The sequence below is a fragment of the Melospiza georgiana genome, chromosome 10, assembly GCF_028018845.1.
Source record: "Melospiza georgiana isolate bMelGeo1 chromosome 10, bMelGeo1.pri, whole genome shotgun sequence".
Taxonomy (NCBI): domain Eukaryota; kingdom Metazoa; phylum Chordata; class Aves; order Passeriformes; family Passerellidae; genus Melospiza; species Melospiza georgiana.
This window is the reverse complement of record NC_080439.1, coordinates 16,861,113-16,933,201: the sequence shown is the minus strand read 5'-3', so window position 1 is coordinate 16,933,201 and position 72,089 is coordinate 16,861,113. Positions and strand designations below refer to the sequence as shown.

The following is a 72,089-nucleotide window of genomic DNA, read 5'->3' as shown; positions in this document are numbered from 1 at the left end:
CTAGTGGGGATGACTACTGGAGGACCAGCTAAGCTGCCTCCTTTTCCTCTGTGAGAATCAACTACTTCAAGTATTAATTATTCAAAGTTGATATTTCTGCACTATTTAGGAAGAATCTGGTGGCCCAAATAGCTTCTCTTTGTTATTTTTTAATGTGGATCTTTTAGTTAGCTTCATCACCCAGGGATGTTCTTGCTAAAGCTATATACATCACTCTGCTTGAAAACACATGAAGCATTAAACATCTTAGCCCAATGTTTTCACCTGAATGTTCAGGGCTCAACAGACAGCAATTTCTAAGGTCGAAGTATTTCTGTCTAAGTGTATCTACAGAAATAAAAGTAGAGGATTGTGAGATTTTAATGCTGTTTTTGTAAACAAGTGGCCTCCAAGCTGCCTAATCCATCAGTTGCATGTGGAATGCAAATCTTCCTGCAGGTAGGAGAGACTGCAGATGCTGCAGGCTTGTCTTGGGTTATAGCAAGGACTTGAAGCAAGTGATTCCTGAAATCACTTACACATTATAAAGACACATAGGATGACAAAAAATTGGACACAGTGCAGGTCTTTTAATGTGCCATATAAAAGGGGCTTATAAAACGGGGGGAGAGGCTGTGAGAAATTTTAATTTTACTTTCAGTGAAAGTCTGTTAGACTTTCAGTGTGTCTGTTAGACTTTCACACAACCAAATGAACTCACAGGCAGGTACATGTTGACTGAAACAGCATGAAGACATTTCCTGCTTTCTTCCTGCCCTTGAAGCCTAAACCTTGGGCCTAAATCTAAACTAATAGGTGAAGAATTTAGGAATATTATAATAAAGCCATAAGTAGCTTCCACATATACTTCAGCTTCCAGTCCTGTGTCTTTCCCGGCCCTGCCACCCAGGGAAAAGAGTTTCCCCTGTGTATGTTGTTCCCCTTAGGCTGGCAGGGAGGTGCTGGCACTGCCAGGGGGTTCAGCAGGGCAGAAGACCATAGAAGAGATGAAAGATGGCTCCACAGGTCCCTGGAGATCCCGTGGTGAGGTGTTTGTGTCTGTCACCCTGTCACATCTCCATCTGCTCCACTCCATGTCTCTCCCTGCTTTGCCTCAGGCTCCTTTGGTGCTCACTGGACCCACACAGAAACTGATTTAATGAGTGATCTGAAAGCCTCACTGGTTTCATGCTGTGAGAAATTCTGTTGGCACCTGGCAGATCTCAGCACGAGGGTGGGCTGTGCAGCTGTGAGCAGGAGAAAGGAGAAATGCAGAGGAGAGGGACAGATTTCTGTCTCAGCTGTGACCAAACACTGTGAGACTGTGAAACTGCAAGCACAGTCTGGGCAGAAAGGCTGATCCAGGACAGAGCCTTGGATCCTGGAGGGTTTGGTGGTGATGGAATGCAAGACATCTAAATCCTCCACTTCACAAAGATAACAAGTGCTGCATGCTATCACAAATCACCCTCCAGTGTCCAGGGTCACTTGTTTCTCTGTAGATGAATTAAAAGTGGAAGGTAGTCTCTTCAAAATGTTCTTAGGACTTGATAATGAGCTATCAAATGTTGCTTGGTTGCAGTGCCACACATCAGAAGTTGTATTAGAAGAGAGGACAACTTTTCCCTGTGTAATATTTGACATATTATAATACACACTATACTACTTCCTTTGGCTTTCCCAAGCAAATCATTATGCTGGCTGATTTTGTCTGCCCACATCTGCAGGCCAGGATAGTTACATTTAGATTATGCATGTTGATTATTTTATGTTATGTGAATACAGAAGTGTTGGGAAATATTTATTGGTTTAGGAGAGTGTCCACCCTGCTCCAAGTTTTCATGTGAACCTGAAGAGTTCTGTATGAGATCTGTTTTATGTGAAGATATAAAATGTGAAGATTTGCTAAAATTATCCACAAACAAAAGCCACACATCTAATTAATATTTCCAAGTATCATGGCTAAAGTTATATTTCTGAGGGGATGAAATTTGCTCACTCATGTGCTTTCCCTTCCAATGAGTGAGACATCAGGCTTTATCTCAGCTGCAGTCTTTGTGGCGGCAGAGGGAATTCTGTCTGCTTTAGGGGATCTTTGCTCTTCATCCCGTTTTTGAATGCTACATCTTTCCAAGGCTGTGTTGGGATTCTGATACACTGACTGCTGTCTTTCACAGCCATGACTTCCTGAATTGTCCTTCTCCAAGTTTTCAGTAGCTGTCTGTAGAGAGAAATGAACAAACAGGAGAATGGAAAAAATAAAGGAGAGAGAGAAAAAGAAAGAACTTTACCATTATGGGATTTTGGTGGTTCTTTTCACTTTTTCTCCAAATTTGATAAAATGGGTTCTGATTACTCCTCCCTGGAGGACCTATTGGCTGAAAACCCAGAGCAGGGAGAAACCTGAAGAAGTTTGTGAGGCCCCTGTTTACTTTTTGTAAAGTACAAAAATCTTACTGGCAAAAGAATGAGTTTAACCTTACAGGAACTCAGCAGTGCTTTTGGCACTGTCTTCCCTGAGGTCCTTTGGTTACCAAGCAAATCAGTGCACACAAAAGTGCAAAAGAGCAAAGTGAAACCCAATCCCCACCTGCAGCCAGGCAGCTCCAGCCCCGCAGTCACGTCCGCAGGGCTGAGCAGATAAGGCATGGTTATTTGATAGCTGAGAATGATTGATGAGCTCTGGGAGGACTTTTCCAACTCTTTGTAGCAGCTAAACCCATGCCTGAAGTACACATGGGCCCTGGACTCATCTGAAAACCCATTTTCCTTGTTCCATGCCCTCCTTGACTGTCCTTGCTAAAATGGCACTCATTATTTTCACTCTTTCCCAGCACTGGTGTGCCCAGCACAACAGGAGGATGCTGGGTGGGCAGGAACACACCCCTAGGGAATTTCCCCCTCCACAATTCCCTAGATCCCCTCTCCCAAGTTGGCAGCCCAGGATTCCTTTCTAGATCCTGCTTTCTAAGACTTTCCAAGGGGTGCAGTGATGAACCAGGGAGCCAAACACTGCTCCTGCTGAGGTGCCCACCATCCTGCTGCCCCAAGGGCCTTACAAAATAGGAAAACAAATAGTTAAAAAATAATGAAATAAATAGTAAAAAGAAATCAAAACGGTATGTTTTACAGCTCAATAGAATAATTTAATATTTGTAATTGCAAACAGGTACAGAATGCCAAGGCTCCCTAGGAAACTCCCAGTAATTAACTGGCCTACATTTCCAGATTTAAAAATTGTGTATGGATTCTGATTTTTGAAGAGATTGTGAGGTGCAAGTCACTAAAGCCATAAAGCACTTTGCAAGGTTTAATACATATTTGTAATTACCCCAGGAAAATGGAATACTGTAATAAAAAGACCTTGAAATCTATTAGTATAACCATAGGTCCCAACCTACATTCTACAATAAGCCACAAATCAGATGGGAGTTCTTCTACAATGCTGGCATGTCAATAAGGAGGAAAAGGCTTATATAAGTATTTTTTCTTTAATATGGGAGCTTCCAGAAGCCAGCAGTAACTTGAATCTGTTGTTGCCTGAAGTACAAAACCAGCTTATTTGAGAAAAACCTGTTGAAGAATTGTTCTTTTCTGGAGGTGGATAGAATATAAATGTAGAGGTAAACTTTGTAATATTTGTCTTTTGCTAAAATACACCAAATGTTTGGTTCCTTCACCTGATCCAGTGATAGACTGAGGGCATTTCTCTGACAGAGCCAGCAAACTGAGGAAGGTAAATGAGTCTGAACATTGCCAAGGACTATATAAGAATGTGACAATTAACTGGGATGGGGGAATACATGTAAATACTCTTTGACAGAAAGGAAAATGTTACCAATGTTTCTGTGTTGGAAAAACACACTGGTAAAAACAGGAGCTTTAGTGAGACATTGTGAAAAGCAAACATGGAACTAGGGAAGAAATTATCAAGATGCAGCAGTAAAACTGGAAAAGTGAAAGACGATTTCATAACAATAATCAATTGTATTTTGCTTTGTAGAGGAAAAATGGTGATTATGAGGTTGTTGAATGGTTGGAGAGCTGTTTCCCATTGAATGTATATGACTTTTATACCCATTGATTTCTCAGAATCCAAAATGCTGCATAGTTATGCAAGCTCCTGGAGAGATAAATTATCTGCATGAACTGAACTAAGTACTGGTCATTGTCTCTGGAAACCATGGAGGACATGAATATGTGAGAGGTGTATTTGGCATTGTTCTGTGCAAAAGTGTAGGCACACAGTTTGGGGTGATTGGGATGGGGCTGGCCCAGCCTCATCCCCAGTGGGCACAGCTGTGAGCAGCAGGTGAGCAGCACTGACAGCACTGAGCCATGGAGTGCCCAGGGGCACTGACCAACCACCAAAGGGAACAGAGGGCACACAGGGGCAGGGCATCAACAGGAGGGGATAAAAGGCTGGGCTAAGGAACAAGGAGGGCAGATGCTTGCAGCCTTCTGAAGTGATGATCCTCTGTATGGGCAGACACCTGAAGCCTTCTGATGTGGTAAGGTGTTACTCTGGATGGGTTGAAGCTTTCTGATATTATGTGATGATACTCTGTGTATCATGGTCATCTCAACTGCGACATAAAAGGAGATTTGTGCTTTTTGAGTTTGTAGTTCAGGGTTTCAGCAGATCATCATCTGCAGCTCAAAAGAGCATCCTTAGCCCTGCCGAGCACCAGGTGCTGCTGCCTTGTTCACTCTCACGCGTGTGCCCCCATCCCACGTACATCCACCCCCTGTGCCCCCATCCCACGTACATCCACCCCCTGTGCCCCCATCCCACGTACCTCCACCCCCTGTGCCCCCATCCCATGCACATCCACCCCCTGTGCCCCCATCCCACGTACATCCACCCCCTGTGCCCCCATCCCATGCACATCCACCCCCTGTGCCCCCATCCCACGTACATCCACCCCCTGTGCCCCCATCCCATGTACCTCCACCCCCTGTGCCCCCATCCCATGTACCTCCACCCCCTGTGCCCCCATCCCATGTACCTCCACCCCCGTGCCCCCATTCCCCGTGCATCCAGGAGGGCAGTGCACGGCTCCAGCCGGAGCAGCACGCCCCCGTGGGGATGCCCGCAGCTCTCCCTGTGCAGGCTCAGCAGGAGCTGGCCCATGCCGGACCCCGGTCCCCATCCCCGGTGGGTGACCTGCCCGGCCGAGCAGGGCTGTGTCCGGCTGGCCGGGGCGTCCCAAGCGTGGGACCGTGTTGACCTCTAGTGGCTGCAGCGGGGACCTTGGGGCGGGTGCCGCCAGCGGGATCCGAACCTGTCACCCTGCACAGACACCTCTCAATGCATCGCTCATTTCTTTTTTAGATTTCTTTTTTCGCATTCCGCATTTAATTTATGGGGACCTTTTCCCAGAGTGTGTTTGTTTTCCATACAGAATGACGCGGCTGTCTGCTCTAGGGCAATGTGTCATAAAAGCTCTAATCCATGTCTTCATGTTCTCCTTGGAACATGGAACCCTCATGGAACTTCCTTTCATGATGTGCTTGGGCCCTTCCACACTCATGAGGAGCAGGTTTCCACCCGCAGGAGCACCTTGGGAAAGGCTGCTCAGGAAGGAGAACAGGACGTGCCTGAGCTCAGCTCTCCCCAGCCATTGCATTGGGATCAGCAATGTGACAATTTGCAATGCATATTTCAGATGTGCACTTATCTTTCAGCCAAGGCCTTGAAATTTTTATTGAGGGAGCACAAATTTCTGGCCATCTCACACATTTCTGTGAAGCAGCTGTTTCTGGAGCATTTTCCCTCTTCAGGAGAAGCCTGTAGTGATTCCTGGTATTGCTGGCAGTCCAGGCAGAACCAAGGGATCCCTTGTGATCCTGTGTGGGTGTGACAACTGCTCTATCTTCTTTCCTGGTATTGCTGGCAGTCCAGGCAGAACCAAGGGATCACTTGAGATCCTGTGTGGGTGGGACAGCTGTTCTACACAGTGGTGGCCCCAAGAGACCCCTCATCGCGACATTGCTAGGCTGAAGCTGAACAGGCCCTGTTTCTGTGTCACAAAAAAGCAGAATTTCAGCCTCACTAAAGTCTGTGAAGGCTGTCAGAGGGTCGCAACGTTTATCCCAAACCTTATCTCATAATTTAGCTGTAATTGAATCCAGCCCTGAGAGCCTCAGTTTGGAAAATGAGAAATGGGATGTCTCTTACGTCTCTAACCAAAAGTGGGCATAAATACAATTATTTGATCTATTGATAATAGATCAAATTTGCTGAATTGTATAAAGGAAGTAATCTGTTTTCTTGCCAGCTGTTATGCTGAATAACCGAGAGGTTTTAGTGGTGACAGATGACAATGTTCAACATCAGTTGCTTCATGCACATTGTTCTTATCACTGTTTGTAATTTGAAAATTGTGCTGGGGGCTAGAGGAGATTAACAGTATGAAAGTGAGTACCAAGGAAAACAACATAGCTCTCTGAAATGGGAGAAAACCAGAATAATGTGTCTGGCACATCACAGGAGCCCTGAGGCAGCTTCAGAGCTTGTCCTCCAGCTGGGAGCCTGCCACTGCTGGCACAGGGTCTGTCTGGCAGGGCCTCCAAGGCTGCTGTGCTCTGGTGCATTCCTCACCCACGTCCCTCTTGTGCAGAAAGTGCAATACCAGCACCTTTGTTCTTTCATAGAGAAGGCAGCTCTTCACTGGCCTCCAGATGTTTACAGCTGCAAAGTGGCTGAACCAGAGATGATCTGCCTGATAACTTGTATTCTTTTCAGTTATACCACTTGGCTTAAATAAAAGATTAGCTCTTCTCACACCTGAAAAGGAAATAGTGAGGTGTAGAAGATCATGACTGCTTGGATAGGGAGATGAGTGTGACACAAATTAATGTAAGTGAGGTGAGGAGGCTGTTTCCTCTCTTCTTGTCAGCCTTTGCCTGCAATTAGAAGCTATTTTGTAACTTGCTTTCCATGTGTAGTTTGGGGGCTCATGACCTTGGGATGATAGGAATGAAATATTTTCCATGAGCATTATTTGCTTATATTGGATCTCATTTACAAATTAATAAACTACATTTACTTTTTCTGATCTTAATCTCACCTAACACATTCTTGAGCAAAGAGATGTTAGTCTTGGGCTTCTATTTATGGTAGTCAGTATCACAGCAGTGTCTTCTGCTTTCACCTTTTGATGCAAGACATCAGCTCAGGGGGTGAAATCCCAACTCTTAAAAACAATGGGAAGAGTCTCTTTTGCATGAGATGATAACAATGGGAAGAGTCCCTTTTGCATGAGGTGGTTGGATTTCAGTCTTTGGCTCTAACAGCTGCTGTAAAACATTTTGTGTTACATTAACCTTTCCAGCTCTGTCATTAGACCTCTGAATGGCAGACTCAAGTATGTTTGCTAATTGATAAGCAGACTCTTAAAAGTGCTCAATTGTTAAGAGTGAATTTAAAAAACAAATGCAAGGAGGTGATGGCAAATTCAGCCAGCTGAAAAGCACATCTTAAGGATGCAGCTGGTTTTGTTTAAACAGGAGGCTTGCAACTGGTGCTGCTCATCAGTGATGTGATGTTCTTGTTGCCTTCTGCTGTAAAGAGTTTTGCTCTAATAAATGTCAGAGTTTGTGTTTACATTTAAGAAGGAAAAGGAAAGTGTGATTTTTATTTCTGTGGTCTGATTTTGGCAGACTGCCTTTCTAGTATGCAATTTGAGTTGAAACCAGAAACCTTGAACACTGTAGTACATTTGTTGACTTCTGTTTCCAGTGCTTTTATTGCTTCTTTACCGGGTGTGCATTCAAATGAAAACAATGTTCTTTCAAAGGCACAGCTGCTATTTGCAAGAGAAAGCTAAAAGGTATTTGTAGAGAAACCTGTGTTTTGTGGTTTCTTATTAACAAAGTCACAGTTCTGGAAAGCTTTGTGGTACTTGTGCTGAATTTCATGTTGCTTCTGAAGCTGTCTTCCTCCAATATGTAGTTATGTAAGCTCGTGAAACTGAAAAAGGGGGGGAATGGAGCATAATCAGATTAATTTGTGTATATTGTTGGAGTTATATTGCTTGAGATGCTCTGATCAGAGAAACAGGCTAGAGAAATGTTAAGAAATTTGTACATCAGAGGCGTACAAGTGCTGCTGCTGCCTCTTATCTCCCACTGCTGTGTTCCATGGCTGGTATTGCAAAGCACAGATTTAACCAGGAGGAAGCTGCAGTCATCCCTTTGCAAACATTAATTTGATTATCTACTCCCCATGCAGCATTATGATGTATTTGCAACTTGCATGACGAATACTTTTTATGCTGGAAATAATTATTTCCTAAACTTAATCCCAATCACTTTTGGTCTTTCTAGCTGTGGGATGTTTATGGGTGAGTTGAAACCTCCTCAAGCTATGGAAATAACCCCTGTGTAAGTTTGAGCTACACTCTTTTATAATGACACCATTTGGCTGGCTTTGGAGCAGTTTAAATTGTTGCACAAAAATTTACATTCTCTCTTCTTTTTGAAGCAACAATCTTGGTATCCTAATCAATGGCTATTAGTATGTTTTGTGTGCAACAATTGTTTGTGAACAATTATATTCAAGTAGAGCTTCCCTAGCCTGCAAATTTTTTCCATATTTATTCAGAGCAGTAAAACCCACGTACTGCTCTTGAACATCAGTGACCACATCTCTGTCAGCCTCAGCTTGATTCAGCCAATCTTCCTTTTTAAAAAATAATAAAAAACTCTTCTCCTATAGTCTTTTTTCTATCCCAGTTAAATAATGATCTAATAAGGGAAAAAGTTGTGCTCAATGACTACCTAATTTGTCAAACTACTCAGAAAAAAACAAACAAAAATTTGTTGATTCCTTGCCTGGCCTGTAATATACATTACAGTGAATCTTTGTTTTGTTTTGTGCTTTATTCTCTTTTCTTTATTTCATGAGCAAGGGCTGGAAGAAGTCTTATCTCTGAGCATGGTGCAATACAAAGCCAAAGCAATATTCCCACCACTTATGGTGAGATGTTGAAATGTCTGCTTGACTGAGGTGGGAACACTGAAGTTCACTTCTGGTCCTTGGAGGGGAAACATTTGGGAAGGAATCCAAATCCAGATGAATCAAATAGCAAATCTCCTGTGGAGAGGCTGTTGGTGTTTCAAGATGGAATTCTGTTGACAGTAACAAAATAATGTAATTTTTGGTTTTTTCTCTTTTTGAACAAAGAAGTTTTCACGTTTAATTGGTTCTTTTGCTAGGTAGGGTTCAATTGCAGCGAGACATTTTGTTAATGCAGATGTTGTTGAATGTTTTGTATATCCATGTCCTTGAAGTGTGGTTGTTATAGCAACAGGCTTAACTATTAAACAGGTTTTAGTCTTATATCTGCTTCACAGAAATAAGGTAATTAGCTTTTTGCAGCATCTTTAAATATCAAGCTAGCTAGTAAAAGAGATGAGTATCACTTATCCCCCTTAGAAAATTAGCTATAGGGTATTATTTTTCCCCCAAAGGCATTATCTCTAAAATGGATCTGTTATTAGTCTGCCTAATTTCTTTCTGCCTGAGAGAGAATGTGGGGAAATAATACTTCATCTACATATGCAGTGTTAAAATGTGCAAAAATGGTTACATTTCAGAGAGCTCACAACCTGGATAATTCTAAAAACCAAATTCCAACTGTGGGCTTTTAGCACTGAAAGTCTTAGCCAAACTTTGCATCTGCACTTCATGATTCCCTTCTCAGTGCCAGCTATCACTGCCACCACACTGCTCCAAGCCCGTTCTGCACACTGTTCTCAGCAAGGACAGAGACAGACAAACAGTCTGGTGAAATGGGTACTTTTGAGATTTCCTTTGGATCTGCTTTTCCCTTAAAATTATCTTGAAATTAATCTCCTTGCTGCTGTGTGAGCTTTCAGCTCAAAATTTACCTAGCAGAATTATCTGTGGCAGGATCTGGTAGTGGGAGCAACTTCTTAAAATCTGTTTTTCCCTTCAAGCACCAGGATGCAGGAAGGTGAAGGTGGGTGAGTGAGGGAAGAAACTTCCATTTCTGTTTGCATCAAGGGATGTTCCCCAGACAGGAATGATGCAGCTGTGGAAAGCTTTAGACAAGGGGCTCTGCCTGCAGGGCTGCAGGAGCTCAGGTGGGGCTGGGCACACTGGGAATGGGCACAGGGACCCTGGGAAGGACAAGCCCTGTCCCTCTGTGTCCGCTCAGGGGAGGACAGCCCAAAGCAGCTCCCCTGCTTGGTCCCATGTCACTGCAGGACACAAAATAACACAAAGCAGACACACAGCTCTCTCAAGGCAAAAAGAGAATATTTCATTCCTGACTCTAACATTTATAGATTTCCAAAAGTGACAGTGCCACCTCTCCAATGACGCTGGACAAAAATTTCTCCTCCTCCATAAAATAATGCAAAACAATAAGTTGTTTACATAAAGTGTGTGAGAAAGTTTGTTACAAGAATGTAAACACCAGAAGGCTCAGAAAAACTTTAAAAATCAGGGCAGCAGTCCCACATGCAGATGATGGGGTGCCAGGCACAGGGATGGGGAGAGGAGCCCTGCTGAAATGCAAGGTTCAGCTGCCAGAAGACGGGCTCTGAGAGGTGCTGAGGTCCTTCCTGCAAGCAGCACCTCCTCAGGTATTGCAGCTCCCCGGGCTTCCATCTGCATCCACCTTCCAGAGGCCTGGGCTTTCTTCTGGCTATGGGGTTTTGTTACATTTATTTTTTTTTTTTTTAATTTTTTTTTCCATTTCTTTTTGTTTCTTCTTCCATTCTGACATCAAGGAAAATGCTGTTCAATGGGAAGTAATTACTTGCAGGAGGAACTGAGCTTGTAGTGCAGTGTGTATAACGTTCTGGTGTAGGGCTTTTTGAGACAGCTTTGTTATTTTGTCTCTGAGTGAAGCATTTAATTCCACAGCTATGTGGGATTGCAGCATCTTGGTACCAAGTCTTGTGACTGAGGGTTTGTCTCTTGGAGCCTGGACCCAAAGTCTGACAAATGCAATGAGAGAAATCCTTCACAGTCCTGGGGAGAAGGAGGAAGGTGGGGGACAGCAGACAGCACAGAGAGGGGAGCAGATTTTGCGGATATAATTTTTTTAATTAGGAAACCTGAGGTTTAATTATTACAAGCCCTATTGTCATGATCAGATTAGCAAATTAGGAAAAGCAGTGTTGCATTGCAATGAAATAACTGCTGGTTCAAGGACAGCAGCAAGAGTTGTAGCTGTGTGTGCATTCTAGCATCTTATTTGCCCATGGCATCGTGGTAATCGAGCGTACACAAATGATCTGAAATTAAATTTGTGTATTTTTGCTCAAGCTAAATGCGTGGATTTTTTCTGGTACATATGGCCCAGAGCTCCACCAGATATTGATAGTCTTGTTACTAGGTAGTATTGATCTAGTAGGTAGTATTGATCTACAAGAAATGTTAATGATATTGATGAATTTTAATTAATTATTTTTAATTAATGAACTTTTTTTTAAATAAAATTCTGTGATATGGAGTACTAATAGGGGATCTATGTAATGCTTGCAGGACTGTGTGTTTACTCTCATGGCACCATGCCTGCAATGTAGCTCAGTAATCGTGTTCCAAAATTAGCAATTTTGCAGGGTTTGAATGGCTGGAACTCATTGATTGTCATATGCACCACTCAAATATGTCCAGGGTTAAGTTACTGAACCTACAGTCCCGCTTTTAATTAAGAGGACAATCAGTCTTTGGAGACAATGTACTTGGTCTGAGGGGGAATTGAATCTAGGGTGAAAGAAGCAGAGTTTTTTTCCTTTTTTACTTGTCTTAAAAATAGAAATCTCAGTCATGCCTTTAACGACTGTCTGCAAATTGATACCATAAATTTATGAGTAGTGTTCTGCCATTTTAAAAAGCAGGCCAGAACTCATATGATATACTTGTACAGTATGACCTTTTATTTTTAAAAAGGTAATTTTCAGCCTCCAAACCCTGGAGCTTCTGGTTTCAGAACTGTGTGAGATTTGTTTTGCAAATCTCCCTGTTGCTCTCTCGACCCATTCCTTCCCCTGTAGCTCATTTAACAGACCCGTGTGGTAGCTGGATGCTTCTTTTTCTCCTCATTAGTCAGCCCCTAGAGCTCAGGGCACCCTGCTGAGCTGCCCTGCATCCCCTGGGGATGGCTGCACATCCTCGCCTGGAAATCACACAGTGCAGTGCAGGGGCACCCCATGGCTTTTGTAGGGCTGCCCTGAGGAGCAGCAGAGCCGTGCTGGTACCCAAGGCAGCGCTGCCAGTCCAGCCTTGGATGGATGGATGGATGGATGGATGGATGGATGGATGGATGGATGGATGGATGGATGGATGGATGGATGGATGGATGGATGGATGGAGCAGCAATCCTGCCCAGCTCCCTGTGCCCTCGGGCTGCACAGCCACCTCCCGCCGCTTGTGACGGTGATTCAGCAGCAGCAGCTCGGGTGACTCATGTAGCTGCCGGGGAGATTAAAATCAATTCCTGCTCCGGAGATGACAAACTGCCCTTTGGTGTCTCATCAATCCTGGCTGATCAAAACCAGCCCGGAGTTGGTGACACGGCCGCGAGAGGGAGCTCACAAATCCCGGGAATGCCGCAGGGACTTGGCGGGATGGCCAACAGAAGGGTTTTAATTAGAGTTATTAGAAACAGTTGCTTGTTCGTTAATTCAAATCAGTTTATTTTGTCCATTATCGAGTTTGGTTTTTCCTGAATTTTTTGGAAGGTGTTAGCAGATTTAACTGGCGTGGCAACCATATTCAGGCGACATTCGTGACTGTTCTGTTTGCTGTATTGTGGTTAAAAATTAACCAAATTCTGCTCTTTAGACAAGAAAAAAAATTCTGTAAAAGACTGGAATATCAAACATGGCCAATAACTGTGCTCTGTCTCACTTAGCACATGCATGTCACCTTTCTTTCTCTATAATTAGACTACACACATAACTATAGGGGACTATGTGCAAGGTTACCTCCATTCCTTTCAGCTCATAGGGAGCTCCAGAGGAAGGACAAAACTCAAAAGGTCCCAATCTTTGTCTGCTGTAATGTATTGCAAAACTAGCTGGAGAACACACAGGGAAAAGGCTCTTAGCAGCAAACCCAGCCCCTAACTGGCAGACAATACAGGGATTTTATCCCCGGCCACCAGGAGCTGCCCATGGGGACGTGACAGGCTGGCCTCAGGTCTGAGTGACATTGGAAGCAGAACACAGCAGCAACACAGCTTGTATCCCATGTCACATCACTCAAAGGAACTCCAGACCAACATATATTCTCTAAATTATAGCCAATATTTAATCACATCATAAGAAATTGAATAAAAAACCCCCAACCAACCAAACCACACACTAAACTTTGCAAATAGCAGAGAGAGACTGTGCAGCTGGCATGGCTGAAGGGAATAATTTCTTGTAATTACAATTTAAAGCTTGGGAGGATTTTTTGGTGTTCGTGGGGATCTTTTTCCTCCCTCTTTTATTTTTCATGTGCAAGTTAACTGAATGTTTCTCCAACACCATATACATTTCTTGGGAGATCTTAAAAAGGAAAAACACTTGAAGGAAAAGAGTGCAGTAATCCTCAACACTTCATGCATGCATGAAACTCTGGAGCACTTTCAAAGGCGCTATTTTTTTTTAACTTAAGTCTCTAAAAGCCTCTGATTTGCCTCACCCTGAGATTATTCCCAGCTATGAGTCTGATGTATTTCCCTCTGTGGCACTCCCAGTTTGCTCCTTGTTTGCAGCCGAGGATCTGGCTGGCTTTGAGCGATTCCCAGCAGGAGGAAGCTCCTCTGACGTCCTGTAAAGAAGGAACCCTCTTGCTGCTATAGATCTATTTATTGAACAATCAGGAAGATGCCTTAAAAGCCTCTATTACCTCTGGCTGCAGCTTCCACACCAGCCAGCAGGCTCATTAAATAACCATTTCAATGATATACACTTGGGGGTGTATTTCCCCTATGCTGCCAAGCCAAAGGGGTTCTAAACATGCCAGAGTTTGATGTGGCTGGAGGTTGAAATGCGATAAAAGAAGGCAGGGTTTCCACTGGCTGTCAGCAAAGGAAGAGAGGGTGAGTGTTTGAGAGCTCAGCAAAGCTTGAAAAAGCTGCAGCCAAAGGAACACTGACGTTCATCCAGCCCTCTCACATCCCAATGCCCTGACCAGTCCTTGTGCCCAGGCAGAAACCTGCCTTGGTTTTACACCATGGTGCCTCTGAGACATGGTAATACCCACTGGAAATGGGATGTCCCAGTGTCTAGGGACCAGAATAATCCTTCCTTTCCCATGCCTCATGTTGCCTTAGTGAAATCATGGATACAGCTTTTTACAGCCAGTCCCTGGGGCCCAAACCACTTGTTACTTCTCCTGCACCCATATGGTGACATCATGTGCATGGTCCTTTAGCTGCACCCCAAACTGATCCCCTCCATTAAGCAGATCCCCCTGCAGTTTTCCCAGTCAGATCTGAGGCATGCACAGGCTGTGCTGGATTTGCTCTCTGCTGTGTAATCTGTACTCCCTTTGCATGAACATTCCAGTGAGACTGGATGACATGGCATAGAGGATCCAGGTTGTTGTTTCTTTGTCACTCAGGATTGACTGGTGCTGACTAATGCCTAAGAAATTACATGAACTTTTTACAAAGAAAAATGTGCCATATTGATGGAATTTTCAATCTTGCTCAAATGTCAGACAATCTGCTTGCAGAAATTAGCGTTCTCATTTCTTGACTCCTCGACCTTAATAACCAATGGAAATATTGAACCAACCTTTTAAAACTGAGATTACTCATTTAAATCCAATTGGAAAACATGGTGATGGTAAGGACAAAAATGTCAAGGAAGTTGGGGGGCTGAGTTATATTTGCCTTCACATTAGGCTTTGAAATCTGCTGATTTCCTGCCAATTACAAGTTTGGAGCTCTTTGTAGAGATCAGTTGTGTTGGCCTAGATGTTACAGGCTGATATGAGCTTTTGTATTTCCTTGTGAAATGTGCCATTAGGATGGAACATGTTGTGCTCCTCTGCTTCTGGTTGCTAAGTACCCATTCTTCACAGCTGTACCTTGAGGCAGAAATTTAATAACCCTGTGATATTTACTGTCTTTCCTACTGAGCTGCAAGATTTCTAGTAATAGGAAGGAATACAGTCAAACAGTGCTTTAACCAGCTGGATAAATGCATATTATGGACAGGTTTCACAGCTGGAGTGGTATGGATGTATGGAAATTACCTCATGTTTGCCAGTTTAGGTGCTGTTCTAGTATTAGTGTGACCCACTTGGGAAGTGCACTTTTGTGGACAAATACTGTACTGAAAGGAAAGGGTATGACAGAGGACAAAAAGTAATTTTAAATTCAAAATGGCTCTCTTCCCTGAACTAACACCTTATATCTCAGAAGACAACTTGCCTTGAAGCTTAGGACCTGGGCAAATATCAATGCTGTTATGTAGTAATATTAAAAAAACCAAACCAAAACAGTCATGTCTCTGAAATCAAAAGTCATATCATTCCTATTAAAATGAATGCAAGGGATCCATGCTGTTGGAGCTGAGGAAAGCCTAAAAGCCAGCTACAATTTATGTTCTGTTTCCTATTATGAATTCTGTTGACTGCAGCTGTAGTGTTGTGGGATTTAGAGCTTTTACATTGATGGGGATTTGGCACCTCAGAGCAGAAGGTATCTGCTGGTTGCTTGGGGAGATGCAGACAATATCTGTATGCTAGACAAAACAGAAACATGTCATAGAAGGTTCCTGTTTGCTGAATGAAATCTTTGCCCTGCTCGATAAGGTGCTGATGACTTTGATACCTTTTCCCATCCATGGCAGGGAAGTTGGAACAAGATGATTTTTAACCCAAATCATTCTATATTTGTATGATTCAGTGATTTCCTGGCTAGACAATTATAAATTTTATTAATTATATGAATTATAAATTTGTTAATTATAAAGGTTTTCCTCTCCTTTGGACCTTCATGCATTGCCCTTGTGTTTCTAGGGAGCTTAGCCAAGAAGCCCACTTGCAAATGCATTGGAAATCCAGACATATTCACATCTGGAGCTGTCCCAGGACATTCCAGTTTGAGCCTGCCTTTCCTTAGATTCTCATGTGTGAAAAAGCTGCAGATTATTTCTTCCCTACATATATATTTGCAGGTATGGCTATTGCTAATCTTCCAAAGCAAGTTTGCACATTTTGATTTGCCTCAAAATCAGCATGACAAAATAGCTCCCTAAAGGAAACAGGAGGGGTTTTTTGTTTTGTTTCTTAAGATCAAACAAGGGAACAAAGGACTGTCTTGCAATGCAGGGACCTGTAAAGGAAGAAGCCCACATTGCCAGAAGGAAGGAGGAAAATGCAGAGCTCCAAAGAGACTGAGACATTTGTGCTTGATAATCTGTACATTAAACATGACTCTCTTCAAACAGAGTCAGAGACCATGGGTGATATTTGAATTTCAATTCTTTCATTGTTCACCTGTGTTTTGTTTTTCCCCTCAGACCCTTCTCTCTCATCTGAAGACTCTGGGATTTTTTAAAAGAAATCTAGCAATGAGTTCCCATTCCAGTTGTTATTGAGCACCTCAGATTTATGAGAAACTACATAGGAGCACTGTGTTCCTTCACTTTTTGTGGAAAATTAACTGGCTCAACTGTATTTGGACTTCTTTCAAACTGCAGAATTATTTACAATAAAGATAGATGATCAGGTATTTTCAAAGAAAGTTTAGTAATAATGTGCATCTACTGGCAGCAACTAAAATCCTAATTTCCTGGCTGGGTTTGCTCCAGTGTAGGAGCAAATTTTTCTGTCCAAGGTAGGATATTGTGGTGAGCATGCAGCCCTTCGTGCAGGGGCTGTGTTCAATACTCAATATATTTTCTAAGAACCCAATCCTAGGGAAGGTTTTAAAAAGGCTTATCAAAGCCTTTTGCAGGCAGTCCTGCATCTCAGAGGAGGGGAAATTCATGGTGTCTTTCCTCTCACTGAGCAAGTTCTTAATCTTGGGAAATCTTTGCAAGAATTTATGATAACTTGAAATGGTCCCACCTTGGGTGATTTGGTGAGATATTTTATATCTCAAAATAGGTGGAGCACTTCCTTTCCTCTGAAACAGTGTCTAAGCCTTAATTGGAGATGAGATTGTAATTAAGGTCATCTTTCCCACTCCAGCAATCAAGGCAGCTTTTCAAGCCCTTTTTAAGATACTGTCTCTAAAGCTCCTGAAAACTCATAAACACATCAAAGAGTTAAAAATAGCTACTGTTGTTTCCCTATTGCTTTTTCTCCAGTGCTTTGAATTGCATCCTGTAATCTCCTGAATCTCTGCTCACAAGCCCAGCCCACAAACATCCCTTGCTAGAAACACAACCTACTTCTCTACCAACATATCCTCACACCTTGCTGTATCTCGGCTCATCTTCATTACAGTATCTTAACTGGAATTTGCAGCTGATCTTTGAGGCTTCCCAGGGGAATCAATGACTTTTTCCTATCAAAATAAATTATTTCCCAAAAGCTTCCTTCCTTTGCTGGGAATTCAATGCCACCAAAAGTGAAACTGATTTATTAATTAATTTCTTGGTCATTTCGTTTGCAGTTTTTTCCCAAGGTGATCTCTGCTGCTTAATTTACAGATGCAAATGGCAAGCAGGGTGACCCATTGTTTATTCTCTGGGTGTGTGTGTCTGCAGCTGGGAAGAAGGAGCAGATGTGTGAGTGCTGAGAAGCTCTCGTTGCCTTGGGCCACACCTGATTGTCAGCACAGGTCTGGGCCAGGGATTAGAAACTGGGAAAAAGGGGAGAAGTCATTTCAGCTGAATAACTCTTTTGTCTTCTCTCTGTTTACCTAACTACTGTGCAGAAGCCAGGCAAATCTACCTTTATAATCCTCTCTTGAAAGAGATGCAAAGAATAAAGATGGGTGTCAGGTTGTGAAGAAAAAGAGCCGTGGCTTGGAACAATCCAGCAGTGTTTACCCACTCCGAACAGCAGAGATAGGAACAGAGGTGATAAAGAAGCCTAAATCCCACATCAACAGCACAATATTAGAAGGGTGATTAAGATTATGGACCTAAGGGAAGGAACACTGCAGTAATGAAAGCGGAGTACCTGGGTTTTGGGTTACCTAGGAAAAGAGGCAGGTTGGACTGACCTGGGCAGGCACTGGAGAGGCAGAGGGGCTCGTGCTGATCCCATCAGTGCTGGGATGCTGTGCTGGGGGCTGGGGATGCAGCACAGGCTTCCCTGGCACCAGCAATTTGCCTGATGGGAGCAGGGCAGCTCCGTGACAAGCAACAAAGCAGGGGCAGCAAAAGGGTGCTGCTTTGGAGCCAAGGAAGTTTGGATTTAAATTTTTACTCTTGGTTTGTCTTTTCCCCTGAATTCTACCCCACATCTGCCGAAATGTTTGTATTTAATGAACCTGTGCAAATTCCAGTGCCAATTGCTGTTCATCAGCTTCTTGGATCCTATATATAAATGTACACATGCTTGTACCCTGGTCAGTTCTATTTAAAACTGAACATTGCTGCTTTGTACTTCCATGCTCATGTATGGCAGCCAACTACAATTAACTAATTCATTAATTAACCAAAATTTTTTCTGTCTGGTGACATACTTTAGCTTTGCTGTTCAAGGAGGGAGCAACAGAAAACTGTTCAGATTTTTAAGGAGGCTGGAGTAAAACTGTTCTGAAAATCTACTTTCCAGCATTTACTATGCCCTTGAAGGATGAATTGAGGCCAGTTGGCAGGCTTTCCTCCACAGAGATGACAAAACTGATAACATTTTATAAGCTCCCACTCCATATTTCTGTTTCTTGTGACTATTCTTAGAAAGCAGAGTTTTTATGGGTGCTAATTATACCATTAAAATGCCAACTCTTCGTGTCTTCTGTAAGAAAATTGCTGTAATGCACACACTCAGTAACACTTCCTTGGATCCCAGTGAAGGGCTGGTGGGTAGGTGTGACCCCCAGTGAGTGAACACTTGCAGTCTCTCTAAATTGAGCAGAACTGACTGAAGCAGTGATGATGCAGGAAGCTCAGCACACCCTCTTCTTCCTCCCCTGGCTGGCCAGGCTTGAGTAAATTCTCAAGACCAAGAGAGAATTCCCTGAATGCCCAATCCTGCCATGGAAAGGTTGGAGGTTTCCAGTGCCACAGAGCACATGCTAGGGCCACAGCTTGAATGGAAATACTGGGGTTTGTGCTTTCCTCTGTTTTGGGAGGAATTATACCAGCAATTTTCTTGTTCTTTGCACTACCTCTGAAATCTGGTGCAAAAAAAATTCCCAGCATTATCAGAAACGTAGGATGTGCTCCCAGTTCTGAGGATTGTCTCAAATAAGGCATGATATTTGGTGTTTCTAACTTAAGTGGTGTCAGGTCCTCAATTAGAGTCAACTTGCAGTCACCTGCTCTTCACTCCCTGACTTACACTTGGCTGTTGAAGGCTACAGATTTTCCTGCAGAGCTGTCAGGTAAAATGGCTCATGAAACAATGCCAGATAACTTAATAAGGGCTTATAAGCCTCTTTTGATAGGCTTGTGATTGAAGCCTTGATTTACAGCCCTGTTTGTGATGCAGACATCCCCTTCAGATCTGGGTTTTTTCCATTTCTCGTGTAGTTCCGTTTTTGTTACTGTGCCTGCAGATGGTATCCCCTGTTTGAGGAGATGGAAACACACATGCACAAATGCTGTGTGGTGATGTAATGAGGCTGCTCAGAATAAAGCTATCACCTTCACAAGCCTGGAAGATGATTTGGATTGAGGCAATGGACCCAGATGCCTGTGAGCTCCATCATCCAAGACAAAGAGAAGTACACACAAGGTCTCAGGAGCAAAGAGCCTGAAGGTAAGCCCATCATTGACTACAGAGAGGCCACAAGGCCCCAGCAACAGGACAGGGAGCAGCCTGGTAATGGCAGTGTCTGTGTCTCTGGAGAGCATTTGCCTTTTCTTCTTGAAATAAAATTGAAGTGCAAAAAAAAATCACAATTTGTTTTATTAAGCATGTGTGCATCATGGTTACATGTAGTTCATGACCTGATGTCTCTTCCCACATCATGCCTAGAGCAAGCAGCAGGTCCCAGTGGTTGCAGAGGGGTGGAGGAGGACAAGTGTGCAGCCCTGTGCTGTGACACAGTGGGAGCCAGGCTGTCCTGTGTCTGTCTGTCTGCTGGAACAGCAGCCAGCTACCCTCCCAAACCTGGCTCTGCTTTACATCCAGCCTTCTGTGTGGCTCCTGCTGCAGTGGCAGCTGTGCCTTGTATCAGGCACAGGACAAAGCATCTGCTGTGAGAGAAACCTCGAGAAAGAACTGCATTTTCAAACTCTGTGCTCTCAAAAACTGCTCAGCTGTAACCTAGAAAGGTGCAAAGGGACCCTGTCCTTCAGGATGAGAAGCACAAGGCGCAAGGGCAGCCTGGAGAGAAGAAATATTGTCTTCCATTGACGTTTGTGGGTGAGTCATTCCCGCTCGCTCTGACTCAGCACCGAGCGCTGCCACCCTCCCCAGAGCATCCCCCAGCTCTCAGCAGCCCCTGCCCAAGGGACAGAGCCCCTCTGGCTCTGCAGGGCACCCTGGGGGCCCAGAGGGTGCCCTGGCCAAGCAGCTGTGCCTGGGGCAGTGGCTCTGACCCTGGCCTCTGTCTGCAGCCGAGAGCTTGGCAAAGTCCTGCTGACATCTGCCTGAAGCCCTGGTTTTCTGGAGTGTACTTGAAAAGCTTAACAGCAAAATGCCCAAATGAGACAGGAAAATCTTTCAGTGATGGGTAAATGTGTTGCTGCTCATTCCAGGTGCCAATCTGGATCTTTCCCATTTGCTGGGGGAGGCTGTCTGCAAACTTCTGCCCATCTCCCGAGCAGCAGGAGCAGCTCCAGCTCTTGGGCTCTGCTGTTGCCATGGCTGTGCCCCAGTGTGAGTGAGATCACAAACTGGCTCCCTGCCACTGCATGTGGGTTTTGGTGAGAACTGAATTATGCTTGTCATTGTTTGCTTGGGTGGTTTTCCCCCAGCAAGCCTGAGAGTAGCACTGCTCAGATAATCCTCACCTTGAGGAAGATGTGGTGTTGATGTTTTCTTTACAAGGGAAAATGAAAGGAACTAAAATGAATTAGAGAACCAAACAGTCCCTAAATTTGGACACCATGTCTCAGGATGTATATTCAATGGTTTTGTCTTCAGTGACATGTCTAATAACTTTTGTTAGCACTTGGCTGAACAGAGGGCTGGGAGGCACAAGGTCCAAAATCTGCTCTCCAGATCTGCCACCAGTAATCTGAATAGATGGGGGTAAGTGGCTGAATCTTTTGATGCTGATGCTTCCCTTAAAAAAACAAATAAGAAACAAGAAATAACCTTGTATGCCATTTTTCTATTTTGGCTCTTTAGATGGTATTGATGAGGCCCTGGTATGGCTCTGCAGCAGCCCTCTAGCAGGAACATCTTGGGCAAAAACCTGTCTCATATTTAAAGTGCTAAGGGTATGACTAGAAGCAGGTGAAGTAGGTGTAGGCTCAGTTACAGGAGATATATTTGATGTGCAAAGAAATTTTTCTTTTCCCTTATGTGTCTGGGAATATTTTTCTAAAAAGGACTTTTCCATTTTGTTTTGTATAGCATTTATGTACTGTATGCAGTACATATCAGATGTGCACGACATTCAGAACTTGTAGGCTATGAAATAAACCATTGGATTGTCTGAACAAAAACTACTCCTTTTAATATGTTGCAATGTCTTCTGAAAAAGTTAAAATTCAAATATATTCCTAAATGTTGCACCTCTAGAATTCTTACGTGAGGACATGTCTTCCTGTAAGAGAGTTATTTTTTATTTTCCCCATCCTTTTATGGAAGTTTAAATTATCTTGAGTTATTCAATAAAACCCACAAAATTGCTCTTTACACAATTGCTCAGAGAGAGTGTTCCATTATGTGACAGTCACACAGCCACATTATATCCCTTTCATCATAACTTTCTGCTGCTTTTTCCCACTAAGTGTCTGAGAAAGTAAGACAAGTTCAAAATATTCCAGTGCTCCTGCTGGCCTGGGTGCTGCTGATGCCAAGGGAGAAATTCTGGGTGTTGCTGTGTGGTCCAGAGAAGCCTATTTATTAGGATAAATAATGTGGACATGCCTCACTGCCCTAACCAGGACTCTCTGACCTGACTTGCTTTCATAATTTCATAGCATCTGATTTCCTTTCTAACCTGAGCCCTGACTTTCTGACTTTCATATGAAAATGGTGATGATGCCGAGCATTTGAGACATTAATTCTAAGGACTTGATGAGTTTTGAGGAGCACTTACAGGTGTGAGCTGGAGGGACTCAGGTTTGAGTCTAGTCCTCATGGGTCCTGAAATTCTTGGATTGGACTCTTTGGTGTCTCTGTGTCTCAGTTTCCAGCTTACAAAAGGAGGAAATTTCTCCACTGCAGTGGGGGGCTGTGAGTATAAATGTTAAAAATCATGAAGCACTCTAATTCTATGGTAATAGAGCTCTAAACAAGAATGGACAGAGAGCAAGAAAGGTTTTTACATGATTCAATTTAGTTTTTGGAATCTAATGAGATGGAGCCAAGTCCTTGATAGCAGAAGTCACAAGTTTCACCGATTCCTTGAGAATCAGCCTAGTTGTAAATTCTATGATTAGAGCTCCCTAGACATGAGAGGAAGACTTTTCCTGTGTGTGCCTGTGCTCAGTGCAACAGCAGTGGGAGGATTTCAGAGCTGGTCTCCTCATCCTGGGTTCCTGCTGTGCCTGGTCAATAAGGGCTCACAGATTTATTAAGTCTTGAAAAGCCCACAGGAAGGAAAAAAAAGGTTGAATGTGTATCTAGCCTTGAAAACAAATGGTATTTTATGATAGATCAAAGTTTTCTTCATGGAAAATTATGGCTTTACTTTCTATGTTTGCAGGCTGAATGCTTTTCTGCTTAAGATCCATTAAAGGGTTTGTTGTGCTGATCTGGCTGAATGAATACTTTAATGATAAACAGTCAAACATGGCAAGAGACTATGAAAAGCTGCAGGTGCAGGTCCCCCAGCAGGGCTCTTTGAAGCCAGACTCCCTTTTGAAGTGCTCTTTAGATTTTGCAGTCCCCTTGCAGAAACCCTCCTGGCTGGCAAGGGGGATTTTCTCTGTGAGAGCTGCTGGCAGGTGGGCGAGGGGGGATCTGCTCCTCCTCACCCTCATCCCTGGTGTTTGCTTCCTGATTCCTTTCTGCTGCTCAGGGTGCCCCTGGAATCCCTGTTAAACTGTTTATTTGGTACTCAGGCTGTGGGGAAAGTGTGGACCACATGCATGGGAGCTGGAGGTTGCTGTGAATTTTTCTCTCACCACTAATGGAAATTCAGTGCTCGAACCCAGTTGTGAAAGCTAATTTGGCTTCATAATTTTGGCAGAAAATAATGTGTTAGGAGAGCCAAGGTCATCTTGCCTCGTGATGAAGAAGTGTGTGAGGTCTGAGGAGGCAGTGGGGGATCTCTCCTGTCTTGCATGGTGACTTTCAGCCATCTGCTTGTGAGAGTTTGTCCTCTGCAGGGCTGCAGCAGGGCAAGATGAATGGGAATGGAGAAAAACTCACCTTGTTCCCCTTCCCCTGAGAAGACACAGCTCCTCACAGCTGCACACTGGGGCACAAATGCCCCTGCTGGTACCCTGGGGGCCTGTAAACTCAGAGAATTTCATAATCATGGAGAAGGAAACAACAACATAAAAGGAAAAGTTAGAACTCACAGAAGGGAAAATTATTTTCTCCAGAAAATTTACATGCAAAGCAGGAATTATTCCTTATTTCAACAAAAAAAAAAATGAAGAATGAAGTTGTAATGTGTTTTTCTCTTATCAGAATAGAAAATATTTCCAAATGCACTTATAAAGAATGACACTTTTATTTATGTATTTATCTATGTTTCTTGGAAGAAAAAGAAGGCAAAATATTTTTGGGAGGCTGTGCTCAGAATAAAGCACTAAGGGTAGGCTTTGTGCTGGATCACATTTCCAGGTTTTTTCTTTCTGTAGCCAAGCCAGGTGTTTGGGGTTTTGCTGCCTGCAGACAGCCACGCTCTCTGCTGCCTGTGCTGCCCTTGCCTGGCCCCTTGCACTGGCACACCTGTTATTACTCATAGCAGTGTGTAAGAATACTTCTATGTGTAATGAAAGCCATTTGCCTCCTTTAATTCAATAAGCATTCATCTAAGAATTAAGAATTTTGTCCCTCTATTTCAGAATCTGACTTCATAAATAGCAGCCTTTGATATAATCAAAGTTTTCACATGTCTTCAAGATCAAACATATCAAATAAATCATGTAAGTCTGTATCTTGTTCCCCAGTTGGCTGTTGATTGAATGTGCTAAATTTAAGCCCTCTCAGGGCCAGAGTTTTGGTCAGAGGCATAAACAAATGCTTTCTCATCTCAGAGCAGAAATGTTTGTCACTGGATAAAAAGTTAGAAAATATTAAAATGTGAAACCAAACTAGCAAACAAAACCAGAAAAATATTTTCCTGTATATGTAATTAGAGTTCTGCAGATTGTGGAAACCATCAAGATAAAAGTATTTGCTCCTGCACAAGACAGGCGGGACAAACTTGTTGTTCCCTATTCCCTGCAAGCCAGGCTGGTGAATCCAGGTCAGCTGCCTTGTGTTAATTGTGTCCTGTGCTGACAGGTGAGCAGGAGAAAGGGGGTTGGAGGTGCAGACCTCCTGGGCTCTCCCCAGAGATGATTGTCCCACAGGCAGCAGAGCAGATAATGAGAACCTGGCAGGGAGGATTGGAAGTGAGAGGTGCAGGTTAGCCAGTGAGTCACGGTGTGAGGCTGGAAGCAGCAGGGAGCTTGCCAGGATGAGTCAGAGAATGGGAGGACAGAGGTGTCTGAGCCTGGGAGTGGTGGTTGGTGCCTGCCTTAGTGCTTGAGACCCGTCCCTGTGCTGGCTGTGCCGAGGGGAGGCAGCTGGGCAAGCCTTGCTTGGGACACTCCAAGGCGCTGGACGCCAGCAGGATCCACAACAGAAGGGCTGTCACTGCCTTTAGCTTCACCTGAACTGTTTCCCTTGGTGAGGTGTTTCCACTTCAGGCTGGCTGTGCAGCATGGGGAGAGCTGACTGCTCCTGTCTGCAGAGCCAAAGCCAGCTACTGCCCTGAAACAAGTGGAAAATTCAGAGCAATGTGCTGCATGCTTTATCTGCCTGCCAAAATAAAGCTCTTGGGAACAGAGAGGCACAAGCCTGGAGGAAGGATGATACAGAAGCAATAACAATGTTGTCTCTGATCCTTCACCACCTCTTTAACAGCCTGGATGCTGACTGATTAGGAATTTGAAGTGCCATCTTTTCTTGCCCACCCTTCTCTTTGCCATCTCTCCTGGTGGTACAGGACTGAGGTGTTGCCCCTTGTCTCATGCAGCTCCTGATTTTCTCTTCACAGCATGCCTCACATCAGAGAGACAAATACTCATTTTTCTAGCCAGTAAAAGAAATAACAGTCAAGTCAAGATACAGCAGAATTGTGTGTCAGGAAAACCCCTAAAACATCTCAGATCCCAGTGCTCCCCATAGGCTCAGATACAGCAGAGACCTGCTGGCCAGCGAGGGTCACAAATGATTGTGCAGGATGGGACTGTGCTCAGGTTTTTCTTTTTCCATGGAGTTCTCAGGGCTGTTTTCAGTGCTCTGAGCTGCTCTACTTGTTCCATTTCAGCAGAGTGATTCCTGGGCTAATGCTGAGGTGCTCCAGCTTTTGTCTCCTCCCCACTTCCCTCTGGGCTCCTCTTGTCACCCCTGTACCCATGGCCACAAACATCAGAAATCATCCTTGTCACTCCAGTGCTCAGTGGGTGCAGACTCTTTCCCTTGGCAGAGCTGGGATCAAAAACCAGGCCAGGGGAACTTAATCAAAAGGTGATTTTGAAGTGGTCTCAAACAGTTTCCCAATGCAGCCCTTTGCCTCCTGACACACTCCCTGATCCTGCTGGGAAGGGAAGCTGGGGACACAGGGCAAGAGGGGCACACAGAGGGTCCAGGGCTGCCCCATCAATGTCTCTGGCTGGAGCTGCTGCTGCTCTCCCTCCCTGTTGCTAAGGGAGGTTTCTATGGCAAAGGCCCACCAAGAAAGTGAGAATTAGAGAGAGTTAATGCTTAAAAAGGATGAGCTTGATATTATGGGCAGCTGGTTTCTACAGGGGAAATAATCTGCTGGAAAGGAAGCATGGCTGTCTCAGGTGCTGTGCAGAGCAGGAGGTGCAGCTGGTGTGTTTGTCAGTTTGGCTCATCTAAATGTTGCTAGCTTGTGGTAAATGCAAACCATTAAACGAAATATTGGTTGTGGGATATTCTCATTGCAGGAGTGTTCTTGTAGGATGATAAGCCGCAAGCTTCAGCCACGCTTCAAAAACTCTTGCTGTCCTGTAATGTGCCCCCATCAGCTGGAGCAGACGCAAATGGGACTTGAATTCCCTGAGTAAAAATGCTCCAGTTGAAGTGGAACTCTGACTGGACACAAGACATCAAAAAATCTTGGTATCCTGAGGCTTGCCAACACCTCAGAGCATCCTCTTGGTGGCCTGGAGTAGTCCCAGAGTGGGGTTGTATTTGTGGGGAGCCTCGTGGCAGGGAGGAATAATGAATCTGACTCCATGTTCTCAGAAGGCTAATTTGTTATTTTATGATACTATATTATATTAAAGAATACTAAACTATAGTAAAGAATACAGAAAGGATACTTACAAAATGCTAAAAAGATAATAATGAAAACTCCTGACTCTCTTCAGAGTCCTGACACAGCTTGGCCCTGATTGGCCAAAGAGTGAAAACAACTCACAGCAGAATCCAATGAAACAATCAATCTCCAAGCACATTCCACATGTGAGCACAACACAAGAGAAGAAAATGAGATAATTATTGTTTTCATTTTTCTCTGAGGCTTCTGATCTTCCCAGGAGAAAAATCCTGGGCAAAGGGATTTTTCAGAGAATGTGAATGTGTCTTCTGTGTGTGCTGCAGAAGGACTTATGTCCCATCCCTTGTCCCCTGGGCTATCAGTGGTACCACCAGTGGTGCCACTGGGCTCTGGTGTTTGGAGCACTCCACAGGAGTGACTCTCCCACCCCTGCCCAGGTTTGAGCACAGAGAATTTCTTCTCAAGAAAGGATTTTCACCCAGTGCCAGCTGGAGGCACTCAGGGAGGCACAGAGCTCCTGCACGTGGGGCCATGCCCTGGCGGTGGAGGCAGGTCACTGGGAGAAGGCTACAGAGAACAAAAGGACGCTTGTCCTTCTCCATGGTGGGCACCACATTCACATTCAGGGGTTTGGCTCATCTCAGGCTGGCCCTGTGTGCTGCAGTTGTAACTCAGAGCAAGGACACGGGGGCTGATGGGCAGATGGGGACACGTGAGGCCTGGGACAGCAGGAGGACAGCAGCCTTGGTGCAGGAGGGATCCCCCCGTGCTGCAGGCAGAGCTGCATGGCAGATCAGCCCCAGGGAGCAGGGTCAGTGTGCTGCAGCGAGGGCCAGCAGAATGTCTGGTTATCAGATGTTGTGTATGGAAAAGGAGCAGATCTGGGTTCAGAAACAGGGCTTCATGCAGCTGGATGGCCCTTGCAGGCTGTAGCCAACCTTGTGTGAATGGACCATCATTTATAGTTTCTCACTGAAGTGAGAAACTGGGACTCAGTTCTCACTGGGACTTCTGCGAGTGAGGATTGCTTCTGACAGAAGGTATGTGCAGAAAATCTCATATGACAGAAATCTCATGCTACTGAAACCAGTTTTCCTTCTTCAGCTGTTTCTCAGTGCTGTTGGTCTCCCACTTTTAACAAGCTTTAAATTGGCTGGGGGAAAAAAGTATTATAAAATGGTATCTGCTATGTCCTGTGGCTGCTCTGATTGCCTGTAGCCTGCCTGCCCTCCCAGCCAGCTCAGGATAAGCTGCCAGAGGTTGCTTTCCTTGCGTGGTACTGCTCTGATTTTCTGTCCTTCTGCAAGCCTATGGATGGTGCTGCTAATTCACTGAAGGCATGAACCTGGCCAGGGGCTGTCCCACTCCTTGCTCATGGAGGCACAGTAAGAGGATTAAACTCTCGAGGTTAAATGAATGACCTGGCAGCTCTGCCCAGCATTTCCATCTTGCTCTGTGGTGAATAGATGGTGGCTGGCCTTTCTGCAGCTGATTAGAAGAAAGTGGTTAGAGAAAAACCTGCATTAAGGCCAGCTGCTATTTTTGGTGTGTGTGATGAGAGAAATACCAACTTGGCCACTGTGCCTGCCCTCCACCCCTCCAGCTGGAGGATGGAGGGAGCCAGGGGCAAGCAGAGCCACAGGGCTTTCCCCCAGAGCCTGCAAGTCCCCCAGATTGTCTGAGATCAGAAACATCCCTGTGGCTGAGCCCCTGTGCTGCTGTCCCTGCCCTGTGCTGCCAGGCTGCACATTTGGGGTTGGAAGCCTTGAACCCCTCTGGTGCTCAGCCACAGCACCATCCTGCAGACCCAGCTGAGCCCCCAGCCTGCTGTGCTGGGGAAGGGTCTCCTGTCCCAGCTCTCTCTGTGCTGGGAGGGCTGCCCTGCTGGGCCAGCACAAACCTGGCCAAAAGGAGCCACCTGCTTCTGCTCTCACTGAAATTCAGGGGCAGATGTGCTGTAACTTTAACACTGCCTTTAGCAATGTAAGGGTTGTTTGCACTTTAATTTGAAAGCTAAATACACTTCAAAGCTAAACTGACTTTGGCTAAATTTTAACATACCTTTGTACTGATCAGAGGCTTTCTTTAACACACCTCCTGCACTGCTGCAGAAATAACCACACATTCATGAGCATGGTCTCAGGGACACAGACCAAGGGCTTCTTCTTTGCTGTGGGCTCAGGAAAGAGATGTCACACTCATCTCACATTGCCTCAATGTTACCTTGCTATAAGATAAATAAATCCTTGTAGAGGAAATAATTTTCTCAAAATTACAAGAGTCTTCCTTCAAATGTGCATCCTACTGATTCCTCATGCTCTTGGATGCTCAGACTTGGAAAGGCTTAACTCAAATCCAAGTGGAAGGACTGTTGGTGGGAAGCACTTTGCAGTGTGTTGGTTTTAAGAGGTGCAATAAACCATTGTAATGGTGTGCCAATCCTCCACACTGCTCCATGGGATGAGGACAGATATTGCATCCATGGTCTGGGCTCCAGTCTTTCTGACATCTTACCCAGACATGCTTACCACGACTGAGAGTTAGGATTTTTTAAAAGGCATTATTCTTAATTTAAAGCTGTAGCTTAAAGACATTACAGCCTGCTGCCAGAGCTGTGATGTGTAATCTGCAGAGGTCTATCCTCCCATTAGATATTACTGCAGAAGTGACTTAAACCTCCTCCCTCAGTTAAACAATTCTCTAAATGTCATCACTGTTTACAGTATTAGCAGAGCACTCAGCAATGATGATCTGTGCTCTGACAGCCTGGGAGCCCCTACAAGCAGCAGCAGATTTACACTTTGCTGAAAACTGCCTCATTATCTGCAGCAGCAAAACTCCTCTCATAAATAGTCTGCTGTGCTCAAGCTGCAAATGGAGTTTGTGTAGACTGTAATAAAATCCACATCCTGAATGCTCTCCTAGGTGTTTTAGCCCTGATTTGTTCTCCTGGCACACAGTGAGTGCTGCAGGTGGCAGCCAGAGGTGCAGGCTGGGGGGCTGCACTGGGATGGGCTCCTGGCCACACAGGAGTGTCACAGAGAACAGGGCTCAGGGCTGCCACAGCAAAGCCACCACTGTCCATCTGCTCAATGGGTCTGCAGCAAACTGGGTGCTCCAGGCACCTCCCAGCAGCCTTGCATCATGCCCACACACACACACATACATGAGGCTGTTACCTGCTAAAGCTCTTGTTCTCGTTACACAAATTGTTCAGATTTCACCATGTCCTTCCCTGGATGTCCATTCAGAGCACTGAGTTCTTTGGTTTGATTATGTATTAGATGAAACAGTTTTTCCTTCCATCAGCTCTGTGTTTGCTGCTTTTCATGTCATTCATTGCTCGTGTGCTCTGAGATGGGGAGGACAGGACCTCCTGATCTGCCTTCTCTCTGTTCTTCCTGACCTGTTATACTTCAAGTTTGTTCTTTCTCTTCTGTTGTTTGTCTTCATTTTCTATTTTTTCCCCCTTGAGTTTCTGAGCTGGAAAAAAGCAGGCAGCAGAAAATGCAAGAGGGGGAAGAACACTGCTGTTTACAAGAGGAGCTAAAGCCTCTCTAGTATCAGCCACAGAGGGGTTTCCTGTGTAATTGAGGTAAACACAATTCCTTTGGGAGGGTTTTTTTCATTGCTTCTGGTTGGACTTGGCCTCTTCCAGTCTCCAAATGCTGAAACACCCTTCAGTCCCTTCTGTCATGGTGTTGGGGATCTGCTGCCATGCCTTGTCCTGCAGAAAGCACTGTGGCAGTGGGGCTGGTTGGGTACAGCAGGAGCAGCCCATCAGATGTGCTGGAGAGGCAGGGATGTGGGGGCAGTGGGGTGGGACAAGCCTTGTTTCCTGCCCTTTCTCCAAATGACCACCAGACACAGCACTGCCTTGGCCAGCCCAGAGCTGTGCTGGTGTTCTGCAGCTCTGGTGCCAGGGAAAATGCTTGGTTCCTGCTGTGCTGGTCAGTGCTCCTGCTAAGGGGGTTGTGTGTGGAGCAGGAGACACAGGGCCCAGCCGTCATGAGTAGCACAGGCAGGCCCAAAAGCTCTCAGAGAGCCCCAGGGTGGGAAACCTGTCACCCAAGCAACTCAGAGTGGCAGGAGTAGCCCTTGGAAAACAGCTCTAAAAGACAGACAGAAGCTAGAAACACCTCTGTCTTTCCATGAGCACCATGACACAGTCCCTGGTGTTTGCACAGCTTGGGTGCATTACAAATGAAGCTCCTTTGGCTGATGGGCTGTGCTGGGAGAGCTGTGACCCCAAGCCCACCTCCCTGAAACAAAGCAGGGCTGCCCTGGGAACGACTGGACATTTTTCCTTGTCCTTTTTTCCAGTGTGGGTGTGAGTGCTGAGCACCAGAACCTTACAGCAACTCTCACCCATGTACCAGCAAGGAGCTGCTGCTAAAGCCAGAATACAGGGAAAAGGCTGGATGCTTATGGGGAAGGGCTGGCCCTTGGCTCCATTGTTTGTAGCACAATGCTTTTCATTCAACAGGGAAGGCACAAACCTTAGTTATAGTAAGGCTAATCTTTCTGATCTTCTTTTAATTAATCCCTTTCAATGGAAGTTCATTTCCACTTGCACAATCAGCCTGGCAAAGGCAGATATCCTGCAGGAAGAAATCTCCCCAGCAGAAAAAATCACTCTTGAGATCAGGGCTGGGAGACATGAGACAAACAAGCAGCCAGATGTACAGAGATAGCAAAATAGGAAATTGAAGAACAGTTTTTGCTGCTGTCTCTCCTCAGTGGGCTCAGTTGTTTTTCATGTGTGACTAATGTTGCAGAGGCAGCTGCTGCTGACAAGAGCCAGCATCCCATCAGGGCTGATGCAGCCCCAGCCAGACTCTGCACATGCTGGAAAGCAGCAGGAGATGGAGATGGCTGCTGGGAGCCTCTGAGTGACCACAGAGGCTGGGTGCTTCCAGCTCTGCTCCTTTCCAGTGAGGCTCCTTCAGGCTGTGCCCCCCCAGCTGCATGTGGAGCTGCTCCTGGGGCTGTGTCCTCTGATCAAGTCCCACATCTGTAAGTGTCCTGCAACAGCTACTTTGGTTTTACTGAAAACTTGACCAATGTTTCTATGTTAAATATAGGAACAAAACAAAATCCTTTTCAGGTTTGTGCAATGGGTTTGGAACTTACTGCCCAGTTAGGGCAGATTTGAACACAAGATTTAAAAGCTTAGAAACAGCAATATAAAAAGGAGGGAGCTTTAGAGCTTTGCCTTAGGGATGGGGCATATTTCACAGACATGGTCTCTAAAGAGCCTACAAAGTCTGGGAGATACTGATGGCAGTGCTGGACTCCCACTGAGCTCAGAGCAATCAGATTTTTGCCATTAATTTCTCTGTAGGCATTAACTGAGCACAGCTAGCAATGTGATAATGGGCTCTGCTACTGCTCTGCAAAGGGTGAAAGCAGAGTGTAGTAAAATTTCATATTTCTCAATAGCAGCAAACCCTGAATTGTGAAGATGCTATAGATATTGCAGAAACATTCGGTAACTAATTGGCCAGAGTACTTGTGGATACTTTTATCATTTCCTCTGCTAGAAATGGAACTGAGAAGGCCAAGGCTGATGCAGTTATAATCCCATTTCTGTATTTACTGTGTTCTGTGACCTCAGGGAAGAGCTGATCAGCCAATTCCTGGCTGTGTGTGTGTTGCAGAGCATCATCTCTCACTCAGCCTGCACCTCTCAGACATCTCCTGGCTCGGTGTGGGCTGCAGCACCATGTTCAGGCAGACCAGGATCAGGCCTGTGCACCTCCTGGGCTGCCGTGGGCCCTTTGCAGCAGCCCCCAGACTCCCAGATGCCATTTCCTGGTGGCCAGCACAGGCACACAGGGGCAGGTGGGATGCAGGGAGCCCATGCTGGAATGGGAGCGGCACTGGGGGCCCCAAGGTGGGGTGAGAGGAGCTGGTACTCCTGGGGGACGTGGGGTGCATGAAAAGCTGTGCACAAAGCTCACCCCATGGGTTTGGGTTCATCTTGGGTGTGGCAAAGAAATCAACATTGGAAAAACCTCCAGAAATTTCTGGAAAGCCTCCAGCTATCTGTCTTTAAGGGTAACACAGCTGTTTCCTCTTTGCTGGCTCGTGTTTGCTGCACTGCAAACTTGGCATCCTAAATGCAGCTGAGGAACATGGGGACAGGGACTGACCAGTGGGACAGAGCAGGGACAGATTCAAAACTTCAGGTCAGGGTAGCCCTGGTAAATCTGCCACCACCCTGCTGGGTGCCCTGTCCAGTGAGAGGGGATTCAGTGAGAGGGGATTCAGCTCTGGGCTTGGAGGAGCTGATCAAGTGCTAGAAAGGGTGAACTCAGCTAAAGGGGCCATGAACCCACCTAAAGGGGTGAACTCGTCTAAAGGGGTGAACTCACCTAAAGAAAAAGTGAACTCACCTAAAGGGGTGAACTCACCTAAAGGGGCCATGAACTCAGCTAAAGGAGGGAACCCACCTAAAGGGGCCATGGGCAAGAGCAGATAAGGGGAGGGTTGTGTCCCCCTTTGGTGGACCCAAAGCTCCAGCTGGTTGCTCCTCCAGCCCTATGAGCTCACAGGGTTATTCCACCAGAAATTCCCTTGGGGATTGCTTCCTCTGACAGATACCTGCACACACGCACAGATCTCCTGCAAGGGCTGTAGCACTGGGATAGATTCAAGAACATTCTTTGCAGATGCAGTAACCTGACTCTGTGATTCATTTATCTCATGACTCGGTGTTAGCATCAGAGCTGCAGCAATTTCAGGTTTAAGGAAGATCCACCCTGTAAGGAAAAGAATAATTTACATTGAAGTAGCTAATTGGCACCTCAACACTTTAATATATCCACTCACAATTGCATTTGGTGTTGGAGAGCATTATGTGAGGTAGCTAATGACACTGTCTTCCTTCCCCTCTGAGCTTTCTGCAATGGGCACAAAACCATGCTGCAATGAGAGGGCTGGTCCCTGTAAATTACTTGCTAAATTGAACTGGATTCTCAAAATTAACTTTAAAAGTCCATTGAACTGCTCTCCCAGCACTGCAAAGCTGAAAATTATACCAAATTCTAAATTACACGTGAAGAAAGCAAACTGGCTAGTTCTGGGGAGCAGAACTACAGCTTTTATATGCTACTATCAGTAATGGTCCTTGACAGACGTCTCTGGAATAACAATACTTCCATAGATGGGAGGATACCTTACTCTTGATGCAGGATATTTTGCATCAGGCTGTAGTTTTGTCTCAATATATTTATGTGATATTTAATTCTCCACTAATTCTCTTGCCAGAAGTAATGGAGAAAGCCTCTTACAGATGCTATTGGCCACAGAAACGCTGAAAAGAAGATCCTATTTTCTGCTTTCTAGCTTAAGAGGGGAGAATGATATTTTCTTTTCTTGAAACAAGATTTTTTATCCTGAGAAATGGAAGTGTCCTTTGAGTAAAGCAGTCTGCAGATTCCTGAACAGGTAAAAACCCTCAGAAGCTAAGCAGAAAGGGAATTTTCATAAGAGAATGTAGTTCATTTTATGTTCAGATGATTCTTACCTCCAGCTTATACTTCATTTTTATAGAAGAGCTTTAAGAAAAACTTCAAGAGCTGTATAAAATTTTGTGTTGTGCGAAATGAAGTGTTTGGGGTTCGATAATATTTGGATCCTTGTAAGTGTTGGATTGGATGTAGCAGGGATAGACCATAAGTGTGTCTGTCCTTACAAGGCCCCAGCCACTGCCCCCTGTGCTCCCCAGGCCTGGGGATCAGGCTGAGGAAGGAAAAGCCTTTCAGAGGCTGCCCAAAGGCAGTGCCTGGGGCAGGGGAGGGCAGGGGAGCCCTGCCCAGCATGGCTGGGAGCAGCTCTGTTCCCTGGGATGGTCCCAGCCGAGGGCCAGGCTGGTCCCAAGGTAGCCCAGATATCCCAGGGTATCCCAGGGTATCCCAGGGTATCCCAGGGTATCCCAGGGTATCCCAGCTCCTGGGGCTGCAGGACACTGGGGAGGTGTCCCTGCCCATCTACAGCAGGTTATCAGTGCTCAGGGCTGGCTTTCAAGAGGTACACGAGCCTCCTGTGGGGCCCTGGGGATCAGTGCTGGGTCTTCACAGATCCCTTGGACATTTTGTGCCTTGGATCTCCTCCTGTTTGGATTGGGAAGGTGGTTCTGTCTCAGCTGTGCTCCCACAGCCTGTCAGTGTCTGCTGCTCCCTGGAGCACAGGGTAGAGGGGCTCTGGACAGGGAATGGTGCTCTCCAGAGATCTGGCTGCACATGGAATTGTCACACACCCAACCAGGACATAGGGGACATCATTTATCTCCATGTAATTACCGGTCTAGATGGCCAAACCTCTGTGTCACAGACACATTTCATGAAAAACCCTTTCTTTAGGATTTTTTTCTCCCGAGAAGCTGAGAGGCCTCAAGAACAAAATGTAACCAATGGTTATCTGCAGCTCTGGAATGCAACAGGTGCATCTGTGATTGGTCTCATGTGGTTGTTTCTAACTAATGGCCAATCACAGTCAGCTGGCTGGGACTCTCTGTCCGAGCCACAAGACTTGGTTATCGTTCTTTCTCTTTCTATTCTTAGCCAGCCTTCTGATGAAATCCTTTCTTCTATTCTTTTAGTGTACTTTTAATACAATATATATCATAAAATAATAACTCAAGCCTTCTGACACATGGAGTCAGATCCTCATCTCTTCCCTCACCCTAAGACCCCTGTGAACACTGTCACACCTCTGTACTCAATGAAGCCAGCAGGGCTGCAGGAACTTACCCCAGTATAGGTTACCCCAGTATAAGTTACCCCAGTACAAAAATGTAGCTGTTTATAGGCAAAAGCCAACCCCAATGTTTTCTTAGCTTTGCCAAGGCACAGCAGCTTGGGAAGATGAGCTGTTTTAATGCAGATGCCCAGTTTTAGGCAGCCAAATTGTTTCACAGTTCCATAAGTCATAATATTTTTAGGAGAACAGCATCCCTGGCTTTAGTTTCTTTTTCAGAAAATGGATGAGTAACAGACACGCTGAGGAGCCAAGGCTGGTGCCTTCCTTGTGAGAAAGTCAAGCTGAAGACCTGTCTCCACCTGCCCAAGCCAGATCTGGTGGCAGAAATGGTTCCCCACACCTCATTCCTAACCTGTGAATGCCCAGCAGGGTCCTGCCTGCTCTCCTTCCGTATTTTCTGTATCAGTAGCTGCACTGAAGCACCTGCTGCTCTGTGCATCTCAGCAGTCTTTCTTGATAGGGGGTAAATCACTGCAGTGCCTGTGCTCACCCAGCTTTAGAAAGCAGTTCTCTCCTTCTTCTTAGGCTCTTGAAAGATGTAAAGTAAAAAGGTCAAGCTATAAATCCAACTTTGTACTCATAGGATATGTAGGAGGACAAATAATCCTATCTTGTCAGGCAAATGACTCTTTAAATGATTTCCATCTCCACACATAGAAAGTCACAGCTACTGAAATGTACAGCTCAATAGGTAAAATGTGCAGCTAGCCCAGAATTGCAGTACATCTATTTTCAGGTGCCACAAAACACATGTTCATCAAGAAGGCTATTAAAAAATTCATTTCCTAAAGACATCAGCACCAGGCTATGGAGGAGAGCAAGTACTGGGTAATGAATTTCACAGGCAGCATAATGTGCACTATAAAAAGGTGAGCTGTGAGGCAAAGTCATTTCCTTAGGAAAAAGGCAAGTGTCTCAATGGTCTTGGCATAGAATAACTATATTCTACTTTATCTCTGCAGTTTGATATGTAAAGTGTGTATTTTTGAAAGGTCATTTCCTTTTTATATTTATAGAACAGTCTGCTTTTGGCTGCTTCATTGGAGAGGTGCTATAGGGCAGGAGTTAATTTAAAAAAATACCCAAGCCAAAGGTGAAGTTCCACTTTTTTTCCATTCTGAATATTTAAGCTGTAGGAGCTGGCCAGCAAAAACTTTATCCACAATAAAATAGATTCAGAACTTATAAAGAAGATGAAGCCAGGCTTACTGACTCATGCACTGAGAAAAGTCAGGAGTATGGTAAATGGAAGAAAAGGAAATTACACAACCTGACTAACAAATGAGTTATCCAAGAAAGTAACACTGAGGTGTCAGCTCAAAGACAGAAGGCTCCCAAAGCCTGAGGTTGCCCAGGGGAATGCTGATCTTCAGGCAGGCTCCAGTCCCATTTTCCCCAGATGATTCCATTATTCTGCAGCATGGCCAGGATAAATTATCATTTATCTTCCCCATGGCACATGGTGGCAGGGAGTGACAGGGATGGGAGGGCTCCCAGCTCATTCATCACCTGCCTTTGGAGAGCACTTCAGCAAGCTTCCAATATTAAGTTAAAAATATAAATGTTTCCTTTAGCAGGGTTAATGAAATAAAGCTAATCACATTTTCTGGCTGCCTACTTGTGAATCAGATGGATGGGAAAAGGTGTTTGAGCAAGTATTGACTTTACCTAAATTTTCTTGGAAAGTTGTTGCCAAAATATTGTTCCTCGGGAACTTGACCTGCCTGCCACAATTTACCTTGGCATATTTTAAATATCCAAATTACTTACCATCCCTTTTGTTCTCATATCTGTGCCTGAGCAGTTTTCCTGTTTTTCAGAGTTGATACCCCAGCCTGTGTGGGAGGCTGGTGGGGAGAGCTGAGGGGGATGTGTCAGCAGCATCCTGGTTTGGAGCCAAGGCATTTGGAGCCTGGTGTGGCTACCTGTGCATGGAGAGCCCCACAGAGGACACACTGCTCTCACCTCAAAGGGTGCTCATGGCCACAGCAGAGCTGAAAAAACCAGAGTTCTCTGTGGCTCCCCCTGCAAACCACATGTTTGAGCTGTACATTTGTCACTGTGCCTCCAGGCATTTGCACTGCTGTCCCTGACTGTCCCCAGCTGGGAGGGGCACATGGGGCTGCCCAAGGCAGTGCCAGGTTATAACAGGACACAGAATGAACCACACACACACGCTGAAACATCCAAGGCAAAAAGGCATAGTTTATTTCTGACTTCAATATTTATAGACTTCAAAAGTGATCATGGATTGGAGGATGAAATTGCCACCTCTCTAGCTACATTGGTTAAACCAAAACAGTCTATCAAATTTCTCTTCTAGAAAGGAATGTAAAAAAATCATTATTTACATAAAAGTGCATGAGAAACCCCATTACAAAAATACAAACATCAGAATAACTTTGAATAACAGGGTGACAGTGCCAAGCACTTCTCTGTCCATGGTGGAGGGTTCTTGTTCCTGCTCCACATTTATTCTGGGCTGGGAATGAGCTTCAGCTTTAAACCAGCCTGGCTGTGTGGGATATCACACAATTTCCTGGCACAGACACAAACAGAACAGAGCTGGGTCAAGGTGTTGGATCCCCCTGCGTTGGGTCAGATATAAATAAAACTGATGCAAAAGGTGCTGCCAAAAGGGGAAGCAGGCAGCAGCTCTGAACTCTTGTGCAGCATCAGAAAAGTGCAGTGTGATGACTCTAAAAGGAGCAAAGAAGAAACTGCATGAAATAAAATCAAATCAGTGGTTTTGTAATAAGTAAAAAAGTAACAGATGATAAAGTCTGAGGATTTGGTAGCTTTCCTTGTTTTCTAAGTTTTTTCTGGTTGTGTCATTTTTGACAGTAATTTTTCTTCTAGAATAAAAATATCCATAAACTTTCCCTGCAGATAAAGATCCTATGGATAAAATAGCTCCTTTGTCACAAGGACATGACTCAGGAGCACAGAAGACAGAACATCTTGGCATTAAAGCAGCCACTGTGCCCCAGCTGTTTGTAGAAGTTTGTGCTACTGTGGTTGCTCCAGCTTCAGACCACACACTCTTAGTGAGAAGAGGGCCAGGGACTGGCATTTTTTAAATAGAAATTAGAAAGTCAAAAAAACATTTAAACAAAGTTCAACCTGACTATTGCTTCTAGGAAAGCAAAGCCTGAGGTCATGGGTGAGACTAAAAGCTCAGGGGTTTGCACAGTAACATTTCTCTTGGCTAAATTACCCAGTAAAATATGGTGGTAGTTGCAGATTTACGTACAGAATAAAATTTCCCAATCTAGTTTTTATTTTTTTTTCTTAGCCTCTTTCAGTGTGCTAGTCACTATCAAAAAGCTTCTGCCTTGTTGCATTCATGTTTGTAAGGAAAAAAAATCAATTGATAGTGTGTTGGATCAGATTGGATTTACCCTTGCAGAAAATAGTTTTCCTGTCAGATTATATTTCCATCTCAAAACTTACTTGCAGGGATTTAACATGTTATTATGCTAAATGAATAACAAGCAAGGAATGTTGAGGGTTTCCCCATTCAGTGATTTATCTTTGTTTTTACCTTTTTCTGTTTGTGTGTGTGATGTTCCTGGCCTGGCTCTTACACACTGAATAGGGGAGTACAAGAAGATCTAAGTGGCTTGTTGTGCTGCTGTGACATTTATCAGCAGGTGGCAAAACATGTAGCCATGGTAAAAATGTGTTTCTTTGCAGAAATTATATGTTGCATCTCATCCAAGCAGTCTCATGCCTTCTCTTAGGTCAAAGAGGAGAGAGAAAAGTGGGGATGGGAGGTTTCTTCTTGTGTTCAGGCTCAACATATGTACAATGTGAAACTAAATGTTGTCTAAAATTTGAGCTAGGAAAAGATCCACTTAAAGGATGTATGATTTTGGAAGGAGTTTAATGGACAATAAAAAATGACCACATGTTTCACCTGGAGATCTCAACAGGCAGATGCTGTGGCCCTCCTTTCTGTGTGTTGGCATGAGCTTAGGGAAAGAGGAAAATAACCCAAAAATGCTTTCCCAAGGTGACCCTGAGCAAAGTCCTGTCAGGGAAGGATCCCACTGCCTCTGGTAGAGGAGGTGTCCCAATGGTGGTGACTGCAGAGCAGTAGGAAAACTGCCCTGACGTGGGTGACCCCCTTGAAAAACACGCTCAAATCTGCATAAACTCTTGGTTCTCACTAAACTTTTAAACGGAGTGGCACAAAATGCACCCCACAGCTACACCTGAATGGATTTCCTGTAACTTAGGCAAGAAGCCAAACAAACCCAGTGGTTTGGCTTGTCAGATTTGCTGACATAACCGGGGAGACACAGAAGTAGAATAAAGCTCATCATTTCTTTTAGATCCTGTCTTGGATGCTGCTCATCCAGCCCAGAGGACCTGGAGGCTTTGTGGCACTCCCACCAAGGCATTCCATGAGAGCCTGGCTCCTGTGCCAGGATACAGCAAGGGGCTCTGGTGCCAGGCTGATGCCAGGAAGGGTTTTGGGAAGGATATCACTCAGCAGCCATTGTAGGGGCTGTGCTGTTGCCAAACAACCCCTTTTTAACACCTTCCCCAGGTGTGCAGGACCTGCCCTGCCCATGGGCTGCAGGTTTTTGTCTTGGCAGAGCACTTTGGACCATGTCATTGCACAGCAGATCTGCTGAGTGCCTGTGGGGAACTTCTAAAATAAATGTGCCATAGTTATTCACCAGGGTACATTACATTTGGAATCAGAGGTCACTTTCCTTTCTTTGCAGGGGAAAACATTGTGAGTGAACCTGTAATTTTGAGTACACTAATTCCAAGACATTTGCAGATACCAAGTGGTTTCCTGGAATAACAGCCTCTCTCAAGAGAAACGTCAAATGCATTTAATCAGCCACATTTAGAGCTCTGCTACATCTACAAATGAATTATTAACGACCTCAAATGTTTTTGAATGATCCAAAAGTCAGGAATAACGTGGCTCTCCAGCTAATCAGCTGTGATTCAGGGCTTCTCCTTTCCACTTTATGCACTAGAGGCTCTGCACCTGCCTGCTGCTGCTAGCTGGAGCTCCTGTAGCTCACATTAACCTCTCTGGAGGCTGCTGGGTAGCTGAACAGACTCAGAGTGCAGCTGACATCCAGCTGTGTCGGTATGGATTTGTGCATATGGAGTAAATAGCCCTGGAGCCTGGGGAAGGTGCAGGGAATGGGGTGCACATCCCACAGAGCCCCTGTGCTCCATGTGTGACCTGGCCGACGGCAGATGGGCTGCCTCAGGTGTGTCTGGAGATGCAGGTTTGCATCATTAGTGGTTTCTCATTAGTGACAGCAGGAGTGGCAGAGTGAGGCTGTGAGACAAAGCACAGCTCAGGCTGCCTGAGCCCCAGCCTGGGCTCCCCTTTGTCATGTTAAGAAAATCATGGCTTGTGTCATCTCTCCTGCAAAACAAGTGTCTTGTGAAGTGCTTTGGGGAACAGTTACAATTGTCACATTGCATGCAACTCAACCCCCTTCCACTGCACTGTGGAAATGCCCTTTTAGAAGGAAATAATTGCTACAATCTCATTTCTCCAGTCGAGGTAATTTGGTTACATTAATTTTTCAATCAACAAGTGTTCTCATTTAAGAGCTCCAGCTGACAAAATAATGGAATCATCAAGAGGCAGATGTAAACAAAGCACTTGCAGTAGCATATGAATTAATGAAAAAAAAACAACACAGCATTTACTCTTATGGGTACTAATAAATGAATTCTAGGGTATGTACAAAGAACTACCTCAGATCCTGAGGAGGGTGATCAGCTTGATGTATTTGGATCAGATACAGAATTTCTGTTTGATCTGTGTGTTGGGGAGGACCTTAAATACAAGGACACAATGAAGCAAGTTTTAGGAGGAAGATTTGAGCAGAAACATTTTCTTTGCTGGACAAAAGCCACTGACACAGAGAGCATAAACCAGCTGCATCTGGGATGCTGTCAAATCATAACACAAAAAGGGAATTAAAAATCTGTTCCTCACTTTGCCTGAGCAAAAATTGCAGGGTGGTCACTTTATTTTGTATATAATTATAGTAATAAGCTTGATAGTGTATCTGTTATGGATTATGCATTCTCTGTGCATTATTAACAACATGACTGTTTGTCCCACTGCACCCATAAGGAAAACACAAACCACAGACAAATGAAAGCAGAAGCAGCCATGGCTATTAAGAACAATTAAGTACTACCCAGCCTCTCTGCAGGGGGAGGCTCTGGAGTGGTTTAATGGAGCAGATCTCATGATGGGATGTACATTTGGATAATGCTGTCTTGTATATTCAGGTATAACTTTTGCTCTGCTGCAGGAGCCTTGGTTGCATAGCAAGAGGCAGCTACAGCTACCAGGAGAGTGCTGCCTGTTTAATATTTTCTCATTTCATTTAATTCCAATATAGAGTTGGAGATGAGTTTGTTAGAAATAAGGCACTTCATAGGGAGATTGGTTGTCTGCTTTCTGTGGCTTGAAGAGGGCAAAGTACTGATGTAACTTCTTAGCTTAGAATCAGCTTGACACTTCCATATAGTTCTGCTAGACAAAGTTATGTTATTTCAAGCACAACCCCCCTTTTCTTCTTTGTGAAGATGAACCACAAAGTCCCTGATGGCTTGCACACACTGTGAATGAGGTGTTCTTCTAAAAAGTCATGTAATTACTCATGCCAAGATTAGGATTTTCCAAAGCTTATTTCTTCTTCCACACAGTGCCTGACTTATCTGTCCTTTAATGTACAGGTTTGTACCACTGGTTTCTTAGATCCAAAATCATTCTGGTATCCAGACTTGTCATTGATCTCTCCCTGAGCAAGAGCCTGGAGGCAGTCAAGCAGTTCCCCAGGGCTTTGGTCGGCTCAGGAGCCTGGGGAGCCCAGGGCAAGGGAGGGCTGCAGGCTATGGCAGGAGGGGAATGATGCTGAGGGATCCCACCTGTCCTGTGTCACCACGTGTGCCATCTCTTCCAGGTCCTACACGTGCCTGGAAAAGCAGATGTTTTATTGTCCTCTGTGTATTCAAGGGATAATGGCTGGAACAGGGGCTGAGCTCCTGTCTGCTGTGAATATTTAGGGTAATGGCAACACTGAAGATGAGGTTTTATTTCTGCAGCCTTTGTACTTCATTAGACATTGCCTTGCCAAAAATCATCCCCACCCCACTTAGCCCAGATGAGCTGCTGCAGAATACCACAGGGAAAACCACTTTTAAACTATAATCCTGGAAATGAGCTGTCCCAGTGAAAACCACCTCTGACTCACAGCGTTATGCAAGCACATTTCCTTCTGTAAAAGAGCCAGAACCTTTCCAGACCACCTACTGCAGGTCATAGCAGGAGCTCAAAAGACATTTCAAGTGTCCAGATAGTGTGCTGAATAGTAAAGGTTTTCTGTGTATTTATGTGACATGTAATGGTCATTTCTTGGAGAAGGAAATAATATTTTAATCAGACAAACCAATGCTGTTGCCCACAGGGGAGCTCCCTGCCTCTTTCTTTTTGGTTGTCACCATGAGAGATGGAGGGGACTCGTCGGCAGAGCTCCCCAGAGCTCACCTAGGAAGGTTTCATCTTGTATTTTTTCAGAGCTTCATCATCAAGCCTGTCTCAGCTGGACAAATCATTTATGTTCCTCCTGCTGCCAGGAGGTACAGATACTCTTAATTATGTGAGGCCAAATTTTCAGTTGTAGGTAATGCAGGTATTACACTGACTGACTTCAGCAAGCTCTTTAGGTACCCCCTGCCCTAAAGGGTAACACCAGTTGATGGCCCAGAAAACCACAAGTTTATTCTTACAACTTAATGTGTAGGGAAAATAATGTATTTCAGAAGAGTCATCTGTAGAAGTAAAAATATGTTTCCAATTAGTATGACTTTATCAACTGTCACAAAGAAACAAAGTCGATTGTCCAGAAATAATTTATTCATCAACAATAAAACACTGAATAGAAAAAGCCTTGTAAATAAAACTATATATATATATAATGCTTTATTTTTTTTATTCGATACTGCACAAAAACCACTACAGACAGTAACAAAATAATCCAATTAATCTTAAAAATTTCAAATTATAATTGTCACTCTTCATTTATCATGTTTTATTAACAATGCAAAGGTCATTTGTTTACACATTATACTTTTACTTGATATCATTAAATTGTTTCTTAAAACACTTGAAGCAATTTGTTGTTTGCCCCATAATTTATAACATATATCAATAAACAATATAACAGCTCTGAGAAAGATATGCAGACTGTTCAATGGTAAATAGTCTACCATAGGTTGTTTAGTGTGAGAGCAGGAATAAATCACAACTGAATTGGGAAAGAAGTCAACACATTGAAGAGAAATAATACTTGGGGAACAATTACATGTTTTCCATTGCTCGCTTGGTGATGTGATCTCTTTCAAGCTCTGACTTCTCCTGTTTTAGGTACTCCAGCACCTTTGCCAGCATATCCTCGTCCAGGAGCTGCCTGGTTTGCGTGTCGTCAGCCTCCCCAGCCATGGAGAGCCTTTTGCTGAGCGAGGCCAGCTTGGCAGCCTCCTGTGGTCCCAGCTGGTTGAGGTGCTCCCGGAGGGCCTGCTCCAGCTGCTCCTCCTCCTGCAGGTCGCTCTCCGAGGCTGCAGCAGGGACTCTTTTCATCTGGTTGCTGTTGATCACCTCGGGGTACTTGGCCAGCACCTTTGCCAAGTAATCAGCCAGCTCTTCATCCTTCTCATTCAGCTTCTCGTACTCCGCTTGTCGCCTCTCCAAGTCGTTCATCCAGGCAGCTTTGGGGAACAGGTGCCCTTTCAATCTTCTGGGAATGTAAGACAGTCTTGGCAAGTCATTTTCTTGATTCAGACGATTTAGTAAGTAGGAGGGATTCTGGTTAGCTAAATTGTCATTTCCCAGAAGGCTGACAATATCTTCAATATTGAGGTCTTCGGGTAGATTTTCTGGAATAAGAGGCTGCTTCATGTACCCATTTTTAGAGTTTATATTATTTTTAAATATATCACTCTGTCCCAGATTGGTTTCAGTTATCTCGTCAAGGTCTTCTGGGAATTCCATTTCCTGCTCAGCTTCCAACCTTTCGCTCTGAAGCTGCTTTTTTTCTCCAGCTTTCAACATGTCTAATAAATCCTCAGGAGGAATTTGCAAATTCCTTGAGATTTCTATCAGCTGAGCTATAGCCTGAGGATCAAGTTGTTTATCCAAAAACATGGATGCTCTTTTTTCCTCAAGTTCTCCTCCAGTCCTTAATTTCCTGTTCCCAGCACTACCCATCAGCCTCTTCAGGTAGTAATTCATTAGTTTTGAAACATCCTCTGACACTTGATCTTTATTTTCTCTTCTTATTTCATCCTCAAGGAAGCTGAGTTTTCCCGATCTTTTCATTTCCTCATCAATCTCCTCTTCATGTTTATCAATTTCCTCTTTGCTGTCTTTTATCTCTTCCTGGGTTTGGCTTTCCACTTTTTCCTCTATGGGATTCCAATCTTCTCCTCCAACCACGTCTTCATACGCAATGTTATTCACTTTGTACACATCATCTTCATCATCTGTGTACAACTTCTGGTCCTCATCCACCCTCTCTTTCTTGTGGCTGCTGGGCCCTGCCATCTTTCCCAGCTCCTGGAACACGGACTCGAGGGTGGCGAGGCTCTGGGGCGTGTACTGCTCCTCCACGATCTCGTTGGTGCGCTTGAAGGGACTGTCCCTTGAGCCCTCTTCATAGTGCCCAAGCGGCATCTTGAGGTACTTCTGCCACCTCTCAGGCCACTTGTAAGCCTCGTAATCATCAGTCACTCCGGCTGGAAAGCTGTTATCTGAACCCAGACCGTAGGGCTTATTCTCCTTTGGGCCAGCCTTTGACTCCTTCTCGGCTTGCCGCAAGGCTTCCAGCATCACCTTAACCCACTGGGACTCATCTTCAGTCAAAGAATCCCGCGCGTTATCCGGGAGGTGGAGCTGGTCCTTGCTTTCTCTCTGTGGGAGGAGGTAGGGGACGCTTTGATAAGAGCTGTAGTCAGGGCTGCCTTCTCCCTTGTTGGTTTGCTTGCGAAGGTCCTCTATGTACTCCAGGGCTTTGATCATGTCGGGGTTTGGGAGCCTTTGCAGGTTTTTCATTGCATAGTCTGGGTCTTTCTGGAGCAGCTGGTGCTGCTGGAAGGAGGCTGCATCGACCCAACAGATTAGGACAAAAAAAAAGGTGAGAGCACAGGCTGTTCCAGGCTGGAAGGTTTTAGTTTCTGCCATGTTTAAAACGTTTCCTTTAAATAAAGAAGAAGAAGAAGAAAAAGAAGCTGTTAACACATGGAGACAGGCTTAGGAAAGAGAGCTCTGCAAGAAATTTCTTATCTCTATGCTTCATGCACTTTATGAACATTAATTGTCCAATGGCAGCACCAAAGTACAAAATACCAACCCCATATAACTCATGAAATGCCCATAGACACACCTAGATGTCATTTTGATCATGAGAACAAAGCACCTAAATGACAAAATTGGTGTATCCATAAATTTAAATGCTGCTCAAAATACTAGTATTAAAACTACAGACAGAAATATTTTGTGAGATTACTCCATAGGTCATCTAATTTCTTGCCAGGACATTACTGCTGAATGGTGCTTATGTCATGAAGTGAACATGACATATAAAATTACTTGCAAGTTTATTTCTGTCACTACTCATAGTACTGAAGCTATTTCCTTTATTTTGCTATTCCATATTAAAAAATTATTTGTATTACAATGGAATATCGGTTAATGACTCTATGACTCATCTTCCTAGGGCAATGATCTCTTACATGAGAGGAAAAATATCATTTATCCTAAAGGTATAAAATAATTTTACTGAATCCCTGAAAGCCCATCTTAGAAATGAGCTTGAGTAGGTAGGTTCTGAGTGGTGATTTCATTCATTTCCTTATTCATTCACTCCAGCAGAAATTGAATCAGGTCCCAGGACAGGCAGAAACATGACCACTGGCAAATTTGGTTAGAATAGATCAGTAGAAGCCCATGTCTGCCCAGCGTACACCAGACAAAAATAAACTCTGGAGCAGAACTGGGAAAAACATGCCCGTGACAGAAGTGAGATGATTACAGCATCACTGTGCATGAGGGTACAGCTGCAAAACCCCAGCCTTGCAGAGCTGGGCACCCTCCCCACAGCACAGGAGAAATTGCCACCAGTCACTCCCCAGGCCACTCTCAGGCACACTGGGGCCACAGGACACATGGGACTCTTTTCTGACCCACTTGCATTTACAAATAAAGTACAATATGAGAAAGGAATGATAAAGATATCAACTGCTTTGATAAATCGACCTATTTTGGTTCCTTTGGTTTTTGGCTTGTTAAAGCATCCTGCTGAGACTCTGGTAGTTCATGAGAGCCTGAAAGAGCTGTGTACACCGTGTTTACCCACTGCTGCAAGCAGAAAGTGAGCATGAATGTGTTCATTTCAGCTCACTTGTAGATTTTTCCACTCCATTTTTGTCCTTAACATAATGTGACTTAACTAAATAATTAAAGCCCTATCAGTTCAGAGAGCTGCTTATTTTCCTCCCTTCAGTATGCATGAGCAGGCTAACAGGCATAATAGCAAACAATTTCCCCAAACATTTCTGACTTCAAGCCTGGATACATTTGAGCATTGATTTCACAAATGATTAGTTCAACAGCTAATTAGACAGTCCCGCCCTCCGGATCTGAGTTTGCCCTGAGTCAAAGCCAACCCATTGCTTCATTTTCTGTCACAGAAAAGGCATTAGCCCTGGACATAAATGTATATATCCATTAAAAATCTCCAACAAACAAACAAAACACCCCCAGCCAAACATCACCTAATTCTCTATTTCTGTAGCAAATAAGTAAATTAAGGCTTTCTTTTTCAGCAGACTGGTCATTGACAGAGTTCATTTGTCAGCACACGAGAAACTGTCCTTTCCAAGGGATGGGGGAAGGGAGAGTCCTTCTATAATCATCTGCCAAGCACCTCCCACTCACAAGGACCAGGAACTCACCCTCCTTCTCTGCACACAATTGGGATTGTTACAGCCTTTGCAAGGGCTGTCAGCATCCCACTGAAATCAAAATGTGTGCAGCCAGGCAAAGTTTAGTTTAGTGTTCCACAAGGATGTTGCTCAGTTGGATATTTCCTTTGCAGGAATAACAGATCATTGGCTCCTCTCTACATATTTTCTGTGCATTTGCCTCTAGGTCAACTTTTACTTCTAATTTATTGGTAGATGATATTTGAAAGCCTTGTTAAACAGATTTGGGGATGTTTTCTTTTACAAGCTATCAGTTCAGGTCATAAATCTTGTCATTAAATATACTGCGCTATCCAAGGTAAGAGTGCTCTTCCCCAGTCGTTCAGACTTTAATTCCACATTTGTTTTTAAAACGGGACATTTTAGCCTATCTTTAGGAAATATTGTAAACATTCTCTCCTGTGCTTCTCTAAAGACAATATGCCAAAACAGCTCTTTTGTCTTCAGATCAATAACTGTGAAGCCAGTCTAGATGGAGAGCATATTTTCTCCTCTATTAGAACCTAACAAACAGGAAAATCATCTTTTAGCCAGCAAATGAAGATGAAGAAGCTCCTCTTTACAAAATGAGGCAACCATTATCAAAATTTAACACATACAAAGGCAATACAGACTGAAAAAAGTTCCCTAAAAAACAGACACAGAAAATATCTTGTTTCTGGGATGTTTCCATGGTAGCAGTAATTTTCTCTCTCATTCTCCTGGCAGTTGTTTCTGATGTGACTCTAATGTTTCCAGTGAAATTTAGCTATGAAAACTCATAGTTTTTTCCTATAGATGTGTCCCTGCTCTGACAGCCTTAGGTGAAACATAAGAGCAGTTATCCATAGGGAAAATAAGTATATCATGCACTCTTCCTCCCATTTCTTTTTTGCAATAAATAACACGACTGCAGCAAATCCGCCTTGTTTATAAGCATCCCTAACCTTTTACCCTGTGGAAGGAACCGAAAACACAAACAAAACAGCAACGAAGGGCAAAACCCCAAACCCACGGCAGTCCTAGTGACTCTAAGGACTGTTTGCATGCGGATCCATCTGGGAAGGGGCTCGGAGGGTGTTTGATCAGAGGGATCCCCCTGCCCATCCGTGAAGCGCTGTGAGCGGGCACGGCTGAGCGCCGCCGCTCGCGGGAGCGCTCCGGTACAATACATATGCATTTATACATGCATCTTTATATGTATACTATATCTATAGTGATAGGGGTGCATTTTATAGGGATGTGTTCCCTTGCAAGCCCAGCCCCGGCACCACCAGCTCAAGGTGCGACTTCAGCGCTCTCTCGGTGTCGGATCCTCCTGCGCAGCCCTGGGGCTCCGCGCATCCTGCATCCCAGCCTACATCCCTGCATCCCAGCCTACATCCCTGCATCCCCATCTACATCCCTGCATCGCTACAGCCCGGCGGCCCTGCAGCCCTACCTGCGCTGCCGCCGCTCCGCCGCTCCGCCGCCTTCAGCACCCGGACAGCGCCCGCTTATACCGCCCCGGCCGCGCGTCACGGCCCCGCCCGGCTCGGCTCGGCTCCGCCCGCATCGGCCCGGCCCGGCCCGGCCCAGCCCCGCCCGGCCCAGCCCCGCCCGGCTCGGCACCGCCGGATCCGCGACCCCCAGCCCGGGCACGTCAAACCGGCAGCGGGAAAAGGACGGGATGGAAAAAAAAGGAGAAAAGTAAAAAAATATAGAGGGGAAAAACGAGGATAAACAAGGAGAGAAAAGGAAGGCAAGGAGGAAAGGGGAAAAGGTTTAAAAATAAAAAAGAAAGCAAAAGGCAGAAGTGATGCAGGCAGTGCCTTCAGCTTCTCAGGCGGGGAGGAAGGACTCGATAAACCCGACCCAGAGCAAACCAGCAGCAGGGCACACACCCAGGGCTGTGGGGCAGGAGCCAGAGCCGATGAGAGAGCATCCCGGCTGTGAGGATGACTCTGCACCCAGGGTCAGTGTGAGCGTGCCTGGCTGTGCCCGTGCCTTGGCAGGAGACGGCCTTTCAACAGCTATCGCCAGCAGGGTTTTTTTATTTTTTCTCTTTAGTTCAGTGACTGAGCTGTTGTGGCACATTTCTGGCTTTGTCACAGGGCAGGGATAGTTCACGGCCCTGTCATCAGTGTAGGAGGCTCTGGAGTTCTGCACCCACAGAGATGGGCTGAGGGGGAAGGACACCCTTCCCTTGTTTGTCTGAGGTAGACGGACAAACTGAAACACGGTGGGGAAATAGAAGGCAGAAGGCTCCTCCTGCCCCAGCAGCCCCACCCCAGCCGTGTGCCCCGGCTGTGGTGGCTGTGACATGGGACAGGGGCCAGGCTGGCACTGCTCGGGATGGGGATGCAGCCAGAGAGGGACTGCCCATCCCTGGGGCACTGCTGAAAAGGCCCTCATGGTTCTACCTCCATTTTCAGCACTCAAAAAGGGCAGCACCTGCACGCCTGGATCAGTGGGAGGAGTAAATACCAACATGCCATAAATCACAAAACACCAGATGTAACACATGGCTTCAGCTGATGCTCAGAGTTTTAGCTTGCTCCTTCTGCTTCCTTTCTATTACAGAAAGGTTGTTTTGCTTTGGCTTTTAAATAAGGATTCCTTTTCCCCAAAAATAAATCTTTCCTGACAATTTTGACCTTTTACAGCACAAAATGCAAAAAAAAGCTAGGATGAATGTACCTTCCAAGCCAATAAACATTACAAAATTAAATTATTGTAAGAACAGTAAGCTAGAAATAATTGTAGCCATGAACAGACAAGAAGAAAATCCCGGCTGCATTTGCTGTAGCTGACACAGAAATCTGGAAATAAGAGATCTTGTTTCACCTCATGTAGTTTTATGAGTAAAATACAGTATGAGTTTTTGTGCTGAAACTCTTCAGCAGCAGCTGTATTCTGGCCCCAGATTCCATCCAACACACACACACACTTTCATTAGCAGACCCAGGAAGAAAAGAGCCCAGAAAATACTGCATTAGGGCCTGTGTTGGCAGCCCTGAGGAAGGGAAACAAAGGCAATGCTGCAGTGAGCTGAGGGCAAGGTCCAGGTGCCCTCTGAGCAGCTGGTGCTGAATTGCTGGGCACCAAATCCCTCCAGCAGGGCTCTGAGCACCACAAACTGAATTGCTGGGCACCACATCCCTTCAGCAGGGCTCTGAGTGCCCACAAAACACAGCTCTGCAAACGCTGATACACCTCAGCCCATGGACAGAATACTCAATGCAATCAAAACCAACAAACAAAATAATAACAAAAACACCCAGCAGAAAATTACTCAATTCAGACTTTCAGGAATTTTCTTGTGCTTCTGCAGGTGTTTCCAACAGGCTCTCGTGCATTCTGCCACCAAATGAGTAATACTCATGGAGCAAATTCTTTCCCATGAAATCATCCTGTTGAACCCCATCCATCCTGATCCCTGATCTTCTGCTGTAGAGCACATTTCAGACAAACCAAATTATCTGACACATGAGCAAGATTCCATCCTCCTTAGCCACTCACCTCAGATTTACAGCATGTAAAGTCAGCCAGACACTTGGCTTAGGTCTCTGCTGTGGCTATTCTGGGTTCAGTGGATAAAATTTTCCAAAGGCTCTCTACAATCCATCTGTCAATTTTACTCCATATCAAAAAATGTTGCCTGGACTTTGTGCTTATGATTGGTTGCATCCACACAGCCCTATAAGGAGGAGCCCTGAAAGTACATTACTGAATGTACTTTTTTTGGTCATATTGAATGTACAGCATTCTTTTCCTCAGAATGAGTCATGCAACTGAAAATTGGATCTGTTCTGTCATCAGAAGTTTCATGGCATTTTATACAGGAGTAAGATCACATCACAGCATCTCTCAGTTTTAGGAAATTGCATTAGAATTAGTTCAATATCAACTGCTTAAGCAAAAGAGCGGGGTAATCTCGTTTTTCTGAGTGAATTTTGACCACGTGCATCCTTTTGTGCATCCTGGGAGCAGCCCAGCTCTATCTGCAGTGATTTCTCTCAACAGCTTGCCTTGTCACATGCCCTCCCTCACCTAGTCATGCATCATGAGAAGATAAAAGTTAATCAATCAACCCTGCACCTTGCAGCAAAGGCTTTTCTTTCACTCCCTGCAAGAAGGAGGGCACGGGGTTGGGAGGAGAACTTCACTGCAGCAAACAGAGGCTGGAGGGCTCCAGCCCGCTCTGGTTCGTCACAGCCCAGCTGGAATATCCTCATCCCTGCAGTCAGTGGGGGAAGAACAGCCAGGAAACTCGTCTTGAGAGGCAGCACGGTCTGGCAAAGGGCCCTGGGGTCCCTGTGCCCAGGCCCCAGCACACACCAGGGCCACAGCAGCCCAGGGACCACGGGCTCCCACCACACCTGCCCAGCTCCAGCAGAGGACGGAACAATGAGGAACGACGATCTTGCTGGGATAACCATCCCAGCAGAAACACAGAGGCAGCACATTTATCTTTTCTAAACACCAGAATGGTTTCTGCTTCTGCAGCTCTGGCTCTCTCCTCCTCTAATTGGTGCCACCAAGATCAGCACTGCTCAAAAATAAAGCAGGGTTGTGTCAATATTGATTATTTCCCTCCCTTCTTCTGTTTCCAGTGGCAACTAAAAATAATTTACAATTCATTACAGACATGACATCTCCTGCAGAATAAATGCCATTGTCATATTTAAAATTCAGTCCATATCTGACTTGAATATCTTCATTTTCTCTGAATATAATGAGAAAGAGGAGGTTTTCTTTCCTCTGAAAAAGCTCATCTGCCATAATAGATACAGATTCATTTAAATTATTTTAATTTTAAAATACTTGAACTCTGCTTGTATCAACATCAGACTCGTCATTTTCTGCTCATTTTGCATGCTTGAAAGATCAATCATATTTGTATGCAAATATTTTTGGCCTCCCTAAATTTAGTGCACAATAAATGGCTCAAATTTCATTTCCAAAGCCATAAGGGGAGGGATAAATACAGCATTGTAAGGAAAAAATAAGGATTTTGCAGTTTTTAACCACAGTCCTTTAAAAGCAGAGATGTCAAGGCAAGCATCCACTGGCTGTAGATCACTGGGCTTTATTCAACACTGCAATGAGATTAGGCAGGTTTAACACCAGCCTGCCATGCACACCTCCCTGAGGGGACATTTCAAGAACAGGAAAAGCTAAGGAAAAACAAAAAAAAAAACACCAAAATCTGGACTTTTATTCAACATTTACAAGCTCAGGATTTCAGGCTGCCTGCTTGTAAGAACATAACAGAAGAGGAGCCTTGGGCAAGGCTTGGCTGTGGGTGTGCCCCAGTGCTCATGGGATCATCCCTTCACACCAGGGCTGTGCCACCCCTGCTCAGAGCCCTTCCCTAGGGCTGTGTCACCCCCCTACAGTGCCACCCCTGCTCCCAATCCTTCCCTGGGGCTGTGCCACCCCTCCAGTGCCTCTGCAGTGCCTGCAGGAGGAGCCCAGCCCTGCTGCCTCACTGCTATCACCTGCCCAGTGTCCCACACTTGCTATGGGATGCTTGAAGCTTGGGATAATCTCTCCACCCCATAGGAGAGACCCCCTGCTCATGGGATCCATCAGCTCAGCCAGGGCCAGAGGGCAGAGCCTAGGCTGGAAGAGTAGCAAAAGCATCAGATGAACCAACAGGGAAAGGGTTTGCTGCTCCACTTGTTCCAGTGTAGCAGCCTCCACTTTGAGTCCCCTGCACAGGAATAGCAAACACCAACGGATTAAGGAATATATGCCTTCTCATAGAAGCACAGAATTATTTTTGTCTCCAGGCCTCCCACACACATACTCACATATTTTCTCCCGTGGAGTTTCAAGGCTTTTCACGAGCCTGTGACATCTGCTTACCAACATTTGGTGTAAAAATATCGATATCTGCTCTACATAGCTGTTCTGAGTGCTACATTTACCAGCCAGTAAAGATCAGGACTCTCCTGGGAGCTGGCTGGATCAAACTGTCATGATTTCAGCACTGCTTTGCGTCAGACAGCAGAATTTAAAGTCAAAACACAGATAGTTCAGGGAGGAAGACAATGTGAAGCCCTGAGTCATACCCTGCTGAGGGTGAGGAGAACAGATTAATAGACAGCAAACATGAATGAAACTGAAGGGCTCATTTAGTCATGTGGCTGCTTCTGAAACCCAAAATAGGATTTATTTTTAGTCGCCGGGCATGAAAAGAGGATTTCTTTGCACTTTGCCAAGGAGAAGTTGAGAGAAGAGTTTTAATTAGCATGGGGCAGGCTCCCCTTTGCCTTGACACCCCGAGGGCTGGGCTGCAGCACTGGCTGTGCTCAGGCTGGGGCTGCTGCTCTCAGCCTGCTCTGGCATTCGTCACCCAGGGCATGCTGCACGGCCCAGCGACTCTCAGCACCGTTCACACATGGAAGAGGCAGCCTTTACTCCAGCCCCAGCCCACTCTGCTAAAGCTGAGGCACAATACTCTGCTTGCAGCCAGGGGGGTTTGTCTGGGGAGCTGCTCTGCTCCCCACTGCTGGCTCATGGGGAAGGGAGGCAAAGCAGCCCTGTCGTGGCAGCTGGAGAATCTGCACAGGCTGACCCCAAAGCACTGGAGATGACACAACTGAAACCCTCCAGAGCAGCAGCAGCCAGCTAAACTGGCTTGGCTGTGCCCTCCCAGTGCATGCCAGCTGCTCCTGCCAGGATCCTCAGCTGGGGTCAGTGCCCAGCCTGGGGTATTGGGCACCTTGGGGTACCTGGCTCAGCCAGGATTGCCCTTCAGTGATGGTTTCTCATGAGAGAACACAAAGTTCTACCTGGGAGGGGAAAAAGTTTGCACAGCAGTGATCTGTACACACATTTATGTGAGTTTTCATTTTAAATAAACAGAGAGAAGTGCTTTCACAGCTGTGCATAAGATTAGGGCCATTATTTAGTCCTCTGCTAAGTCATTCAGCAATTCTGCTCTGCAGAAACTTCATGATCTCGGGGCTAAGTCATTTCTATTCCTTACTTACATTAAACCCTCATTAATTTTTACATTAATCACTCACAAACATGAAGAAGCTCAGTGATTTTGGATCTCTGCGTCTCTGGCAGAAAAGTGCCCATTTTGTTATCTGCTACCTTGTCTGACAACACAGAATGGGGGTTAGAGGAGCCAAATTGCCACTCCAAATTAACACCTACTCTTTTTTTTGAGAGTCCAGCCATCCCCAAGGCACCAGCCAGCATGCTGGCATTACTGCACGTGGGCAAAGGTTCTTCCATCCCCAAGCCATCAGGGCAACAGGTGCTTGAGCAATGGAGCATGTGAGAGTTTATGTGCTGAAGCTGGGAGGGCAAAGAGCCCAGCTCTGCTCTGTGCCATAAAACTGTATCACCATTTTCTTGTGCATTGTCCTTGTCAGGGTCATTTGTTTCCCTGGTTTCATCACAGCCCATTTTGTGGCCATAGGTTTGTCCTTTGCTCAGTACACATGTGCGTGAATTCCAACCCTATTGCTACAGTAATTTATACACATAGGGGTCAAAATCAAACCGAGTATTTGGTCAAGAATGTGACACAAATAGGTGAAAGAGACTCAGTGAAAGGCATAGCACAGACACAGTGTTATAGAACTCCTCCTTCTACAAGAAAAGAGCAAACTATTTGATTTGTTAGCTTGCCTGGACAAGGCAAAACCACTTCGTGCCACGTCCTTTTTAAAAAATATATACTAAATTAAAAGTTTAGTCAACATAATTATGAGTGATTGCATCAAAAAGAGAGCACGAATTCATGTCCTCCCACATGTTATGGCTTTTAGCTTTGTCACATCAGCATCAAAGCAGAAATCTTGTTGTTTTAGGGTTCAGCTGTGCTGACTTTGAGTTTCAGGATGTAGACCCAGGGAGCTCTGGCTGGCTTCAATGGCAGCTTCCCTATTCAGTGGCTGTGGAATGAAGGCAAGCCCAGAGTCTCAGTGCAAAAAGCAGAACAGATGCAGGTTAATCATGTACCCCTCACTGCTGCAGGCTGTACTCAGGGGCGAGCACAGAGCCAGCACAGCCCACTGACCCACTGACACCCACTCCTGGCTGCTGAGGGTTTAGTGCCATCCAACAGATGTGCAGGAGGCAGGTTGTGGGCAGCAGGAGGCAGAGAAATCAAACAGTGATCTGTGAGCTGCACAATTCCTCAATGGACAAGTGTACCTGGAAAGGCACCACGCTCCATCCAGCTGGGTACATGGCACAACGTGGCATCCATCCACTGCAATATCAAGAGCTCTGCTAACATCTACAATTCGCTTTTTCTTATGACTCAGTCATGAAAAGGTCTCTTGAGGCAGGAAAAGACTGATGGGCAGGCTGCTCCCTTCTCTGGCAAAAGTCAACATACAAGTGGTGACATTGTTTCTCCAAAAAGCCTCCAATCTACAGGACAACTACTAACATTTCTGCAAGCTGGGAAGAACATTTGTTTGGATGTCCAAACTGTTTTAGATAGCAGTCTCACACCTCTCTCAGCTATAAGAGCCTTGACTGGCAAGTAAAATCCATATAATCAGGTGAAAATGCAGTGATTTTCCCCTGAGGTAAATACTTTCTGTTTTACATACCTGACTGGTAAGTGACTGAGATGGGCTGAGTGCCATTCCCAGCCCTGAGGCTCCACTTGGGAGGGTACATTTTTCAGACTTGTAGCTGGTGCCTTTATTTTGAAGCAGATCTGGTGCTGCCACTGTGCTGCAAAACATCACCCCAGGTCCATCCCGACAGCAGCAGGGCTGCAAAACCCAAAAAGCACAGCCCAGGAGCTGCTTACAGATGCAGCCTGCATCCCCAAGGACTCAGGGGCCATGTCCCAAAAACACACCAGGTATCCTGTCATCTGCTCCTCCTGCATTCAGCATGATGCTGCATCTCATAGAAGTGTTCTGCTCTCCCAAAATAAATGGTTTAAAATTCAAGGTAAAAGCGATTCATTGCAGCTGTTTGAAATCAGGTCACAAAGCCCTCAGTGAATTGCTGTCAGCATCACCCCAGTGTGGCTCCAGGAGCTCCTGTGTGGATATGGGGTCACAGGGAGCTCTTTGGCTGCCTCTGGGTTTCCACCAGAGCACCTCAAAGATGGACCAAGAGGCCAGCTGCTCTGCCTGGCACTGGAGATCTTGTCTGAAGGACTAAATGGATTCCTTGTCCATGCCAGGAGGTTTTCACCATCTGTTGCAGATGTAATATTGATGAGGTTCTCAATTGTACGTAACCATTTCAGGATGCTATTGTATGAAAAACACACAAACAAACCAAACCCAGCCATTCCAGGCTGCTGATGCTTACTTTGGACCAGGGAGCCAGGACCAGTCTGTTGGCTGAGGTGGATTCTCCTCGGTTTCCCCCAGTGTAATGGTGCCTGTTGGTACAGAAGCTTTGTGGAGCCCCTGCTGGCTGGGATCTCTTAGGTCTTTTTCCTGGAGAAGCACAGAGAGAAGAAAGAGAAAACAATTCTTATCTCTGCTTGCTGCTCCTGTTGCCTTTGCACATGTGGAATGTGTCAAGGAGATTGTTTACCTGAAGTGATTGGGCAATTAGAGTCTGCTGAGGATTGTTTGGTTTCCTTGTCCAGCTGGAAAAAGCTGTGTCCTGGCTGTCTGGGGAGAGTCACGAGTTTTCTTTAGTATGTAATTATAGCATAGTATCTTTTTAGTTTAGTATAGTATAGTATAGTATAGTTTTAATATAGTAATAGAATAATAGAATAATAGAATATAATAATATAATAAAATAATATAATAATATAATAAAATAATAAAATAAAATAAGAAAATAAAATAAGAAAATAAAATAAAATAATGAAATAATAAAATAAAATAATAAAATAAAATAAAATAAAATAATAAAATAAAATAATAAAATAAAATAATAAAATAGTATTACAATATTGTATTATAATAATATATAACATAGTAATTATACTATAATACAATAATTATAATAATATGATAATTATAATATAGTAGAATAGAATAGAATAGAATTTCAGTAAAGCAATTGTTCGGCATTCTGCATGCATGGAGTCAGATGCCAGTCATTCCCTGCATCAGAGGCATCCTGTATTACTGTACCTGGCAGTGCTGGCAGGTACAGACTTGGTCCTGTGCACAAGCAGAGCCCCCAGAGTTCCTGGGAAGGACATCAACCCCATTTTATGATATTTTTTGAAGCACGGAGGTATTTTGTATGGGACAGGAAGAAATGGGAAGGAAGAACTGTAACGTGAGGAGGAGACACAGCAGGAGCTGGTGAGGGAAGGCAGCAGGCAGGGATGCAGCTGCAGTGCCTGAGCCAGCAGAGCACAGAGACCAAACTCCTCTGGAAGCCACAGGCACAGGCTGGAGCTGGCGGGAGCAGATGGTGCAGGAGCTGAGGCAGGAACACTCAGCCTCTCTGGGAGGCTCTGTGCCAAGGAGGCGGCACCAAAGGGTAATTGGGCTGATGAGCAGTGATATTAAATGCATCAAATGAGGCTTAAATGTAAGAGAAATTGTAGGAAAAATTAGTTGAAGGGAGCAGCATAACAGAGTAAATCCCAGCACAGGGAAGCAGAAATACAGAACCTGCTCCCGAAAGTAAATCCATATAAAAATTGATTTTTACCTGATTTTTACCTACCAAGCACATATATGAATTCTAGCCATTTATTTGCTTTTTAAAAGCAATAAACCCACAGGATTCAAAATATATTCTTCAGTTGTAATGAGACCAAATATATTTGGAATGTGCACAAAATTAAAAACATATCTAAGAGCTCTGAGCAGCAGTCAGTGTTTGCTGAATGAGAGCCCTTAACCATGATTTTTAATTAGTATTGACAAAAACCTTAACGCTAAGTTTATGTTGTTACTCCTCACAGCTGCACAGACAGCCAGGGCTCAGAGATTATCTGTCCACAGCAACACCCAGACAGCATTAACTTGGAAACCAAACACAGCTGCAGAGGCTTCTCTGTGCCAGTGGCATCAGACAAAACCAGACAAACAAACCAAACAAACCAAACCTCTTTTCGTAATTATTTTAACCAAGTCCAACCATTCTTTTTACAAAACAGTGACACTTCAGGAGAAGGGAGCCAAAAAAAACCACAAGCAAGCAAAAAATTTTCAGATAGATAATAAAACAAACATTCAAATTTGATTGCTCTGTTGATCAAAAAGCAACATCCACAAAGCTGCCTACAATCCACTTATAAATCTGGTATCTTCCCATGGCTATATTGCATATTAGCTTAAGACTACTCTGACGTGCAGAGTAGCTGTTGAATTCATACTTTGCATTGTGCTGAAGTAAGTCTTAAATTCATAAAGCAACATGAATTTTAATAATGCTGAGCAAGTCTTGCTTGACATATCAGCTGGATTATTTTAAAAAAGATGGATCACCAAATACAATAGTATATAACCACACGTGCAGAAAATTGTACACAGCCCAAAGAGGTGGTTTGATCGGGTTTTTGAGGCAGAAAACAATGCAAAGCCAAGCAATTCAGGCTACATAGCTTTCTGAGTCCCTAAATCCTTACACAGCACAGACAAAAGTTCTGGGATGACCCTGTGCCTTAATGAGGTCTCCAAGTAGTTAGGGTACTGTGAATCATTCCTCTCCAAAACTTACTTTCAATTGTCTTGTGAGTACAGAGGTTTGCAAAGCAGTTGCCATTCCTATACATTTCTTTCTGCTTCATTTAGAGGCTACCAAGATACCTTAAAATAATCTGGAACAGCTGTAATATAGAAACAACTCCAACTGCAAAATAGCATCCTAGAAAGAAGCAGGAGAGCTGCTTTTGCTGGGTGACAGCAAGGATGGACATCCACTGTTTTGCACAGACAGAGGAGGCAGACATGACTGTAAATAAGAGCAAGTGCAGCACTTGCAGGGGACAGAAGTGGAGGTTAAGGTTAAATTAACCTTTCTCAGACCACTTCAATGCTGACACATTCTAACATATATTTTTTTCTGCAATCTTCCCTCTCCTTCATCACATTTCTGAGCATTCTCTGCTGTGTCTAACCCAATGAAACCCTGACTGGGACCAGCAGAATCTGCTATGAATAGTTTGTGCTCTAGTACAGCTGTTTGCATAAGGATTAAATCTCATTGTACCACTCTGGGGGAACACACAGCATTTTTTTCTGTCTAACTGAGTTCAGGTTAAAAAACCTTTATATCTAAGTAGGAATCTGTGCCTTTATATCTAAGTAGAAATCTGTCCCTCTGTTTCTTTCATCCTGGTTTGCAGTATTTAACAGCATCCTACTACACTGGAGTGTAACTCCTACAGAAACAACTGGCAGAGTAAAAAACAAAGCAGCTTCCACTGCACTTTTCTTACCAAACTTTCCATAACCTTCCTGCAGACTTTCTTGTAGCAGTTCCAGGGCAGTCAAAGGCTTGGTGGCCTCGCTGCTGAATGACAGCAACCCTGTGACCATTCCATTATTGTTATATGAACAAAAGTTCTGTAAGACATTTGCCAATATTTGTTATTTAGAGGCATTTTGAACAGCCACCTTCACAGGAAGCCATACCACAAAGAGACAAGAATGTTTCCTTGACCAATTGTTTGCTGTCCTCTAGTGCAACCCTGAAATATTTTGAAGTGGTTTGCTTATGACTCAAGAAAGGAAAAAATAAGTGAATAAAGAAGGAAAGATCAGAGTCAAAGATTTTGCAGTAGATGCAGTCAGCTGCCATTCACGACCTCTTGTGCTATTTAAAACTAGACTGAAGGTGCAGAAGGCAAAGGCAGAGTAGCAGATGACTGGGAAGACTCATGAGGGAAAGAGAAGTTTCCAAAACTGCACTGTGGCACTGGCATTAGTCAGGCACACAGAGAGCTTCCATCTAAAGCAGCAATATTAGCATGCAGTGCCTGACTACATTCTCATTTGAAGCTCAGCAAGGCAGGCTCATTCTCTCCAGCAAAGTCAGGCTGATGCATTCTCCCAAGAATCATGTCTTACAGAAAAATAACCATGAAATATTAATCATTTCCTATTTAGAGCTACAACTGTCACAAATGATGCAGCTCTCTCATGTACAACCTCTTGCTGAAGAGCTGCATATGGAGCACAGCAAAGCTCCCCTGCTTCCTGGGCAGAGAAAAAGCCTGGAATGTGAGAGCAGGAGCAGGGACAGTGCTGAGTGCTGTGGCCAGACCCAGCCAGAGCATCCTCTGCCAGCTCAGCCCAGCTCCCTGCACCGTGTGCCACGGGTTTGGAGCCAGGGAAATGCTGCAAGAGCCTGCTCAGCATAGTTCTGCACAGAGAGGCTCAGGATTGCCCCTCACAGCAGGGAGCACTGCCAGCCCTGGGCAGCAATGAGCTCTGTCAGAATTCAGGACATCCCTGGCCAGCCATGAGTTCTATTGGAACCCAGGACATCCCTCTGGCTGCCCTGGATGGCTCAAACCCTGCCAGGGGGCTCACAGACCTTGGCACAGAGCCCAAGACCCCTGTGCCTTTGATTTTGACCCATGGAAAAAATTACCAACCTTACATGAGGATCTACAAGCCATGAAAGTTTAAGTAGAATAATAGATAGTTTGTCATGGGATGAAAAGTAGAATTTTGGGGTTTTTAGAATAGGGGCTTGGGGTCCCCAAGATGGAGGAATTTGGGCGTGCCTCGTCCTTCTTTCTCCTTCTTCCTAGCCTCCATCTTCAGGGTGATGGTGGCACTTTTGGATTGGTTTAGGGTAGAGATGGACTGTCTAACATAGGTGATAGGAATTGGAAAATAATTGTAAATAATGTACATGTCGTTTTTAGTATAAAAAGACAACACTGCCCTGAGGGTGGGCAGTGTGCCTCTGTCTGACCTGCTGAATGGACCTCAGCAGGCCAGGGAAAGAATGTTATAGATAACAGAAAATAAACAACCTTGAGAACCAGAACAGAAGAATCCTGACTCCTTCTTCGGTTGCTGGGCTGGGAAAAGAGACTGTGACACATCTCAGGGTCATCCTGACCACAGAGACCCCCGAGAGGACACAGCACTGAACAGGAGGAGGGCACAGAAATCCCTGAGTGAGGGTTTGTGCTCAGAGCACACCCATGGCACTGCTGGAGGATCTCCTGGAAGCTCCACGTGAGCGTGGGAGCTGCTCATTCAGTGACTTGCAAGGACTGTCATTCAGGCAGAGCTGCAAATGATGAGAAATAATGTCTCTGCATAGCTGATAGGCAATCCAGAGCATGGAGCCATTTGCATAAAACACTCATTGTCATTTCACACATGCAGATCTCTGGCAGTCAAAACCTCACAGCAGATCATTCAGGCATCAAGGGAGAGAAATTAAATCAGCTGTTTGCCACAAATAACTCATCCAGTTGTGTCTGACAGGACACTGCCTCGTCACTGGATACTGTCAGTGCTCCAAGGTATGACCTGTGCCCAGGATCTCAGGGCATCAAACCCTGTGTGACATCTAAAAACACACGCTTGGCTGCTGCAGGCTGCTGCAAATGGGCCAGGAAAATGAAATTTTTCACATGGTTCAGGGGGAAAAAGCACTCCCAAAATAAAGGTGATGTTTACCAGGCAGAATTGGGTGATCTAGACCACAAGAAATTAATTGTAATTGAATGTTTGTAGCTGGGACACTTTTGGTTTTGATGATAATTTTTTTCTATTATCAACTACACTCTCTGTCACATATTTAGTGGGTTTCTTCTGATCTTTCTCAATAACAATTATATTTTTATCTGAAGTAGAGCCTCCTTTTCACAATATAGCATTTCTTACATATGCAATTTCTTGAAGCCATGTGATTCTGTAGCACTTTTCCCTCCTGATACAATGGAAATTAATTTTTAGACAGAATCAAGACATCCAACTCTTACCTCTGTTACCAGGAATTTCTTGGAGAGAGAGGGAAGCCATTTCAATGGAGCTGGCTTCTCCTGTTCCCAGCTTCTGTCCCTGCAAACAGACAGCTTTCCCTGCCCATCTCAGCCTGAGCATTAAGCATTCAAGGCTGAGAGGCCCCTTTAATATAAAAAAAAAAGGCATTAAATTTTCAGCAGGTTTTGAGGGGGGTATGAAGGCAAACAACTCACAGGATAGAAAACTGCTCAAAATAAACCACATGAAAAGACAAATGTGACATAACAGCCCCTTGTACTGTGGCTGAAATCAACAGTCTATGGCTTTGTACAGAAGTTACCTGCAAAAATTTCTGCATTCTACAACATTGTGGCATTATAGCAGGCTCTAGCTCTGAAGCACAACGCATTTAATACCATTTAAAACCTAGTTGTTTGCAGCCTAACTGAAGAACTTTTAATAATCTCATATCACAGGCTTTACATTTCAAGCTATACCACTGAAATCCAGTGGTGAGAACAAAAAGGCCAGGTTCAGCTCTTCAGAGCAGTGAATCTTTTTCTCCTGATGTGCCATGCACTGAAAGGCATCAACACTGTAACAAATATTAAGAAATCTGTCACTTGCTATCATCCAGCTGGAAAGAACAAACTCCCCAGGGCTCACTGTTGACAGCACTGAAAGGAAGAGCCTCACCTGGAATCACACTTTATTTCATCTCAGGGAATGCTTCAGTGTGCAGCCCTTCCCCTTCAGATATGGGCAACTGGCTGTTTTCTGCACTAATTAAAGGATGTTAAAATGAAATCAGCCACTTCTCATTGCCTGTCTCACATGTTGTGTTCACAGGTGTGTTGCAGCACAGCCAGGGGTGGCTAAATATTAACCATGAACAGCTGGAAAAAGAAAATCAATAATTTCTAGATTAGTTGCCTTTTATTTCCCCATTCTAGTGGCCAGAATTTCATATGCCATTCACTTATTTACAATTCACATGGCTGGAGCACCCCTGGAACCAATGAATAACCACACACCCAGATTTCCCCCCTAAACCGAAGGATTGATGGGAGACGGAGCACTGGCTCCCTGTGGGCAGGTACATGTGTGTTTGCTGACAGGAATTAATGCTGGAATAACCCAGCTCTGGGGATGCAGGGCTGGCCTGGCTCACCCCTGCAGCAGGGTGCATGGACAGGAGCAGCTCCCAGCACTGCCTCACTGTGGATGTGTCCCTGTCTCACTCCCAGGCATTTGGGCTCACTGTGGATGTGTCCCTGTCTCACTCCCAGGTGTTTGGGCTCACTGTGGATGTGTCCCTGTCTCACTCCCAGGTGTCTGGGCTCACTGTGGATGTGTCCCTGTGCCACTCCCAGGTGTCTGGGCTCACTGTGGATGTGTCCCTGTGTCACTCCCAGGTGTTTGGGCTCACTGTGGATGTGTCCCTGTGCCACTCCCAGGCGTTTGGGCTCACTGTGGATGTGTCCCTGTGCCACTCCCAGGCGTTTGGGCTCACTGTGGATGTGTCCCTGTGCCACTCCCAGGTGTCTGGGCTCACTGTGGATGTGTCCCTGTGCCACTCCCAGGTGTTTGGGCTCTCTCTGCACCACACTGCTCCTTTCCTGGCGCAGCACAGGAGGGAGGGAGGGGACAGGACAGAGCTTTACAAACAGCCAGGGCTGCACTGTGAGCATCAGCCCCGGGTATCAGTGTGCTCACACTCTGAGGGGGACCCAGAGCTAAATCAAGGCTGCCTGAGCCCACAGAAATAGCTGCGCCCTGCCCCAGCCTCACCCTGAGCCCCACACAGCCCCAGCACATCCATGTGCAGTTACATTTCACTGTCAAAGCACATCACAGCCTTTCACCAGGCTCTCCTATAGAGACAAAGCCACACCAGACCTGAGTCAGAACAGGTACAAGAAATGCCAAGAATTTCCCCAATGGCAACCAGGCTCATCCACTCCCCTTGCTTTGCTATGGCCCTACCAATGCCAGCTAGGTCTGTTCCTGCCAGGAGCATCCAATGGAACCCCAGAGTCTCAGCTCTGTGAGCCCCAGAGGCAGGGATGGGAGCACAGAGACACTGGGGGTGCAGCCAGGGCAGGGTGAGCCCTCAGTGCTGTGCCCAGCAGCACTGGGCAGTGCCAGGGGCAGGCATGGGCAGGAGAGCAGCATTGCCTCTCTCAGGGCTCTGCTGCCTCAGCCCTGCCCCTCCCCAGCACCAGGAGTATCAGAGGAATTTCACCTGTTTGGCAGGAGGAATGATGAGCAGGACTCCATAATATCAGAAGGCTAATTAATTACTTTATTATTCTATATTATTCTGTACTATATTAGACTGCATCCAAACTGAAACTGCACAAGCACTCAACTGAACAAAACCCTGTGACTGTCCTCTGACTGACAGTCTGGCCCTGATAGACCAAGGAAACAAAACCCCATCACTGTGGGTAAACAATCTCCACATTGCACTCTACTTTGGCACAGCACAGGAGCAGCCAATGAAATAACAATTGTTTGGATCATTCTCTTCTCTGCTTCTCTCAGGTTCAGAGAATGGGAATCCCAGCCAGAGGAGCCCTGCTGTGCTTGCTCCCCCTCTGGAGCACTGAGCTGGCTGCTGGGCCTCTCTGTCCACAGCACTGATGTGAGGTTTCCTCTGCTCAGGAACCACTGGGAGCCCCAGTGAGGGATCAGTTGCTCAGAAAACCACCACAGCTGGCGTGATTAAGGCCTGCCAGGGAGGACAGAGCATGGTGATAATGCATGCTGTCCCCACTGTGTGACAGGCCAGCCAGCAGAGCACAGACAGATGGCTGCTGCCTCTGACAGGCGCCACCAGAAATCCTATTTCAGACAAGTCAAATCCATCCATTCCAGCTAAACACCCAAACATCCCAGCTCGGCAGCTCCATCTCCTTACTGACAACAGTGAAAGAAAACAGCTCAGATATCAGTCACACAAGTTTCTTTTTGCTGTTGGCAAGTTAAGAAAGCGTGTTCAAAACAACAGTAAATAATCTGCCTAACAATTCAGAAATATCTGCATTGTTTTGTGCCTCTGTTACAGCATTCATCTCCCTGGAGATCCTTCAGTGGCATGGACTCACTCAAAAAGCACTAGTGCAAAACCCCACATGGCACACAGGCAGCTTGTTTGTCACACAGGCTGCTCTCTGGAGCCCAGGGTCTGAAATGCATCAGGATAAGACAGGAAACAAGATCAGCAGCAGTGTCTGCATCTGCCTGATAGGAGCACACAGAATAAGCACAAATTAAGAAACACAGGGCCTGCACTTGGCAATGTCACAGCAAAGGTTATCTTCGTGCCAACTTGTCACCGGGATTGATTCTAATGCCTTGTAAGTCTCTGCTAAGGGCACAGAGTTGCCCATCTGCAAACAGGAGAGAACACAATCTCTACATTACCAGGTACAAAATGTTTCCAGCTCAGGCGGCTTTCCCTGTTGGTGAAGCTGAGTCACACAGGTGCTGGGGGTGCACACAGGCCCGTGCACATGGAGCTGCTCTCAGCCCCCAGCTTCTCTCAAGTTACCACAACAGAGGGTCAATAGTCACAGAAACTCATTGCTGCTGCTGCTGCAGCTCCTCGAGGGGAGAGGTGAAACCAAGAGTGATTCTTGCTCCAGGGGAATTCTTGCCTTTATTACCAACTAAAATCAAAGAGAGTGACCACTGCCATTTAAAATCCTCTCTCTATGCTTTAACTTCTGTTCCCATGGGGGGATTTTCCCACTGCTGCAGCGGAGCACCACGTTGCTCTGCCACTGTTGTTCAGCAGCACAGCGAGCACTGGGAAGCCATCCTGGTGGAGATGACCCTCCTCAGACTCCCCTCACCCAGCACTCTCTGGGGCTGGAGTCAATGCCCTTCCCAGGCTGGCGGCCCAGCCCACCCCAGGGGCAGCTTGAGAGAGGTCAGAGCTGCTCCTCTTCCTCTGGCTGCCCACAGCTCACCTGACTGCACATTTCACATTAAGAGAGCTCAACCTGCACAAGGTGAACACCACCCAAAGTGATCACATTTTGAAAAAGTCAGCCCAAGTGCTGGAACACATTAGTGACTCTGTGTGGAAGATTTCTGCTCTGTACTATCTGCAAAAGGTGACACCAGGTAAAATCCAACCCACCCACCACACCCACACATTCCTGCTTATCAGCTCGTGCTCAATTTCAGCCACCATTCAAACAGGAGAACACAATGTTTTCATCAACATAAAAGATCAATTATATTTTCAATTAAAATGATTGGTTTCAGACTGAAATGGCCTTTATAATGTCTCTGTTGCACTGGAAAGGGATGAGAGGTGAGGAACTTCCCTAACTGCTGCTGGTACCAAACTCCGCTTCAAGGTACCCCATGCAAGAGTGATGTCAATGCCTGGGCTCAGCCTTAAAATCCAGCTGAAATTTTAGAAGTGCCTGAGTTCATATGAAGAAATAGCAGCAGTGGCAATGACCACCATCAGTCCCAAAATAGTTTTAATCACTTCTTGCTCCACCTTTACTGTAATTAGCTGAGCCTTCCTTTGCAATAATTACAAATCATACCATGGACAGATGGCTTTTGATTTAGTGATCTCCTTCAGTAACTAATGGTAAGATTAAGACAGTCCTTCATTAAACATTAATGATTAATACATCAATGCATCTAACAGCCAAAGATATTACAGTAGTTTCTTCATATTCAATTATTGTCCAATAATTGACTGATGGCTCAGGAGGGCTTCCATAGGGATATGGGGGTTCTGGGAAAGGGTTAATCATCCTTCACGAGTCGCTAAGCAACACTGCTCTGCTCCTGTGGCCTGTTCTGCCAGCCAGAGCCTTGCAGTGATGCAACCTCTCTGCCTCTCACCCAGAGAGTTGGCTGAAAACTTGCCTGCCCAAATAGCAAACCCCTGGGCTGCTCACTGACTTAAATTTAGCTTCTGGTAGCTATTAGTTTTCAGATTGATTTATAGCATTTAATTGTCTGTTCCAAAACATACTGTTTTGTAATATGAGTTAAATGATGGAAAAGAGGTCTAACTAAAATGCGGCTGTAGAACTAAGAAGCACTAATATTCCTCAATATTCATATCCCACTAATAAGCCACTTCAAGAGACATGAAGTCACATATAACAAATAAAAGCAAACTTAAAAGACTTCAGAAATTCAGAAGCCAGGTTCAGGCTTCAGGAACAGTCCCTTCTCCCTCCCAGAGGGAAAAGAGAGGTACAAGGAGGGTACAAAGAGCTTCAAGCAGCTGCACTGGAGGTGCAACCCAAACCACACCAAGACTGCATCAATCATCAAGAGTTACTGAGGGCTGGTAACTCATCAATCAGTCTTATTTATTTGTGTTCATCTGGCAATACATAGCTCATAAAGACCTTAATCAGAGGGAAGGATGCCTTCTATAATGAGCAAGGCCAAAAAAACAGGGACCTGGGAAATGCATTTCCAGGCTTTGAAAGTTAATTTTCAGGGACTCACTTCTGCACAGACTTGGGGAATGTTTAAATCCACACATGAACTTCAAGATTGTTTCAGGCACAGCGCATGTAAATCCTTGCTCAGCCTCAGTCACTATCAGCCAACCTCTGTGAAACAACCCAAAATCCCTGTGCTGCCAGCATTCACTAGCAAAAACTACTAATCAGATTTCATGGAGCCAGGTTTGGCTTTGTTTCCTGCTGACTTCCTCGCTGCCTTATATAACACTGTGAGACCTGCTTACAGTGATATTGTGCTCTGTGTTTGGCACAGGGGCTGTATCCTCAGTGCTATTCTGTTCTGTGTCTGTCACAGGGCAGAACATCACTGCCACAGTGATATTCTGCCCTGTGATATTCAACCACATCAGCTTCTGGACTTGCAGCTGGACCAGGGAGACCTGTGGGATGCAGTCACTGTGGGAAACCTGTCTGGCAAGACAAAGTATGGGGAGCTGGCAGCATTTCTGGAAGCAGAACCAGCAGATGAAAAAAGAGCTCAAAGAGCCAGAAGGAAACCCAGGAAGAGGAAAGCTGAGGCAGGGTGGAGGTGCTCCTGATGGTTATTCCTCCTGTTCAGACACAGGAGCTCAAAGGCTCATAGATATGGCTGGGCACTCAGTCAAGGTCCTTCCTTCACTGCACACTTGAGCTTGGTGCTTGATTTGCAAGACTGATGATATTTAAAATCCTCATTGGAGTTTGTTTCTGCCCTGGAAACTTGCCCAAGCTGTGAAAGAGAAATCCAGCTCTAGCTCAGGTGTGAGCCCCTTTGAAGTCCTCATGGCTGTGTTTCAGTCCTTGTTCAGCTGTGACCCACCAGCCAAAGGAAACCTGAACATTTTTAAGCCAGGCTTTCAAACACACTGGCTAATCTCTGTAGTTCATGGTGGTTCAGAAGGGACAACAAGCTCCCCTGTCTCTGAGTGAACTCCCTCCAGTTCACTGAAGGGAGTGAAGCCAGGTAGACTCCCAGTGCCCAGGAATGCAGCCAGAGCCTTTCAGGTACTCCAGCAGAGGGATGGACAGTGACTCAGTGCACAGAAGTGCAAGTGAGTCATGAAGCAGCATTTCCCCTTACTGAGCCAGTGCCCTAGCTGAGCCAGGGCCTCTAACAGCAACCAGATTACATTAGATTGCTGCTGCTTTTTCTGAAAAAGGTAATAAAGAGATAAAGCTGGAGAGGAGAGCTCTGAATGCCCCTCTTGGAAAGGCAGAGCTCCTCATGCCACCAAGGCCACTCTCTCACACAGGAGTAAAACACCCTGCAGCAGGGACCTGCACTGCTTTTCTAGCAATATGAAAAGAGAGCTGGAATGGGCCTCTGAAGGCTCCCTCCTGCTCAGCAGTATTGGAAACAATTAATTAATTTTATCTAAATTACTTCTATAGGATCAAGAAATGCATACAGACACCCTGAAAAACCAGGAAAGGAAATCTCAAGTAGTGCTCGAATGCATGAATAAGACATGCACTCCCCCTGCCCCCCCAAAGGCATGCTGCAGTACAGTCAGACAAGAATCTGGGGCACAATTATATATATTTTGAAAGAAAACCAAGGAAAACTGGCAGCAGCATGCATTTACTAGGGAACAGTAAGGTTGTCTTTCTGTGTGCCATTAATTCACCTGTACCTTTTCCAGCCTCATAACCCACACTTCCCCATCAGTCTCCTGTTTCTGTATCCAGATCAGATCTGGTTTAGCTCACATTGCCACAGAACTCAACAAACCCTCACTCCACTGGGGCAGATGGCTCAGAATATATCAAACACTTCTCGTGCAGTTGCTCCCAGGCATCTTTCATTGAAAACCTTCCCCAGGGGAGACTGGGCTAACCTGTCACCTCTTATTTTAACTTATTTTAAAGGATGACTATTGAAGATAAAGAAAACTAGTTACTTATTTTTACTAGTTACTTCAAAAATGAGTGCTGACTTATTTTTTGGGAAAAAATAATAATTTCTTCAGCAGCTCTAAATTCTCATAACCCTATACTTATAGCTCCACATATAGCCACATTTGATATTTATGTCTAGTCAGGCTCCATTTAGCCAGGGAAATGCCACTCCATGGAAGGAAGCCATCTGTTCCACAACAATCAGGTTGACCTTGTTTTCCAGCAGGCTGGATGTAAAAGAAGGGCATGTCTTTGTCTCTCTGAGGACACAAGGAGCCACGCTCTCAAAATTCAGAGCAGCTTCACAGGGACACTCAGAACCCTGCACAAAGTCCTGAAGAACGTGACAGGCAAGATCAGGCTGCCAGAGCAGGGGGTGCAACAGGTATTTCCATCTTCATGGGCATGGAGTGAAGGCAGGAGGGATGCTGAGCATCCTGCTGGTGTCTCCTGGGAAGCAGGGAGCAGTTCATCCCTGCACCAGAGCATGAGCTACTCATCTGCCTTTGAAACCTGGGAGAACAGCTCCTGCCTGATGCACTGGAGCCATCTGATGTGCTGGCTTCCATGGGACAGGGCCCTCTGGAAATCCCACAGTGCCTGATCAAGGATGGAAGATGAAAGAGAAACTCATTTCTGACCTTAGAAGGAAAGAAACTCATCCCCTCAGGCACAGGAGAATAGGCACCTCTGTAAAGTTCTAAACTTTTAAAATTTAACTTCTGAAGCTCTTCTTTTTATTGTAAAAGAAACAAAGAACAGAACTATCAGAATCCCATCTCTGAGTGCTCTGTCAATAATTAATGATGACACACCTAATGAAGCCAGCTCCGGCATTACAGGAACTCCCTGGTGCTTTGCTGTGTAAGGCACTGACTGCAGCCCTGGGCAGAGCCTTGGCCAGCTCTCCCAAGCACAAACTGAGGGGCCAGGAGTGAGAGAAGAATCTGATGATTTGACCAGCAAACTGTGGTGCCTTTTCCTGCACAACACTGGGATCACTAATGAGCACCAAGGCAGGCAGCAGCCAGGATGTGCTCGGATGAGAGGGCCTGAGGGAGGGAACACCCACCCTGCGACGCCACAGGGCTCAGGCTTGGACACTGACTTGTGCCAAGGACACTGATTTGTGCCAAAACCTGCTGGACAATTTCTTGGTACTGTTGACTTGGTCTGGAGAAAGATTCCTGAACCCATCCTTTAATCCCAGTTTGTTTTGGTCCTTTGTGTTAATCTTTCTCCAATTATTATTTTTCCAGACAAACTCACATTTTTGCTGAGCAGAGAGAGCAAAAGATTAAATGGCTGGCTGAATCAGTCATTAAAAAAAACCCCAAAAGCCTATACTTGCTTTGCAATTAAGAGAAAAAAATGTGTCTGGAGAATAGGGAAAATTTTCAGACATGTTTTTAAACCTTTCCAGCCCTTCCCACAGAGAGTGCTTCCAGTAATAGAAATGTCAGAGCAAAGGCCATCAGCTGTCCTCATGTACAAGGCAGGGACTCCAGGGAGGGAGCTCAGAGGCTCCCAGGTGCTCAGGATTACGTGCAGACCCAGGCTTTGGTGTCCCATAGGATTTCGTGTTGCTGATGGCTTCTCAGTGTTGTAATCCACCTCACATGGCCATTTTCTCTGGGTGGCTTTTAACAACCTCTTCAGAATGTTTTGCTTTCTTGCATCCATATCTTTACAGAAATCCTTCTCTATTTTTAATATGATATTTGACTACACAATGCATCTGATTTCCCAGGGAACAATAGCTCTTCAGGAGGACCCTTTTTAATGAGCAACTAAAAAAAAGCATCTTCTGTAGAACCAACATTTGAGACGAAAATTATTGATTCCAGAAACGGTATTCCATTTAGATTTTAACTGGTTTCCTGATTTTCTTTTATTCTCACACTTCCTAAGTTGCTGTTTGATTTCCCGTATTTTCAATATTCCTCCGTTTTTGCTGGTGTGAGACCTTCATTGTTACTGCATGTCCTAAAATGTATGCTCCATCTGCAAGCAACACTATTTGCTTTGCTGACACCTTTTCCCCTTCTGTATAAATAACCACCCTGAGCTCTGATATCCAAACTGGGCTCTATCCCACAACATGGAGTGGGATATCTGTCTAGGCTCACTGCCTTGTGATGCTGAAGGATCCAAATCTCACAAAAACAGGAATATTAATAAAGCCAGGTACACTTATAATGTCATTTACTTATTAGAATCACATCTTTCAATATCTAAGTCTCTCCAGGGCCTGAAATTAATAGGAATTTGAACATAGGAATCTCAAAGGCTCAGAAGGCAAATATGAGAAGTTCCAGAAGAGATGTGCCACAGAACTGAAGTTACAAATCACCCATCCTCAGACACCCTTTTTCTCAGGCTTTGATGCTGTG

At 45.1% G+C, this 72,089-nt stretch overlaps 1 protein-coding gene across 1 annotated transcript; it reads right to left on the bottom strand.

Moving 5' to 3' along the window:
* Positions 1-43,416: 43,416 nt before the first annotated feature.
* Positions 43,417-48,986, bottom strand: SCG2 (secretogranin II). Its single transcript, XM_058031563.1, has 2 exons — positions 48,904-48,986; positions 43,417-45,695 (listed from the first exon to the last, which is right to left on the bottom strand). The coding sequence occupies exon 2, from the start codon at positions 45,679-45,681 to the stop codon at positions 43,804-43,806; it is 1,878 nt and encodes a 625-aa protein (XP_057887546.1). The 5' UTR covers positions 45,682-45,695; positions 48,904-48,986; the 3' UTR covers positions 43,417-43,803.
* Positions 48,987-72,089: the final 23,103 nt, after the last annotated feature.

What these genes read in the sequence shown, in the direction of transcription:
- SCG2 (XM_058031563.1), bottom strand. Translation starts at nt 45,681, where the DNA reads ATGGCAGAAACTAAAACCTTCCAGCCTGGAACAGCCTGTGCTCTCACC.